Source organism: Papio anubis, chromosome 1, assembly GCF_008728515.1.
Source record: "Papio anubis isolate 15944 chromosome 1, Panubis1.0, whole genome shotgun sequence".
Lineage (NCBI taxonomy): Eukaryota > Metazoa > Chordata > Mammalia > Primates > Cercopithecidae > Papio > Papio anubis.
The window spans coordinates 31,177,893-31,240,920 of record NC_044976.1 but is presented as its reverse complement, the minus strand read 5'-3'; the positions used below and the strand labels follow the sequence as shown (position 1 = coordinate 31,240,920).

The window sequence follows — 63,028 nt, the reverse complement described above, 5'->3', positions numbered from 1 at the left end:
CCTTATTTCCATTTCTGTATAATCCACAGTTTTGCCTGGTCTATAATGTGATAACATTGGAGTCATAGAGTATATACTCTTTTGTGTCTAGCTTCTTTTGTTCGCATAATGATTTGAGATTCATCTATGTCATTGTGTATCAATGGTTCATTTCTTTTGATTGTTGGGTAGGCACTCCCACCTTTGTGTGGTTCTCACCCTTATTAAATGTGCCCTATAACATGACATCTGGCAGTTAACTCTTCATTTCTACTTCTACTAGACTGTGACCTACTAGACTGTGACCTGCTCAAGGACAGAGGTTGTGTGTATCTCATTTATTTCTGGGTCCCCAACATGAGCTCAGTGCCTAGAAGGCAGTAGACCTGGAAACTGTCACATCCTGGAACTTGAGAGTTGGTGTGATGGGAAGTAGGGAACCGCAGGGAGTTGAGGGGCACTGACAGGAGACCTGATCACTGGGACTGGAAATCACTCCAAGACCCACCATCCACGGGCCCCACGGGCTCAGAGGACTCTCCAACCAGAAGTTCCAGGACAGAAAGGGGGTTCCAGCCCAATGAAACACAGAGTGGGCAGTAAGTCCACAGCTGTTACTCTAGGGCTCCATCTTCCGGCCACTGGAAAACTCACCAACTGGGGATGGGCCTGAAAAGAAAGTAAAAATCTATTTTCTCTCACTTGCTTCTCTTCCTCTTTCACCCAAAGTGCACCTGACAACTAGATCCAACCCTCAGGCAGAGTTTGAAACCTCTGACCCCTCCAGATCCACCCTTTCATGCTGCTCACACTGGCCCCACCCTCAGCAGGGCCATGAGGAGATGAGGGTTGAGGCTCCAACACCTGCAGGCTTTCTGGAATCCCAGAAGCCCTAAAGCATGGACCTAGGGGTCAAGCTGGCACTGAGTTCCTGCTCTATCACCCTCTGTCTGTGTGACCTTGGCCAGATAACTTCCTCCTCTGTAAAACAGGGCCATAATTCCAGCTAGCAGAGTAGGTAAAGGGCTACTTACCTGACAGAAGTAGAGGGCTAACTGCAGTGGCTGAGAAAGGATGGGGTGACTTGGTGGTGGGAGGAGCCTGTGAGACCTTCTCTGTTTTCCCAGAAAGGTAGAATTAGCACCAGAGGGCCAGGCGAGGTGGCTCATGCCTGTAATCCCAGCACTTTGGGGGGCCAAGGCGGGCGGATCACCTGAGGTCAGGAGTTCGAGACCACCCTGACCAACATGGTGAAGCCCCGTCTCTACTAAAAATACAAAAATTAGCTGGGCATGGTGACGCATGCCTGCAATCCCAGCTACCTGGGAGGCTAAGGCAGGAGAATTGCTAGAACCCAGGAGGTGGGGGCTGCAGTGAGCCAAGATCACACTGCCACTGCACTCCAGCCTGGGTGACAGAGCAAGACTCCGTCTCAAAAAAAAAAAAAAAGAATTAACACCAGAGTCCACAACTGAGAACAAAAGCTGAGAAATGCTCCACCTTCCAAGCTCAGAAGCTCCCCTCAAGGGTTGATAGGAAGTGCTATTTCAGCAGAACTAGCACTACGTACAGTGCTGGAGCTATGCAGGGCTTGTGAAAAGAAGCCACCTGTCCCTATCTCCCTCAGAGTAGAGCAGGCAATTCCCACGCAAGACAGGTTCTGCAATATGACCTTATTACTTTATCAAGGGGACCAGTCAAATTCTCCTCCCATTGAATACAGGCTGGCCTTGGTGACTGCTGCTAACCTAGAGAATGCAGCAGAAGTTACAATGCACAATTTCTCAGGCTAGGCCAAAAGAAACTTTGTAACTTCTTCCTTGGTCTCTTAGAAAGCTCAACCTATAGGCACTCCTTCTTGGTACCCAGGTGCTATGCTGTGAGAAGCCAAGTCACATGGGGAGGCCACGTTTAGGTTCTCCAGGTGACAGTCCCAGCTCAGGCACCGGTCATGTGAGTGAAGCAACCTCCAGGTGATTTCAGCCCCCAGCCATTTGAGTCTTCCCAGCTAAGGTCCCAGACATTATGACGCAGTGTTTAGTTATGTACTGTTGCATGGCAAGTTACCCCCAGAATGGAACAGCTTAAAACAACAAATATTTACCATCTCACACAGTTTCTGATAGTCAGGAATCCAAGAGCAACATATCTGGGTGATTCTGATTCGAGGTCTCTCATGAAATTGCAGTTAAGCTGTTGACCAGGGATGCAGTCATCTACTTTCTCTGGGGCCACAGGATCCATTTCCAAGCTCATTCATGTGACCATTGGCAGGAAGCCTCAGTTCCTTTCCAGGTGGGCCTCTCCATAGAGGCAGCTGGCCTCACAACCCGGCACGTGGCTTCCCCCAGGGAGTGATCCAAGAGACAGAGAGGCAGAAGCCACAATATCTTTTTTTTTTTTTTTTTTTTTTTCTGAGACAGGGTCTTGCTCTGTCAGCCAGGCTAGAGTGCAGAGTGGCACAATCACAGATCACTACAGCCTCTACCTCCTGTGCTCAAGCAATCCTGCCTCAGCCTCCCAACTAGGTGGGACTACAGGTGTGAGTCATTGCACTGCACTGGTTACCTTTTCTTTCTTTCTTTTTTTTTTTTTTTTTTTGAGACTGAGTCTTGTTCTGCACTGGCTAATTTTTTTAAAATTTTTTGTAGAGGCTGGGCGCAGTGGTTCACGCCTGTAATCCCAGCACTTTGGGAGGCCGAGGTGGGCGGATCACGAGGTCAGGAGATTGAGACCATCCTGGCTAACACAGTGAAACCCCGTCTCCACTAAAAATACAAAAAAAAATTCTCCGGGCGTGATGGCAGGCGCCTGTAGTCCCAGCTACTCTGGAGGCTGAGGCAGGAGAATGGCGTGAGCCTGGGAGGTGGAGCTTGCAGTGAGCTGAGATCGTGCCACTGCACTCCAGCCTGGGCGACAGAGCAAGGCTCAGTCTCAAAAAAAAAAAGAAAAAAAAAATTTTTTTGTAGAAACAGGGTCTCCTTATGTTGCCCAGGCTTGTCTCAAACTCCCGGCTTCAAGCGATCCTTCTACCTTGGCCTCCCCAAGTGCCGGGATTATAAGCATAAGACACCGCGCCCAGCCTCACAATATCTTCCACAACCTAGCCTCAAAAGCAACATACTATCACTTCTGCCATATTCTGTTGGTCACACAGACCAACCTGATATGGTGTGGAAGGGGACTACACAACGGGGTAAATAACAGCGGGGAGGGGTCTTCGGGAGCCATCTTGGAAGCCACCTACCATAAGCAGAGACCAGCCATCCCCACTGTGCCTTGTGAAACTCGTGACCCACAGATTCCATGACCATGATGAAATGGTGATTGTGTTATACCTCGAAGTTGCGGCTGATCCGTTACAGTTACACAAGCTAACTGGAACAGAGCTAACTAGGACAGTAGCTAACTGTAACAGAGCCAAAAGAATCATTCATCAGGCATGGGGTGCCACCAGAGGGCGTCTGACTTCTCCTTCCCTAATGATGTTTGCTGAGCGACTACAGTTGCCAACCTGCCCTGGTGCTATGGAAATAGGGGAAAGGGCATGGAGAGGGAAAGCCAAGGATGTGATCAGGTGGCAAGGAGTGGCAGAAAGATGGATTCTGAGATTTTTTCTGAGACAGGCCTCTGTCCACAGGTCCCAGGGCTGGGGCAGCAGAGGGTAGATGTGATGGGGGAGCAGGCCTGTGGGGGGCAAAGAGGTGCACTGTGAAGGGTGAGCCAGAGGCCACCTGCAGAAGAGAGCGACTTGGCAGCAAGCCCTTTTGCAGCGTGCTACTCCATCCCCGTGTCTACAGATAAGGAGCTAAGCAGCTATGATGTCCGAGAGGACAGGAACACAGACACCTCTCAAGAAGCAAAGAAGAGATCAGCCAAGGGCCAGCAGGGGACACCTAAGGAAACAAGTCCCTTTTTTCCTTCTTGTTTTGCCCCACCAGAGGGCAGAGAAGAGAGAGCAGACCTATCTCCTCTCCATGCCACAAGGCCTGCCTGCTGGACTGTGAGTCCCAAAGGAGACTGACCTTTGAAAATGGAAAGACCAAGTTAATGGCTAAAACAAGAGACTGCATTAATAACTAAAAATGACTGAAAAGTTTTGGAACCAGCTGGAGATGTCACCAAGGGGGACAAATGTCCATCAGGAAAGGGGATGACAGATTACAGTCAGTAGAAATTATTTTTAAAAATAACTGTTAGGCCAGGAGCTGTGGCTCATGCCTGTAATCCCAACACTTTGAGAGGCTGAGATGAGTGGATCACCTGAGGTCAGGAGTTCAAGACCAGGCTGGCCAACATGGCAAAACCCCATCTCTACTAAAAATACAAAAAGTAGCTGGGCATGGTGGCACACACCTGTAATCCCAGCTACTCAGGAGGCTGAGGCAGGAGAATTGCTTGAACCCGGGAGGGGGAGGTTGTAGTGAACCAAGATCAAGCCACTGCAGCATCCAGCCTGGTGACAGAGCAAGACTCCGTCTCAAAAACAAAGAAAAAGAAAAATACAAAAATCAGCTGGAGGTGGCGGTGCCCACCTGTAGTACAGTCCCAGCTACTTGGAGAGGTTGAGGCTGAAGGGATCTGTGATCGTGCCACTAAACTCTAGCCCGGTCAATAGAGTAAGACCCTGTCTCAAAAAAAAATAAAAAATTGTTTGATATTTACTTTAAGATTTTGATTTGTCTAAATCAAACTTATCCCCAGAGTTATTGTTGTTACTGTCCTTGGCTGCTCCTCTTTTACCTCATTCATTCGCTCACACATAAGCACTCAGTGTATGCCAGGCACTGTGCTTGGCACTGGCCCTGGGAATCTGTGATAAGTAAAACAGACTCAATCTCTGTCTTCATGGAGCTTATAATCCTCTTGGAGAGGGAGATTTTTGTTTGTTTGTTTGTTTTGTTTTTTGAGACAGAGTCTTGCACTGTTGATTGGGCTGGAATGTAGTGGCACAATCTTGGCTCACTGCAACTTCCGCCTCCCAGGTTCAAGCTATTCTCCTTGCCTCAGTCTCCCAAGTAGCTGGGATTAAAGGTGCCCACCACCACGCCCGGCTATTTTTTTGTATTTTTTTAGTAGAGACGAGGTTTCACCATGTTGGCCAGGTTGGTTTCAAACTCCTGACCTTGTAATCTGCCCGCCTTGGCCTCCCAAAATGTTGGGATTACAGGTGTGAGCCACCGCGCCCAGCCTTTTTTTTTTTGAGATGGAGTCGCTCTGTCGCCAAGCTGGAGTACAGTGGCATGATCTCGGCTCACTGCAACCTCCGCCTCCTGGGTTCAAGTGATTCTTGAGCCTCAGCCTCCTGATGACAGGCACACACCACCACACCCAGCTAATTTTTGTATTTTTAGTGGAAACGGGGTTTCACCATGTTGGCCAGGATGGTCTCTATCTCCTGACCTTGTGATCTGCCCACCTTGGCCTCCCAAAGTGCTGGGATTACAGGTGTGAGCCCAGCCTGAGAGGGAGATATTAAATAGCTAATCGCACAAATACAGGCTATGATAAGTACAGTTAATTAGAAGTATAGCCAATTAGTCACACATCCTGTCCATTCAACTTCCATATCTCCCAAGCCTTCTGCCGCTTCTCTCCATCCTGGATGTCTCTGCCTTGGTTCAGGTTATTTCCTTGGCTCTGATCTCCTACCATCCAGCCGTTTCTCTACCCTTCCCCCAAGAGATCTTTCCAAAAGGTAAACTCTCTTTTGCACACAGCTAATTGTTCCCCTGCATCTATTCTTCCTTTAGTAATACAGCCTCTACCTTGTTGGCTAGGCACATGTCTGTCCAGAATAAAAGCTACATTTCCCAGCACCCCGGCCACTAGTTGTGGCATTTGTAACTAAGTTTCGGCCAGTGCCATGAGAATGAAAGTAGTGGGTGCAATTCCAGGTTATGCCTTTAGAGGGAAGGGGGACATCCCCCACTGCCCTGTTACTCCTTCCTGCTGGCTGAAATGCAGAAGTGATGGTAGGAGCTGGAGCTGCCCTTTTGGACCACAGGAAGGAAGCTGCATGTTGATGTCAAACTAAGGAGAACAGAAAAAGCCAGGGTTCCCTGATGGTAGAGCCACCATATCCACTCCCGCTTGCCTGCCAGGGTTTTGACATAAGCAAGAAGTAAACGCCTATCTTGTCTAAGTCATTGTTATTTTGGAGTCTCTGTTATAGTAGCTGAGCCTGTTTCCTAACCACAGTAGTTTCCTATTATCCAGTTTCTCTTTCTGCAGTTTCACTTACCCAAGGACAAATGCAATCCAAAAATATTACATGGGAAAATTCCAGAAATAAACAACTCATAAGTTGTAAATTGCATGCTTTTATGAGCAGCATGATGAAATCTGGAGCCATCTCATCCAGGATGTGAATCATCCCTTTGTCCAGCATATCCATGCTGTATACACCATCCACCAGCTAATAGCTTAGTAGCTGTCCTAGTTATCAGATCAACAGATCACAAGAAGGGTGAGCAGAGCACAGTAAGATATTTTGAGAGAGAAAGGGATTATAGTCACATAATTATAGTGTATTGCTATAATTGTTTTATTATCAGTTATTGTTATTAATCTCTTGCTGTGCCTAATTTATAATTTTTTTTTCTTTTTGAGATAAGGTCTCATTCTGTTGCCCAGGATGGAGTGCAGTGGCACAATCACAGCTCACTGCAGCCTCAACCCCCTAGGCTCAAGCAATCCTCCCACTTAACCCTCCTGAGTAGCCAGCACTACAGGTCCATGCCACCATGCCTGGCTAATTTTTGTGTTTTTTGTAGAGATGTGGTTTTACTATGTTGCCCAGGCTAGTCTCAAACTCTTGACCTCAAGCAATCCTCCCTCCTCAGCCTCCCAAAGTGCTGGGATTACAGCTGCGAGCCACTATGCCTGGCCCTAATTTATAAATTAAATTTTAGGCCAGGCATGGTGGCTCACACCTGTATTCCCAGCACTTTGATTCCCTCCACAAGGATTTCCTCATGGGCCGTGTCTAATATGTAACATTTCCCAGTTGAGGGTGTTTTTGTTGCTGTTAATATCATAAGCCTTTTCTTGGAAGCTGGTGACTTTTATGGAAATCAGAATTTGGCCACAGTGACCTAAAAACAGTAGTAGAAAGGCTTTGCTTGTTCAGGTGGCTTGGACTTAGCCAGTTCTTTAGAAAACCACATCTCATGGTTGTGGTTCGGGAGACAAAGGAACAGGAAGAGATTGTTGCAGAGATTGGGAAGGGGCCCTAGGTCAAGTGGGTTTGTGAAGCCCAAAAAAGGCACAGGAGAGATGCACTCTGCCAGGTGGGAGAGAGTTGGTCTGTGTGGGCAACTGGAACTTAAAGTCCACAAACCCCCTGGGACTCAGTCTACATCTCTACTGACCAAGGTAAGTAGGTCTTGCCATACTCAGCAAGAGCTTCCTGTCCAGCCTCTTGGTCTGACCCTCACGAGGGATAGAACAGTTAGGATGGGTACGGTTTTGCTGCAGAAGAAACAACTAGGGAAAATTTAAGCTACTGGACCTCTGTAGCTTAAAAAATAACAAATGGCCGGGCTGTGGCTCGCCTGTAATCCCAGCACTTTGGGAGGCCGAGACGGGCGGATCACAGGTCAGGAGATCAAGACCATCCTGGCTGACACACGGTGAAACCTCGCCTCACTAAAAAAATACAAAAACTAGCCGGGCGAGGTGGCGGGCTTCGTAGTCCCAGCTACTCAGGAGGCTGAGGCAGGAGAATGGCGTGAACCCAGGAGGCAGAGCTTGCAGTGAGCTGAGATCCGGCCACTGCACTCCAGCCTGGGCGGCAGAGTGAGACTCCATCTCAAAAAAATAAAAAATAAAAAAATAAAAAAATAAGGCTGGGCACAGTGGCTCATGCCTATAATCCTAGCACTTTGAGGGGCCAAGGCAGGTGGATCATCTGAGGTCAGGAGTTCGAGACCAGCCTGGCCAACATGGCAAAACCTTGTCTCTACTAAAAACACAAAAATTAGCCAGGCATGGTGGCATGTGCCTGTAATCCCAGCTACTCGGGAGGCTGAGGCAGGAGAACTGCTTTAACCCAGGAGGCGCAGGTTGCAGTGAGCTGAGATAGTGCCACTGCACTCCAACCTGGGTGACAGAGCGAGACTCCATCTCAAAAAAATAAAAAATAAAAATAAATAAAACCCTTGCTCATGCTACATGCTCATTTGGATTGACCAGGGGGCTCTGCTGCAGGTGGTTTGTCTCTCAGGGACCTAGTCTGGTGGAGGTTCCGTCTCAACACAGTCTGCCATGACTGCTGAGGCCAAAAGAACATGTGAATCCTGCCCTGGCTCTCAAAAGCTTCTCCCTTGAATTGTCATGCACAATACTTCTCTTTGCATTTCATTGGCCAGTGCAAGTCATATGCCCTCACCCAAGTTCAACAGAACAGAAACAAATAATCCTTTCATAGGGAGAGATATCAAATACTTGTGGAAAACAGTACAGTCTGCCACAAAAGCAAATGCTGTGTGGTGGGAGATTTCACTAGCTGTGTGATTTCGAGAAAGCCAATTAACTATGCTGAGTTAAGCCTCAGTTTTCCCATGCATCAAATAGGGATATAATAGTTCTGACAAATTAGCCGGGTGTGGTGGCACGTGCGTGTAGTCCCAGCTACTCAGGAGGCTGAGGCAGGGGAATCGCTTGAACCTGGGAGGTGGAGAGTGCAGTGAGCCAAGATCGCACCACTGCACTCCAGCCTCAGCAACAGAGCAAGACTCCATCTCAAAAAAAAAAAAAAAGGTTTTGACATAGCAAGAGTATTGTGATGACTCAGTGAGACTGTATGTAGAGATCTGATCACAGGGCTTGGTACCAATCCTTGCTCAGTAAATGGTAACTTTTAAAAATTAATCTGTGGAGAACTCTGATCACCACAGGCAAGAGTAAAATAAAAGTCACTTCCTTCAGCTGAAACTGCTCTCATGTTGCCCAGTCACGGGCAAACTCCTTGAGGCCAATTCCAAGGGACTTTTCTCAGTCCTCACCTTTGACTCCTCCACGAAGGCAGATTGTGTTATCGTTCATGAATATTCCCTGCCTCCCCTACGGAGTCCCTCCCAGTGGAAGAAGTACATCCCTGGCCCCATTGACTGCAGCTTGTCCATGAGAATTGCTTTGACAAGTACAGTGTGAGTGCATGTGACCTGTAGCAATTCCATGGCCTATGCCATTTCTAGGCAGAAGGTTTAAGGGTCATCAAGAGATCCCCATCATTTTCCTTTTTTCCAGTCCTGTGCTGGTAAACATTTAACAACCAGCTCTTCTGGGGGGAAAATATTTGCCACTTGCTGTAGTATAAGTACTTCCACCATGACTGATTTCAAGCTACCAATATTACATCATTGAGCACAAAGTTGGGAAGAGATATACACTATCAGCTTTCTCTAATGCAAGTTATACCAGCATACCAGTGTACCTTTTTCCTCTCTTCCAAGAACAGAACCTTCAGCCTGCATCCCCAGTGCATAGCAGAGACATAACTGACCTGCAGCTAACATGTAACCCTTTCTGTAAGCTGATATTTTGGGGTTATTTGTCGCTACAATATAACTTAGCTGAAGCTGACTAATACACTCCCTAAAACTTTTTATTTGGCTTTGGTAACACTCCTTCTTCATCATTTCAATCAATAAACACTAATCAGTGTCCCACTACATATGAGAGACAACATAGCATAGTGGTTAATAGTACAGACAGGAAAGGCAGACTGGAGAAGCTTTACTCACAGTTTCCAAGTGTCTGGAAGTAACTATAGAGGCCTAATTTGCATATCAACTGGGAACTCCTGGAAATGAGAGTGTCTCCAAGAGATATATTTGATACACGTCCAGAGAATTCCTGAATGAAAGAATCTGGGATTGTCAAGCTGATATCATGAACCCCACATTTAACACAGTTAAGTGAAGAGATGGGACAAAGGCTAGGCTTGGGAAGGAAGGAGAGATCAACAAAGGCCTTACCCAGGGCAGATAAAAATTGATAGAATGGGACAAGCGCATTGGCTCATGCTTGCAATCCCAGCACTTTGGGAGGCCAAGGTGGGTGGATCACTTGAGGTCAGGTTTTCAAGACCAGCCTGGCCAACATGGTGAAACTCGTCTATACTAAAAATACAAAAATTAGCTGAGTCTGTTGGTGGGTGCCTGTAATCCTAGCTACTCAGGAAGCTAAGGCAGGAGAATCGCTTTAACCCAGGAGATGGAGGTTGCAGTGAGCTGAGATCGAGCCACTGCACTCCAGGCTGGGCAACAGAGTGAGACTCCGTTTCAGAAAAGAAAAAGAATGTGGTGGCCGTGCGTGGTGGCTCACACCTGTAATCCCAGCACTTTGGGAGGCTAAGGTGGGCGGATCATCTGAGGTCAGGAGTTCAAGACTAACCTGGCCAACATGGTGAAAACCCACCTCTACTAAAAATACAAAAATTAACCAGGCATGGTAGCAGGTGCCTGTAATCCCTGTTATTCAGGGGGCTGAGGTAGGAGAATTGCTTGAACCTGGGAGGCGGAGGTTACAGTGAGCCGAGGTGGCACCACTGCACTCCAGCCTGGACAACAGAGTGAGACTCCGTGTCAAAAAAAAAAAAAAAAAAAAGGATGTGGTGGGTAGAATGAAATTTCAGGTTTTCTTCTTTAGACTCTAGTCATTCTCTGACTTCTTTCCGCTTAAGTATTGGCTTCCCAGCTTTTAGTCGTCATTCTCTTCTCTCTACCCTGCCACAAAACAAACTCATCTCCTCTATGTCTTTGACACAGGTAGTAATAGTTAACATTTACTGAGTGCTTACCATGAGTAGGGCACCGTGCTAAGTACTTTATATCCGTTATCTAATCTGATACTCACAGTGATCCTGTGCAGTGGGTATTGGCATTCTGATTTTGCAAAGAGAAATTGAGGCCCAGCAGGGTTAAGTGACTTGCAGTGTCACATAAGGTGCTTTGGGCAGTGGGTATCAGAATACCGACATCGATGCGGCTTGAACATTAGGGGTTCATCTCTCATCACAAGAAGTGTGGAAGAAGGTGACATCTGAGTTGCTTAATTCAGCAGCTCAGTGATGTCAGACCCTAGGTCAGCTTCCCTCTGAGTCTCGCAGCTCTCCCCTCCTGCTCCCAAGATAGCTGTTACATTTTAAGCGCTGCATCATCCCTGAGTCAGGCAGGAAGGGGGTTTTTCTTCTTGTGGATCCCTTTTTCCTGGAAAGCAAAGCCTCCCACAAAAGCCCCCAAGAGAATTTCCTATAGGACCCTATCTCCTCTCCCCCTTTTTTCTTTCCTTACCCTCTTGAGTTGTAACTCCAGCCAGACTGACCCTCTTTCAACTCTGTACCAAACAGAAGTCTTGGTGGCAAACCTAAGCAGCGAAGAAATGTATGGAATACTGTGAGGTTCTCACCAATTCCAAACATGAGTAGGAACCAAAAGTAATTAGGCTAAGAACACAGCCAAAGACACGGCACAGTAAAAGCCTACCTGGACAGCCACCACTGTCCATGGTCCCCCCACTGTGGCTGGACTCTCACCTCCCCACCAAGAACAGGCCCTGTCCCTTCCTCTCTCTCCCTCAAGAGTCAAAGTCCTGGGTAGGACATCCCACTGGCCAAGCCTGGGCGCGTGCTAACTCCCCTGTTGCCAAGAAGGCAGGCAAGAGTCTACCCTTTCAGCTTCTTCAGGGTGGCTCTGTTTTTCCCCAAGTGCCTTGCAGTAAAGGGTTTCCACAACACAAGAGGGGTGTTCCTCTGCTGAATATCACAGTTCCCCTCAACTTTCTATAATCTTTCGTTCTTTTTTTTTTCCCCTCCGGAGACAGGGTCTTGCTCTATCCCTCAGGCTGGAGTGCAGTGGCGCAATCTCAGCTCACTGCAACCTCCCAGGTTCAAGTGATTCTCATGCCTCAGCCTCCCGAGTAGCTGGGATTACAGATGCGCACCACCATACGTGGCTAATTTTTGTATTTTTAGTAGAGATGGGGTTTCACCATGTTGGCCAGGCTGGTCCTGAACTCCTGACCTCAGGTGATCTGCCCACCTCGGTCTCCCAAAGTGTTGAGATTACAGGCGTGAGCCACCACGCCTAGCCTCTTGTCCTAATCTTTCTTGACTCCAGACCTTTGCACATGCCATTCCCTTTGTCTAGAATACCCTTCTTCCCTCTCTTCTCTAAGCAAATCCTCCTTGTTCTTAAGGTTTCGTCTCACTTCCACATCATTTCCCCTCAAATCTGAGCTAGGGGCTCCTCTATTGTATTATTACTGAAGCCTGTACCTTCCCCAGCACAGCCTCCATCAATGTCTTGTTTTTTTCCCCCGTTGACTGCAAGTTCTGTAGAAGTGGAGAGTTTTCTTTCTCTTTTTCTTTTTTTCTTGAGATGGTGTCTCGCTCTGTCACCCAGGTTAGAGTGCAGTGGTGCAATCTCAGCTCACTACAACCTCTGCCTCCCAGGTTCAAGCGATTCTCCTGCCTCAGCCTCCTGAGTGGCTGGGATTACAGGCATGCACCACCACACCTGGCTAATTTTGGTATTTTTAGTAGAGATAGGGTTTCACCATGTTGACCACACTGGTCTCAAACTCCTGACCTCAGGTGATGTGCCTGCCTCGCCTCCCCGGCGTTGGGATTACAGGTGGAACCAAATTACCAGCCCAAAGTGGAGAGTTTTCTAAAGGTGGAAATCTTACTTTTGTTTTGTTTTAGAGACAGACCTGGGCTGGAGTGTAGTGGCCTAATTATAGTTTACTGCAGCCTCAACCTCCTGCTGCAAGTGATTCCCACACTTCAGCCTCCCAAGTAGCTAGTGTAAGAGTTAAGAAAGAGGAAAGAAACACGTGGTGTCCATTAACTTTCCAGGAATTAGGTTAACTTGCCTTGAAGGGAGTGTCTGGTGAAGAAGCCTGCACAATTCTTTTCTTAGAAGAATGATTGACACGGTGAAACCCCTGCCTTACTAAAATATTTGTACCAGTTAGTAGGAAGTGGTTCTGTCCCAGTTACTCAGAAAGGCTGAATGGCGCAGGCGGAGTTGCAGTGAGCCGAGATCGTGCCACTGGAGTTTCCAGCCTGGGCTTACAGAAGCTCGACCAAAAAAAGAGAGAGACCACAGCTGAAGGGATAGCAAATTCATCACTAAGATGTAGAAACAGCCGCTATCCCGGGGAAGCATATGGCTCACTACACACTCTTTTTTTTTTTTTTTTTGAGACTGAGAGTCTGGCCTGTCAGCCTAGGGCTGGGAGTGCGTGGCCGGTCTCAGCTCACTGCAAAGCCCGCCTCCCGGTTCCTCTCGGCCATTCTCCTGCCTCAGCCTCCCCGAAAGTAGCTGGGACCACAGGCGCCCACTTCACCGCTAGTTTTTGTATTTTTTTAGTAGAGATCGGCTCACCCTGTTAGCCAGGATGATCTCGGGAATTTCCCTCACCTCGCAGCCCCAGCATGGATCCTCCGCCTCGGCCTCCCAAAGTGCTGGGATTACAGGCTTGAGCCACTGCCCGCAACACACTCTTAACTAAAGGTTCAAAGAGGCCCTCGGGGCTGGATGAAATTTTCACATACCAAAAAGCTGTAGAAATTATTTCCTTATCCAAGAGGGTAATCGCTTTTGAGAAAAACTATCTTTTCCTGACTTTAAAAGGTTAACGTTTTTCTTATTATAAACGTAAAACTTGTTTTAAACTTATTAAGAATGTACTATAGAACTTTTAAAAATAAAATGTACAAAGCAGAGGTGCTCCTCTAATCACACTACACAACGGTCTCCACTTGTAACAAACAAAATAGGGATTTTTTTTTTTTTTTTTTTGGAGGAGGGACGGAGTTTCACTCCTGTTGCCCAGGGTGGAGTGCAATGGTTCAATCTCGGGTCACTGCAACCTCCGCTTCCCGGGTTCAAGCAGTTCTCCTGCCTCAGCCTCCCAAGTAGCTGGGATTACAGGCGCCACCACTCCCAGCTACCTTGTATTTTTAGTAGAGATGGGGTTTCATCACATGTTGGTCAGGCCACAGCCGGTCTCAAACTTCTGACCTCAGGTGATCCGCTTGCCTCGGTCTCCCAAAGTGCTGGGATTATAGGCGTGAGCCACCGCGTCTGGCCAAAATTCGGATTTTGTTGTAACTGCAATTTTGTATCTTGCTTGGCGAACATTTTCCTGCATGATACAATTATCTTATACAACAGGGGTATTCCAGGATACAAATGTGTTGTAATTTATTTAATTGCCTTTATTTTATGGTTTGTCTCGGGCTTTTGGGCTAAGTGTTGCAATTAACATCTTTGTTACACGAATCTTTTACTCGTATCCTTGATTTTACCCATTGAATTCGTGGAAGTGGAATTGCCGGACCAAAGAGTATTTGAAACATATTGCCAATTTGTCTTCTAAGAGTGATTTTACCCATTTAAACTCCCACGCGCAATTTAATAGGATTTCGATGGAGTTGCTGGTGTCATCAACCGTCAAACGACGAACTATACCTTTCCGCCAGACCTCCTGTTCTCCTTCGCGTTTTCCCGCCCACTCCGCACACCCACCGCCCTCAGTCCATGCTGGCCCGCCCCTTCCTTAACACGCACCAATTCTGTCCAATCAAAAGCAAACTTCCTCAGTATCGCCGTGCAGTTGGTAAGGTGAAGTGTCCGTCGTGCCCAGGGGCGGGTGGAACGGGCTGACGGACGCGGCGATGGGCCAGTGTGAGCGGCTAGTGGGACGTGCGTGGCGTGCGTGCGTTGGCCTGGGAAGCACTGGACTTGTGAGGTGTGCGATCTGGTAGCAGTGAGAGACTTCGGCGGACATGGCTCCCAGCGTGCCAGCGGCAGAACCCGAGTATCCTAAAGGCATCCGGGCCGTGCTGCTGGGGCCTCCCGGGGCCGGTAAAGGCACCCAGGTGAGCGGCAGGACTGGGCTTGGCGGCGGAGCCTGCCCAACTCCAAGGTCAAGGCGGCCAGAGATCCAGAAGCCCTGGACCTGCCTGGAGCGGGCCGGGCACTGAGGCCTGCGGGGAACGCTGGCCGGGGTCTCGGTTCTGGTGAGGCATTTCGGGGAGGGTCCAAATTGGAGATCGGGACAGTCTGAGTTAGCATTGGAGTGGGCGAGGGATTCAGTGTTGAGGTGTTGTGTTAGGGAATCTAAGGGCCGATTAGTTCCACTAAGGGGCTGGAGACTGGAAAGGTTTGAGGGGTAGAGTGAGCCCTGGGCCGAAGCATCTAGATTACAGACTGAATGGAGGCAATTAGCTTTATGGCCCAGGTGCCCTGCGAGTTGGAGGTGAATTGTCCAGAATCAGGGTTACATTCCAGGCACTGGAGGTTGGGAGATTTTGATAATGATTTATGACTTAGGGGGAGGGGAGGAGGAGCATCTCCAACACGTGGGGCGGAGAGCTGACATGTGCTGTGTGAGCCAGTTGAATAGAGATGGGAGGAAACCTAAGGCTCCCCCTGTTTGAAAGTTGCAGGTTAATGTGTAGAACTGGTTTATAGCCTGGAGAGCCATGAGTCGCACTTTGAGTAGTGTCCACAATAAGAGTTGGGAGTGCTCATGGGACCTGGCTTGGAGTTAGGACCTGAGGCTACTGAGGCTAAGCAGTTTGGGATGACTCAAATGATTTTAGATGAGAAGGAACTTGAATTTTTTTTATTTTTTATTTTATTATTTTTGTTTGTTTATATCTTCTTTCCCTTTGGTTTTTAATTTTTTTCCTTTTTAAAAAAATTTTGTTGTTGTTTATAGGGAACTTGAAATTTTAACTTTATCAATCAACACGTTAAAAAACAGGCCCAGAAAGGTCAGGTGGCTTTCCCAAGTTAGTGAAATGAGTTTCATGAGCCTGAGACCTCAGGAGCCATGGAGTTAGAGTCTGAAGTTACCGTCTGCCCTAACAGGCAACAGGGGCCTCACTTGGCATCTGGGCCCCTTCTAGATCTGGGACATAATGGGGCCATAGGTCAGGGTTGGGATCGATGATCTCATTTAGGATCTGGAAGCCCATAGGTTGGATTATCGATGTCCCCTTCTTGCTTGGGGTCTGGCATGGCCCCTGGGGCACTAAGCCTCTGTCTCTTGCCTGTTGTTAGGCTCTAAAGAGGGAAGTCAGCTCCCAAATGAAAGGGAATCTGGGGACTGCCCTATGCCCGCTTTTCTCCTCCTAGCACTTGCCAAGTTTTAAAAATCTTGGCAAACAGACCATCTTACTCATTCTTGGTACCCCCTGTGGCACATTACTTGTCTCTTGGGGGGTTAGTGGAAGCGGATGAATGTCACAGATTAATGTGGGTGTTAAGGAAAGAAGTTCTGGAACACTTCATTCATTCCTGTGACCTGGGCACTAGGTCAGAAAAGACAATTTTCTTTTCTCTCCACAGACTGAGATCATTCTTATTTGGAGCTTACCTGTACCTGATCCCTTTATCCTTTATCCTCAGCATTGTTGACATCTCTTTCCCGTTGCTGCCACACTTATTTATTGGGTAATCTGCAGCTTCGGGATGTTTAATCTTAGACTTTGCAGACTTTTACTGTGAGTGATCAAATATAATCAGAGTAGCTCAAATGCTTCGTTGTTTTTCTTTTCTTTTCTTTCCTTTTTTCTTTTCTTTTCTTTTCTTTTCTCTTGAGACAGGGTCTCCCTCTGTTGCCCAGGTTGGAGTGCAGTGGTGTGAACCCAAGCGATCCTCCCACCTCAGCCTCCCAGGTAGCTGGGATTACAGGCACATGCCACCACGCCCAGCTGATTTTTAAACAATTTTTTATAGAGACAGGGTCTTGCTATGTTGCCCAGGCTGGTCTTGAACTCCTGGACACAAGTGAGCTTCCTGCCTTGGCCTCCCAAAGTGCAGGGATTATAGGCACAAGCCACTGTGCCCTGAGATTTTTTTTCCTTAACTCATATTGAAGTTAATAATTTCAGTAATTATGGAATGAACAACCTGTCCTAGTATAGTACTGGTACAAGGGTTTTATAATCTAGCAAGCTACGTAACTTCTGAGCCTCAGTGTTCTTACCTGAAAAATGGGGATAATACCTACCTTGCTCATTCAACATTTCATGAGCACCTAACATTGGAGATAAAGCATCGGGCAAGACTGATAAAGTTCCTGCCCTCATCAACTAAACATTCACAACGATACTGGAAGATTATGATATATATATGTGTGTGTGTGTATCAAGCACCCACAACCTAGATGACAACCTGTTATATAGTAAGTACTCAGTAAATTTTGACTCCCTTTTATCTTAGTAACACATCTCCCCTCCCCTCCTTCAACTTGGATGTATTTCAGTGTAAGACATGATTTATCAGGAAGTTTAGAAGAACATTATATTAATGAGTTGATTGATAAGGGTGCATGATGGTGAGAGTTGGTCAGAGAAGGCTTTTTAGAAATAGGGGAGATGTGATTAGAGCTGGGAGTTGAAAGGTTAAGATTTACACAAGTCATTTAACCTCTGTACACTTTCCAGAGTTGGAACAATAGGAATATTGGTGGTTGTATGTATTTTTGTGGAGTTTTAAAAAAAGTTCAAGCCTGGGCAACGTGGTGAAACCCCATCTCTACAAAAAAATGCAGGCCGGGCGCGGTGGCTCAAGCCTGTAATCCCAGCACTTTGGGAGGCCGAGGCGGGTGGATCACGAGGTCAGGAGATCGAGACTATCCTGGCTAACATGGTGAAACCCCGTCTCTACTAAAAATACAAAAAAACTAGCCGGGCGTGGTGGCGGGCGCCTGTAGTCTCAGCTACTTGGGAGGCTGAGGCGGGAGAATGGCGTGAACCCGGGAGGCGGAGCTTGCAGTGAGCCGAGATCACGCCACTGCACTCCAGCCTGGGAGCACAGCGAGACTCCGTCTCAAAAAAAAAAAAAAAAAAAAAAAAATGCAAAAATTAGCTAGGCATGGTAGTGCATGCCTGTAGTCCCAGATATTCAGGAGGCTGAGGTGGGAGGATCACTTGAGCCTTGGAGGCAGAGGTTGTAGTGAGCTGAGATCTCACCATTGTGCTCCAGCCTGGGCAACAGAGTAAGACCTTGTCTCAGAAAAAAAGATCATAAATCAGAGGTTGCAAATGGTAGCCTACAATAACATGTAGCCTGCAGAGACATTCCATACACCTTAACTTTTTATTATGAAGAATGTTGAATACACAAAAGAAGACAGGATGGTATAATGAGCCCTTACCCAGCCCCAACCATTAACTGGTGGTCATTGCTTCTCCAGCCATTCTCCCTTCACAAATTATTATAAAGCACCTCCCAGGCATCATAACATTTCATTTGTAGATGTTTTAGTATGTATTGCTAAAAGATAATTTTTTAAAACATAAGCATAATATCCTTTAAAAAATTAACAATTTTTATTCAGATTTTCTTTTGTGTTACCAATGTGATCATTTTACATTTCTTTTGTTTATTTATTTTTTTACAGACAAGGTCTTGCTCAGTTGCCCAAGCTGGAGTATAGTGGCCCAATCATAGCTCATGGCAGCCTCAATCCTCCCACCTCAGCTTCCTGAATAGCTGGGATTATAGGTGCATGCCACCATGCTGGCTAACTTTTCTAGTGTTTTAAAGATGGTGGTCCTGCCATGTTGCTCAAGCTGGTCTTGAACTATTGGGCTCCTCCCTCAGCCACCCAAGTAGCGGGGACTACAGGCATGTGCCACTGTGCCCATCCTTTCTTTTAATTTATAAGTTCCCCTTCTCTCTTTTTTCTTATGGTTTTGCCAAAGAAATGGGATTATTTTTCCTGGGTGTATTATACCACTGTCTGGAAATTTTCAGTTGTATTTCTCTGGTGTACTTAACATCTTCCTCTGCCCTCTCTTTCCTGTAAATTGGTGGTTTATTCTTAATTACTATATACTTAATTCAATTCAGGTTCAATTTTTTGGCCCAACTACTTCACAGATGGTGGGTGCTGTGCTGTCCCTGAGGAGGCACATGGTATTTGCTTGTCTCTGTGGTGTTTATAGTCATGCTGTTCAGTGTCTAGGTTCAGTAATTCATTATGGATGGTGAAATGGTGGTATTCTAATAATTTTATTGTTCCCTGGTCATTTATTAGCTGAAATATTTCTATAAACAGAAACTTCCCCTCATCTACTGTTTGGTTACCCTGTGATGTGGTTGGTATAGAAAAGTCAGGATAAATGCTTCATTTATTCTCTTTGTCAGCTTTCAAAATAGTAAGTTGACCACAGAGCGTTTTCAGTTATGCAATTTCTCTTAAAAATCCAGAGCTCCAGTTTCTCTTGAGAAACCAGAAGACCTGGCAGTGATGCCTCCATTCCAGTGTGGCAGCAGTCACTTGCAGTTGTATGGCATTGCTGCTTTGGATGGTCTGTGTGTCTTCCTGTCCCCTGCACGGTCCTCTTCACTGCCTGTTGCTTACATTTGACTCATTTCACACAGTTGCATTGCCTGCTTGGCTCCCATTGGCAGATGTTTGCAATCTTACATGAAAAATCCCTAACCTGGGGTTAGTGCGTAGTGCCTGCTCAGTAATGTTTGTTTTCTTCTTGCTATACTTTGTTATACCTGCGTAACTCAGTATTTTATATGCTTTATGTTGCATGGCTGAAATAGTTTCCTTTTAAAACTCCTTACTTTTAACTAAAGTAGTTAAATATTTCAAAACTACCCGCTTATGCATCAATGTAATGTTTTAAAACATCTATAATACCTGGGTTTGTTGTTTTATTTAAATAACTTTATTTCCTTGCCTCCCTTTTGGGGTTGGATGTTCCTTCGGTGTGGTCAAAACCAAAGGTATGTTTCTTGTTTTTCTTTTTTGCCAGCGCCTCCTCATTTCTTCCGTGTGTCAAACTTATGCCCAATTCTTCGAGGCCAGGCACGCTTAGGCAGTCTTATGGGTCAGACGCATCCATTATGTCTTTGCAGTGATACTTGCAACAACTCTGAGACCCACACTCTTATTTCCCCTTTTACAGTTGGAGAAACTGAAGTTTGAATGGCTTGTTCTCTAGGCTACATAGCAAGTAATTTACAGAGCTTGCATCTGAATGACTCCAAAGCTCCTGCTCTTTCTGCTGCTATCTACTGCCCCAGGTTAGATTTTTCTCCTACCCTATGCATGTCAGGAGGGAGTAATAATTTCAACATAGTCACCCATTGCTCAGTTATGTGACAGGCCCCCAAGCTAAAGATTTTACATGCATCATCTCATTTAATCCTATAACACTAGGAGAGAAATCCTTTTTACTGACAGAGAAACTGAGGCTCAGAGGCTGTATCTTGCCCCAGGACACACATGTAGTAAGTAGCAAAGGTAGGATTTGAACTCATGTCTATCTGACTCTTGAGTAGTCATTATTTTACATTGTTGCTGTGTAATCTAGATGCAGAGGCAGAAATGAATATGAATGGAAAAATACATACAAATGCAGGGTGCCAGGTGGGAAGCATCAGATGAGTGACTTTGATGAATGTTGGGTTAGTTCAGGAATAAAACAAGAACTACAATTTGCTGAAGGTCTCCCGTTCATCCTCCTATTCACCCAGTGAGGCTGGTAATGATTTTTCCAATAAGTTAAGAGACAGCTGAAATGCAAACACAGGTTTCTGGGATTAAAAAAAAAAAAACAAAAAAAAACTTAAGCTATAAGATACCTAGAAAAAGGTGCAAATATCGTAAGTGAACAGCTTGATTTATTTTACAATGTGAACACATTTGTGTAGCTTACACCCATTGTCAAGAAACAGAATATTGCCAGCACTTTGAAGTCCTCCTTGTGCTCCCTTCCAGGAGGATAGCCACTAAGGCTCTGTGGGTTGTTTGTCTTAAAGCCTTATAGTGTCATGGCTAAGAGCTAGGGCTTGGTGATCTGGCCTGTTGCCAGTTCTTTTACTAGCTCTGTGATCTTGGGCAACTTAGTCCCTGAATTTCATCTGTAAAATGCAGTTAAAAATAGTTTCTACCTCATGGGTTCGTTATGTGTTATGCATACTAAGTACCGTAAAACAGTGCATGGAAAATTGCTTGGCATGATGCAGATGCTGAAAGTTAGTTAATGTTAATATGATTCCTCAGCGGGAGAAGGGGTAGTTGGGGAGGTGTTTTTGTTTTAAGAGACAGGGTCTCACTCTGTCACTCAGGCTGGAGTGCAATGGCACGGTCATAGTTCATTGAAGCCTCGAACTCCTGGGCTCAAACGGTCCTCCCAACTCAGCCTCCTAAGTAGCTGGACTACAAGTACCTGCCACCATGCCCAGCTAATTAAAAAAAAAATTGTAGAAATGGGGTATGACTGTGTTGCCTGGACTGGTCTCAAACTTTTGGCCTCAAATGATCCTCCCAGAGTGCTGGGATTACAGACGTGAGCCACTGCTTCCAGCCCAGTTAGGCTTTCGATGGGAGAAATGTACTCAGAAGTGTAGTACAGAAAAGGCTTAGACCAATATTGGAGCAGAGAGGGCATTCCTGTGGAGTGAGGAGCTTGAGTTGAGGTCCTTGGAGAGGCATTTATGCTATGTATTTGGGAACCATGCATAAGAGCAGTTTGTCTGCAGTGATGCAGTACGTAAACACAGGGCACTTGTGGAAGTAAGTTGGGAGGGCTTGGCAGGTTTTAGAAGTTGATTGTGGAGGACAGCTGAGTGCCAGGCTAAGATATTTGGGCTCTTCCCCTATTGCACCACAGAGATGTTGAAGGCTTTGGAATGTGTATGTGTTGGGGGGCAGGTAGCATATCCAACAGTGTTTTAAGATATCAGATGAGTGACTTTGATGAATGTTGGGTTAGTTCAGGGATAGAACAGGAACTACAATTTGCTCAAGGTCTCCCATTCATCCTCCGATTCTAGCTGCATGTGTAGGAACATTGACAGCAGCAATGACAAAGACTGGAGGCACAAAGGTGATTGTGCCAGGCACAGTGGTATGCGCCTATAGTCCCAACTACTCCAGAAGCTGTGGTGGGAGGATTGCTTGGGCACAGGAGTTTGGGGCTGTAGTGTGCTATGCTGATCAGGTATCTGCACTAAATTCAGCATCAGGCTGGGTACAGTGGCTTGCGCCTATAATTCCAGCACTTTGGGAGGCTGAGGCAGGCAGCTCGCTTGAGCTCAGGAGTTGGAGACCAGCCTGGACAACATGACGAAACCCCATCTCTACAAAAAATACAGTAATTAGCCGGGCATGGTACTGCATGCCTGTAGTCCCAGCTACCTGGGAGACTAAAGCAGGAAAATTGCTTGAGTCCAGGAGTTTGAGGCCACAGTGAACTATGAACATGCCACTGCACTCTAGCCTGGGCAACAGGCAATAGAGTGAGACCCTATCTCAAAAAAAAAAAAAAAAAAAGGTTCACCATCAATATGTTGACCTCCCAGGAGCAGGAGACCACTAGGTTGCCTAAGGAGAGGTGAATCGGCCCAAGTCAGAAAAAGAGCAGGCCAAAAATCCCATACTGATGTGTGTAGTGGGCTAACACTTGTGAAGCCACTGTGCTCCACCCTGGGCAATATAACAAGACCTCATTTCTTAAAAAAACCTAAGGAAAAGATGATGGTTGCAAGATGAGAAGACAGGTGAATTTGGGATTAAACCAAATCTCTAGGACTGATAGTTTTCCTTTATTTCCTAATTGTCAGGCCTATGCTGGATGTTTTTGCATATATAATCTTATTAAATCCCCTCAACAGTTCTGCAGATAGACACTGTTTTCTGTTCTATGGATAAAGAAACCGAGACCTTAGGAAAGGTAACGTAATTTGTTCAGGATGATGCAGTGAATAAACAGTAGAGCCCGTTTCCTAACCCAGATCTGTACCACTACAAAACTCAGTCTCTGCCACTACATCAGGGCTTCATAAACTGTATATGCATCAGAACCTGAGGTGCTGCTTGAGAGCCACTCAATCATAAACTTTAAAGGTGGGCCTAGCAAATGCCCCAGATGATTGATAATACACTGAAATTTGAGAACCACTCAGCCCACCATGCTCTCTCTCTAGTGGTTTTAGCATTCCCATCAATTATCCCAGAGTCCTCCACCCCACAGAGTTTTCATAGAGGTGATGAGCCTGTTTCTTGGGCTCAGCAACAGTCTTTGACTCACAGCAACAGACTGTGACTGAGTGTGGACTTCAGACCCCTACTCTTCAAAGTGTAGTTTAGAGCCTAGCCACTTATCCAGGCCGGGAAGTTTGCTTGAAATGCAGGTACTTAGGCCGTACCCTATTGAACCAGAGTCTGCATTTTTTTTTTTTTTTTTTTTAGACGGAGTTTCACTTTTGTTGCCCAGGCTGGAGTGCAATGACCCGATCTCAATCTCAGCTCACCACAACCTCCGCCTCCTGGGTTCGAGCAGTTCTGCCTCAGCCTCCCTAGTAACTGGGATTACAGGAATGTGCCACCACGCCCGGCTAATTTTGTATTTTTAGTAGAGACGGGGTTTCTCCATGTTGGTCATGCTGGTCTTGAACTCCCAACCTCAGATGATCTGCCTGCTTTGGCATCCCAGAGTGCTGGGATTACAGGTGTGAGCCAGTGTGCCCGGCCGGAATCTGCATTTTAACAACATTCCTCCAGTGATTTAGAATCTGTGAATGGCTGCTCTAAAGCATAAGTTTGAAGTGTGAGGGCACTATAATAAAGTTATTTCATTAAGTTTCTGTAGTCTGTAAATAAAGAGTAATGCAAAGAAGAAAGACTGTGGAAAGGAGCCGTTTATTTATTGAATACCTACTGCATGTCTGATGTTTTTGGTACTTTATTTCATTTATCCTCATAAAAACCCTGTGAAGTAGTCATTATCCCCATTCAACTGATGAGGAAACTGACACTCTGAGAAGTTAAGTACTGAGCCCAAGATCACACAGCTACTGAGTGCCTTAGCTAGGAATCAAGTATAAATATCTGTCTGACTTTGAAACCCATACATGCTCTTTACAGCCTACCACACTGACTCCCAGGCAACAAGCAGGAAATGAAAGAATTAGTTTTCTTTTCTTTTTTTTTTTTTTTTGAGATGGAGTCTCGCTCTGTCACCCAGGCTGGAGTACAATGGCATGATCTCGACTCACTGCAACCTCCATCTCACGGGTTCAAGCAGTTCACTGCCACGGCCTCCTGAGTAGCTGGGATTACAAGTGCCCACCACCACACTCGGCTAATTTTTGTATTTTTAGTAGAGACGGGGTTTCACCATCTTGGCCAGGCTGGTCTTGAACTCCTGACCTCAGGTGATCCACCTGCCTCAGCCTCCCAAAGTGCTGGGATTACAGGCGTGAGCCACTGTGCCCAGCCAGGAATTAGTTTTCTTCCCTATTGGTGTGTGTTCTTTCATCCAGCTGTAGAATCCAATCACCTGGAACAGTGCATAAGAGTCCTGCAGTTTGGGAGTGACAAAAATAGAACAGGTTCTGTGCTAACAGCTCTTCTCTGGTGTTTTGGTCAGCCTTTCCACTTGAGCAAGCCTGACCTCCAAATTGTTTACCCAGGTTAATTTCAACAGCAATGAGAAAGATTGGCAGAAAGCACTCTCTGGATATATGGCCACAGTGCCAGCCTGGTTTTTCATTGTCAGGGCTCCTGACATTCACTGGTTTTGCAAAGTACAGAATTTTGGTGTTGTTTTGTTTTTTTTGTTGTTTTTTTGGTTTTTTTTTTGAGACGTAGTCTTGCTTCTTCGCCTGGGCTTTATCTCGGCTCACTGCAACCTCTACCTCCTGGGTGCAAGCAGTTCTCCTGCCTCGGCCTCCCAAGTAGCTAGGATTACAGGTACATGCCAGGAAGCCCAGCTGATTTTTGTATTTTTAATAGAGATGGGATTTCACCATGTTGGCCAGGCTAGTCTCGAACTCCTGACCTCAGGTGATCCGCCCACCTTGGCCTCCCAAAGTGCTGGGATTACAGGCATGAGCCACCACGCCTGACCCAAAGTACAGAGTTTTTAATGCCTTCTCTCTAGATTCCATTTTGCTACAAAGTCATTTCTTTGCTTTAACTGAATCAGTCCGTGAATCAGAAACCAACCCTATCTATGTACCTTTTATTGTGTGCACCTAAGCATGCACCTAAGAAAACTCCCAATTGTATAAAAATTAGTCAGGCATGTGGCGTGTGCCTGCAATCCCAGCTACTGGGAGGCTGAGGCAGGAGAATCACCTGAGCCCAGGGAGTTTGTGGCTGCAGTGAGCTGTGATCGTGCCACTGCACTCCAGCCTGGGTGATAGAGTGAAACTGTCTCAAAAAAAAAAAAAAGAAAGAAAGAAAAGAAAACTCCCAGTGAACTGATTTGTTTGAATTGGGATCTAAACCTGCTTAGTTTATAAAACAATTGGACGGAAAAAGCTAAGATTGAGCTCCTTGAACTGATTTTATTCCTTGTGAATTCTGCATTCTTGTTTTCCCCACTGCAAAGCCAGTGTTGAGCTGTCTAGGGTCTCTCCCTGTTCTAATTCTGCATTCTCATATATAGTTCACCAAATATAAGCTCTTTAAGAACATAGTCTATGCCTTTTATTCATCTGTTTCCCAGGCTCCCAACAGGGTTCTTGGAAAAGGCATTAGTAAATGTTTTCTTTCTGTATGAATGAATGTAGGATTAGGACAGGGGTTATGGTAACAGCCAGTGCCCACTGAGTGCTTACTATGTGCCAGGGCCTGCAAATACTGAATTCTATATAATCTCATCAACCCAGTGATATAGATACTATTACCATCTCCATTTTACTTAGAGGAAATTTGAAACTTAGAAAGGTGAAGTGACTTCTTAAGTCAATTTTACGTAATGGTTAGTGGACGTGGAGTCTGAAAACCAGGTAGTTTAACTCTCAAGCCTATGCTCTGGACCAAAATGCTATAATGCCTCCTAAAACTAGTATGTAAGTGCTTATTATATGCCAAGTACTCCTTGTATATATCTCAGCTAATCCTCACAGCTACCTTATGAGATGGAGCCTTTTTTGCCTTCATTTTATTTTATTTTTTTTATTTTATTTATTTATTTATTTTTTTGAGACGGAGTCTTGCTCTGTTGCCCAGGCTGGAGTGCAGTGGCGCAATCTTGGCTCACTGCAAGCTCCACCTCCTGGGTTCATGCCATTCTCCTGCCTCAGCCTCCCGAGTAGCTGGGACTACAGGCGCCCACCACCACACCCGGCTAATTTTTTGTATTTTTAGTAGAGATGGGGTTTCACCGTGTTAGCCAGGACGGTCTCGATCTCCTGACCTCGTGATCCGCCCGTCTCGGCCTCCCAAAGTGCTGGGATCACAGGCATGAGCCACCACACCCGGCCTTGCCTTCATTTTAAACAGATAAGGAAACTGAAAAGTGAGGTGGCCAAGATAATACAGCTGCTTAGTGACAGGGAAGGGGGAAAACCCAGTTCTGCCTGGGGGCAAACAGCTCGTAGTTGCCTCCCTGACCCAGTAACTGTAGTACATGGCAGTTACACATTCATCCCTTTGCAAATGTTTATTCAGCACATGTTAATGTGCCAGGCAGTGTGCCGAGTACATTATATACATGACCTCATTTAAACCTCACAGCAACCATGTGAAGTGTTGGTACTATTTTTATTCTTCCTGTTTTTTGTGTTTTTTTTTTAAGATGGAGTCTCACTCTGTCACCCAGGCTGGAGTGCAGTAGTGCAATATTGCCTCACTGCAACCTCTGCCACCCAGGTTCAACCTATTCTCCTGCCTCAGCCTCCCAAGTAGCTGGGATTACAGGCGCCTGCCACTGCGCCTGGCTACTTTTGTATTTTTAGTAGAGATGGGGTTTTACCATCTTGGCCAGTCTGGTCTTGAACTCCCGACCTCAAGTGATCCACCTGCCTTGGCCTCCCAAAGTGCTGGAATTACAGGCGTGAGCCACAGTGCCAACCCCCCTGCCCTTTTTTTTTTTCTTTCTTTTCCTTGAGACGGAGTCTTACTGTCGCCCAGGCTGGAGCTGGAGTGCAGTGGTGCAATCTCGGTTCACTGCAACCTCTGCCTTCCAGATTCAAATAATTCTCCTACCTCAGCCTCCTGAGTAGCTGTAATTCCAGGCACATGCCACCACACCCAGCTAATTTGTGTATTTTTAGTAGAGACGGGGTTTCACCATGTTGGTCAGGCTGGTCTCGAACTTCTGACCTCGTGATCCACCCACCTCAGCCTCCCAAAGTGCTAGGGTTACAGGTGTGAGCCACCGTGCCTGGCAAGTCTTCCCATTTATAATAGGGAAACTGAAACTTACTTGTCACTAGTGTGTTGAGTGGAAATAGCGATAATAGCTAATATTTATGACTGCTTCCTGTGTGCTAGTTGTACTGTTTCAAGTGCTTTACATATATTATTTCATATAATTCTTACCATAACCCTATAATCATTGTACGTTAGATTGTAACATAAGGTGCTTTTATCCCCATTACAGGTAAGGAAGTAGGCATTTGCCCAAGTTTACATAGCCAGTAAGTTGCAGGGCCAGGTTCACACCTAGGTAGTCTGACTCCACAGCCTGTAATGTAACTGAATCTTGTTTTTTGTCTTCCTCTCCATAGGCACCCAGATTGGCTGAAAACTTCTGTGTCTGCCATTTGGCTACTGGGGACATGCTGAGGGCCATGGTGGCTTCTGGCTCAGAGCTAGGAAAAAAGCTGAAGGCAACTATGGATGCTGGGAAACTGGTAGGTTTGGTGGTACCAATGAGTGTTGATATTCCTCAGAATCTAGATCTGCACTGTCCAATATGGTAGCCACCAACCACAGGTGGCTATTTAGATTAATTTAAATTTAATTAATGTAAAAATCAATTCCTCAGTTGCACTAGCCATATTTCAAGTATTTACCAGCCTTCACTGGTACAGAACTTTCCATCATCAAGCAAAATTCTCTTGGACAACCATGTGCTAGAGGGTGTTTTAACAAAGTGGCAGATTATAGGAATTTTATTTGTTTATTTTTTTTTGAGACAAAATCTCACTCTGTCACCCAGGCTGGAGTGCAGTGGCGCCATCTTGGCTCACTGCAACATCTGCCTCCCACGTTCACTCCATTCTCCTGCCTCAGCCTCCTGAGTAGCTGGGACTACAGGTGCCCGCCACCACACCCGACTAATATTTTTGTATTTTTAGTAGAGACGGGGTTTCACCAAGTTGGCCAGGCTGGTCTCAAACTCCTAACCTCAGGTGATCCACCTGCCCTGGCCTCCCAAAGTGCTGGGATTACAGGCGTGAGCCACCGCGCTTGGCCTTACAAGACTTTTTAGAGCGCAAGTTACTTTGTTTGTTCTGAATTTATGGCACTCATTCATAGTATTCTTGAAGTTTTTCTGTGCTGATGTATTTTGTTATATACCCAAATTTTAGAGCCAGAAATGAAACTGCTATCCTAGGCCAGAACTCAGAGATGTATTCAAGAGAGGATTTAGGAAGTCACAGAAGTGTTTTTTTAACCTGCTTTGTGGCTCTGTGTTCTGTTTCTGTACCAAAACAATTACTTCGCAGTTGTGACAAAGGTAATCCTTTCTATTTGGGGACTATAATTGCATTTTCTCTCTTTTTTTTCCTGAGACCCAGGCTGGTATGCAGTGGCGCAATCATGGCTCACTACAACCTCGACCTCCTGGGCTCAAGTGATCCTCCCACTTCGGCCTGATGAGTAGCTAGAACTACAGGCACACATCACCATGCCCTGCTACTTTTTGTTATTGTTGTAGAGACGGGGTCTCACTGTGTTGCCCACACTGGTTTTAAACTGAGCTTAACCCGGGAGCAGTCCTCCTGCCCCAGCCTCTCAAAGTGCTGGGATTACAGGTGTGAGCTGCCATGCCCAGCCACATTTTCTCTTTCTTTAGGCCAGTTGACCTGATTGGACAAATACAATCTATTATTTTCTGGCACTAATCAAAGAAGATCTCTAGATTAATTATAACTGAGTTATTCTGGAACTTGGCCTCTGAGAATCACCTTCAGATGTCATTTTGTGCTTGGTCTTCTGGTCTTTTTTTATCTTAGAATGTTAGTTGGGGAAGGAACTGGGCTTTGCTTTAATTCTCAAGTTACCTTCTGTTAGGCTTTGAGATTCTGTAGCCGTATCAAATGATACCTCTGCCTGCCCACCTGCCTGCCCATTTCTCTAGTTTTCCCTTCATGTAACTGAATCTCTGAGTCAAACCAGAAAGCTAGATATTTTGGACTTTGAGTCTTGACAGAAGACTCTGTACTAAGAAAAAATTGAGACGTGGCAATGAAATTGCTTATCTCCAACCTTCACTTAGTTGCAGAGCATGTACTTTGTCCCCAAGTTCACAGTTAGCACCAATAAATAAGACCATTAGCTGCCAAGATGGGCAGGTTTCACTACAGGCTGGAGACCTTTCTTTCTATAACAGCCCAAGAGAAAAACTAGTTTCTGCCGGGCGCAGTGGCTCACGCCTGTAATCCCAGCACTTTGGGAGGCCGAGGCGGGTGGATCACGAGGTCAGGAGATCAAGACCATCCTGGCTAACATGGTGAAACAGCATCTCTACTAAAAATACAAAAATATTAGCCGGGCGTGGTGGCAGGCGCCTGTAGTCCCAGCTACTCGGGAGGCTGAGGCAGGAGAATGGAGTGAACCCTGGAGGCGGAGGTTGCAGTGAGCCAAGATCACGCCACTGCACTCCAGCCTGGGCAACAGAGCGAGACTCCGTCTCAAAAAAAAAGAAAAGAAAAACCAGTTTCTAAAAACTGGAAGAGGTCCTCATTGGGGTTTTAGAGAGACTCAGAAGTGTGTTGGCTTTGGGCTGGATGCAGTGGCTCACTCCTGTAATCCTAACACTTTGGGAGACTGAGGCAGGCAGATCACTTGAGGTCAGGAGTTCGAGACCAGCCTGGCCAACATGATGAAACCCCGTCTCTATTAAAAATACAAAAAATTAGCTGGGCATGGTCCTGCGCACCTGTAGTCCCTGCTGCTTGGGAGGCTGAGGCACGTGAATCATCTGAACCTGGAAGGCAGAGGTTGCAGTGAGGGGAGATTGTTCCACTGTACTCCAGCCTGGGCAACAGAATGAGACTGTCTCAAAAAAAAAAAAAAAAGAGGGAAGAGTGTTGGCTTGGCTCCTTAGTTCCTTGGTTCTGACCCAATCTTGCCAATTCAGTGAACTTCTATTTTTCCTCATGTCCAGGATGGCCCAGATGTGTAACCAAGTACACACATCAGTCACGTTACTGTTAGCCTAATGACAGCTGTGAAACAGGGAAAGCTGATGCCTGTGTTTTGGCCAACCCCATTCTCTCCTGGCACTCTCTCAGGTGGTCTCTCAGCCATTTGTCCTCACATTTCTTGTGCCTTGAGGATCACTGATTGCTGATGAACTGTTATCTGACAGTTTGGACTCTGGACTCTAGTGGCAGGAGGGGCCTTCAGGACCTGAGATACAAAGCTCTCCTGGTGAGGTAACAAGTAATGGAATCTGTCTTCCCTCACCCAGATTTTTTGGGATACAGGGGAATTTCAAGAGACGAGAATGTGCATTTGGCAACCACAGAGATAAAATTGTGAAACTGGATCTTCCAAATGGAGCCATTTCACATTTGCTCTTATTTTTGCTTCCTTGGGTTCAAGAAAACTTGCTGTTTAGTAATCAGGTTATATACACAAACTTTTGGCTATGGAGTTGGGCTAATGTCAGTCACCTAGGTAATGGATTTAAACCCAAGGCTATTTTGTTCCTAACTTCCAGGTGAGTGATGAAATGGTAGTGGAACTCATTGAGAAGAATTTGGAGACTCCCTTGTGCAAAAATGGTTTTCTTCTGGATGGCTTCCCTCGGACTGTGAGGCAGGCAGAAATGGTGGGTAGCTTAGTTTTTATATTACTTCTGTATGAGAGCACACTCTTGCCCTTTGTTTTCTCTTAATTCCTTTGAAGGAGATGGGTCTGACCAAGCTCTGGTAACTTAGGTGGGCCACACATTCTTTTACAGCTCGATGACCTCATGGAGAAGCGGAAAGAGAAGCTTGATTCTGTGATTGAATTCAGCATCCCAGACTCTCTGCTGATCCGAAGAATCACAGGAAGGTATTTGTCCCTTGAGGGTCCCTTTTCATGCTTCTCAGAGCTTTGTCAAACTCTGAGAATTGCTCGTGCTTAATCCCAGCCATGAAGCTTAGTGCCATATCCATTTCAACACGGATTGATTTTATTTGGTGACATCCACTGAAGTGGTGAGATGGGATTGGGATATGGAAAGAAGAGCAAGGGATTTGAAGTCAAACAGCATCTCATTCTTGTCATTTTTTTTTTTTTAGACGGAGTCTCACTCTGTCTCCCAGGCTGGAGTGCAGTGGCGCTATCTCGGCTCACTGCAACCTCCGCCTCCTGGGTTCAAGCAATTCTCCTACCTCAACCTCCCAAGTAGCTGGGATTACAGGTGTCTGCCACCAGGGCTGGCTAATTTTTTTGTATTTTTAGTAGAGACAGAGTTTCACCATGTTGGCCTGGCTGGTTTTGAACTGACCTCAAGTGATCCGCCTGTCTCGGCCTCCCAAAGTGCTAGGATTACAAGCGTGAGCCACTGCTCCCAGCTCTTGTCGCCTTTTTTTTTTTAGTCTTTTTTTTGAGACAGACTCACTCTGTCACCCAGGCTGGAGTGCAGTGGCACAATCTTGGCTCACTGCAACCTCTGCCTCCCGAGTTCAAGTAATTCTCCTGTCTCAGCCTCCCAAGTAACTGGGACTACAGGCATGCGCCACCATGCCCGACTAATTTTTGTATTTTTAGTAGAGACAGGGCTTCACCATGTTGGCCATGCTGGTCTCAAAACTTCTGACCTTAAGAGATCCACCCGCCTTGGCCTCCCAAAGTGCTGGGATTACAGACGTGAACCACTGCACCCCCCCTCTTGTCACTTTTTAACTGTGACCCTAGGCACATATCTCAACCTGTCTGAGGCTGTTTCCTCATCTGTAGAAGGGGGTTGATAACACCTGCTTTGAGGAGCTATTGCACGTGTTAGGTAATATGAAATGCATAGTTCAAAGCCTTGCCTATATTAGGTGCTTAAGAAATGTTAATTTCTTTACATGTGTATCTCCTCCATTTTAGTGCTCCTTAAATCTGATTTCAGCTGGAGTTACCATACTTTGCTGGCTTTTTATTAATTATAAAAATCATATAACCATCTGTACAAAGTTTAGAAAATGGAGGAAGAATTTGCTTATAGTACAGCCACTTTGTGTGTGTGTGTGTGTGTGTGTGTGTTTTAACATGTTTGTTTCTCTATAATAGCATTGAACACAGAAATGCCTCTGCTTCTGGATTCGTTTGTTCTGACAGACCAACACTGCTTTAGGCTACGGTTTTCTTTGCCCTATTTCACTAATCACTGCAGTCTGCTTTGTGCCTTCCATGAGTATGTCAGAAGCTTTCAACTGCAAATGGACCCTCCATTCCCCTCTTTATCATGGGCTGTAGCTTTTTTATGTCTTTGTCATTTTAATGGTGTCTCAGGAAAGTGGTCAGCCCACCATCTTAAACCAGGCATCCATGACCATTACTTTTAATTGCTGTGTGATATTTCACAGTAGGCAAAACATTGTTAATTTCCTTATTGTTGTATATTTGTGTTTCTTCCAGTTAGCCACTGTTAAAATGATACTATGGCCATCATAATGCATGTAAATTTTTGGATTAGGGAAAAAATGTTTTCTTATTTCAGACGTTATTACTTTGATTTCCTAATGAGGTTGAATGTCTTTTCCATGTGTTTGTGGTCCACAACTTCAAGGACAGAGACAAACATGTGAATAGACAGTACAAGGTTAGCACTATTATCCTGGAAAGCAATATGAAATACAGTGGTCTCTACTTTGTATTCATTTTCTTTTCAAATGTCCAGGTTACATGTCTCTGGCTATTCCATAGGCTCCTTTAATGCAGGAACTTCTGTTTCTTTGTATCCCTACTGGGCACACAGTAGACAAAGTTGATGTAAGTCAAGAAGCAGTAGGGTTAACAGTAAAGACATCACTAGGCCTGGGGTCTCTGAGGCACCAAGCACATATTAGCAGAACCAGGTGACACTGGGGACCTTTGATTCTATGGGCCCAGCTTCCTGTGTACCTGCTTCCTGCATAGCACAGTACTAGACCCTGGGAGCAGAGGACCACAAGAGGCTCTAGGATAACCATATAGTGATGCCCATCTCTGACCTCAGAGAGTCGTGTATGAAACTTTGGCTGTTCAGTGTAGTAGGAAGTTCAAGAAGAAAGCCTGGGGACAGGGAGGAAAGGCTGCCTGGGATAGAGATAACATCAAACTCTTCCTGGATGAAGAGTATTTCAGTGAGACTTTCCCAGAAGGGAGTAGAAGGCAGAATGAGTATGGGTTAGGCTTTCGCTGAGGCTAGTAGCAGATTTGTCTGCCCAGTGGCCTTGGGGGCAGGATGGTAGAAGGAATGCTGTTGAGAAGAGCTTTACTGGGGAGATCTGCCAAACCAAAGAGGGTAGACTTGATGGAGTTCAGGACTCATGAGATATTCTCGAGCCACTGGGTGTTGTGGCAAAAACAGTATTCTAAGAACATTAGCTTGGTCCTGGTGTACAAGGTAAATTAGGGCAAGGATAAACAGATAGGGATACCATCTAGGAGCCTGTTTATGATCCACATGATGTGATGGAGGTTTCTAACTGAGGTTGGGTGGGAGAGAACAGAGAAATTCTGAAGAACAAACGGCAGGGTTGCTGTAAAGGGTAAAAGAGAGAAGACTCAGTCCCTCCATTTGGAAGTAGGTAGTTACTGTAACTTCCTCCCTCATGGAGAGAAGGACCTCCTTCCTCACAGAGCATGTCACTGCTGAAGGTGTTTTTCCAAGTTTACCCAGCAGATGAGTGGCAGGGTTAGCCCTGGAAGCCTGCTTTCTGCCTCCCAGTCAAACATGTTGATGGTTAGAAGAAAATGAGGCAGGAATTAGTCAGTTTAATACAGATCTTGTTTTTGTTTTTTGATTTTTGTTTTTGTTGTTGTTGTTGTTTGTTTGTTTTGAGACAGAGTCTCACTTTGTTGCCCAGGTTGGACACAGATGTTAGCTGTTTGGAGATGCAGGGGAATGAACCCCAGACCTCACACAGGATCTTTTTCAAGTCTGAGATGATACAGACCCCATTGTAACAATTTTCTGAATTAGTTCTGACCTCACTTCTAGTAATTTTGAGTCATTGTTCTGTTTCTTGAATATGAATAGTTGGTGGTTGTTTTTTTGTTTTTGTTTTTGTTTTTTGTTTTTAAACTTATTCTATATTGTCTCTCTCATATCCTAATTATCCTACCAGTTGGCTCTCTGGTATTATCTTAATACCTGGTACCATCCCAATTTTGTGGATGAGAAAACAGGTGTTTAAAGTGTCACACTGAATGTTGGGCACAGTGGTTCATGCCCGTGATCACAGCATTTGGGGGGGGCCTAAACAGGAGGATTACTTGAGGCCAGGAATTTGAGACCAGCTTGAGCAACATAGCAAGACCTCGTCTCTACTATAAAGCAAAAAAAAGTTAGCCAAGTGTGGTGGTATGCACCTGTGTTGGTGGTCCCAACTACTTGGGAGGCTGAGGTGGGAGGACTGCTTGAGCTAGGAAGGTCGAGGCTGCACTGAGCCGTGATTAGGCCATTGGACTCCAGCCTGGGTGACAGAGCAAAACTCTATCTCAAAAAAAATAAAAATAAAGTATTATACTCACAGTAGCAGTGATTGTAGATTCCCAGCCCTGATGGTACCGCCGAGCCAGACTCAGTGGCCCATGGAGCTATTTTGGTTGGTACTTGAGACCAATCCCATTTTGAGAACTTGGAGAGTGGGGTTTCTTTCATTTACCAAAAGTGGTATTTGTGAATGGCAAAAGAGCACTGTATGGGAGTCATATTTGTTGCAGCCTGGCTGCTATGTGCCCTGTGCTCTCTAGAAGGTAAAAAAATATCCTGGTCCACATCTCATGCCCCTAGCCCTTCCCAAAGTTGCTGCTGCTGAGCCTAGCAGCCTGCTCTCTCCTCTCCGTGGGTCTCCCAGTGGATGCCATTTCTGAATGAATGCGTCAGAGGAATCCTTCCAGGCACTCAAATACTGGAAAGTGCAACCTCACAGTACATGACTGCAGTCACAGGCACCTTTTCTCCATTGTCCAGTTGGCCTTCCATATCCATGGATTCAAGCATTTGTGAATTAAAAATATTCAGAACCAGACTGGGTGCGGTGGCTCACACCTGTAATCCCAGCACTTTGGGAGGCCAAGGCGGGTGGATCACGAGGTCAGGAGATCGAGACCATCCTGGCTAACACGGTGAAACCCTGTCGCTACTAAAAATACAAAAAGTTAGGTGGGCGTGGTGGCAGGTGCCTTTAGTCCCAGCTACTCAGGAGGCTGAGGCAGGAGAATGGAATGAACCTGGGAGGTGGAGCTTGCAGTGAGCTGAGATGGCACCACTGCACTCCAGCCTGGGCGACAGAGTGAGATTCCGTCTCAAAAAAAAAAAAATTCAGAACATAACCACCAATAAATATAACGTGGGAAAGCTGAAGAAAATAAAAAATAATACAAGTTTTAAAATGCAGTATAGCAATTATTTACATGGAATTTACATTGTATTAGGTATAAATAATCTAGAGATGATTTAAAGTATGCAGGACAACCAGCGTGGGCAACATGATGAGACCTCATCTCTACAAAAAATAAAAAAATTAGACTGGGCGTGGTGGCTCACACCTGTAATCCTAACACTTTCGTAGGCTGAGGTGGGTAGATCACGAGGTCAGGAGTTCGAGACCAGCCTGGCTAACATGGTGAAACCCTGTCTCTACTAAATATACAAAAAATTAACCAGGCTTGGTGGTGGGCGCCTGTAGTCCCAGCTACTTGGGAGGCTGAGGCAGGAGAATGGCGTGAACCCGGGAGGCGAAACTTGCAGTGAGCAGAGACCGCACCACTGTACTCCAGCCTGGGTGACAGAGCGAGAGTCTGTCTCAAAAATAAAATAGAAATAAAATAAATAAAGTACACAGGAGGATATGCATAGGTTATATGGAAATGCTGTACCATTTTATATCAGGGACTTGAGCATCTGTGGATTTTGGTATCCACAGAGGGGGCTCCTGGAACAATCCCCCCGTGGATACCAAGGGATGACTGTATAGCTTATTTTCTCTACTGTCACCTCCCTCCTGCCCATAATCCAGTGCCACTTTATGCCATAAATGGACCATCTTGTCCCCCAAAATATGCTGTGGTTAACATAAAAGAAAGTAGCACATTTTACAGAGGTGCTACTTCAATAACCTAAATAGAATTGAATAGATTTTTTATTTATTTATTTATTTTATTTTTTTGAAACAAAGTCTTGCTCTGTCACTCAGGCTGGAGTGCAATGGTGTGATCTCGGTTCACTGCCACCTCCACCCCCAGGTTCAAGCGATCCTCCTGCCTCCGCGTCCCAAGTAGCTGGGATTACAGGTGCCTGCCACCCTGCTAAATTTTTCATATTTTTAGTAGAAACGGAGTTTCACCATGTTGGTCAGACTGGTCTCAAACTCCTGACCTCAGGTGATCTGCCCCCCTTGGCCTCCCAAAGTGTTGGCATCACAGGCATAAGCTGCTGGGCCCAGCCCAAATATTGCTATGCCTGCCAAATGGTGAAAAATATTAGGGAGCTCTAGTCTAATAGACCTTCATGAGAAGAGCAACCATTAGTTAAATAAGCAAACAAACACTTGGTTGGCAGAGAATTGAGAAACCACAGAACTGAAGCAAGGCCTGGCTGCTGAGCAGAGCTTGACCTGCCTCCTTTCCTTAGGTTGCTAGGCTCCTGTGGTGTGGCCATTCCCAGTCAGGAACATGGGCTTGTTGCCTGTGAGGACTCAGCAGAGATGCAGCTACCTGCTATACATTCAGTGCCAAATAAATGCCTTTTATTGAACTCTATATTCCATAACTTGTTTAATAAGTCATTTTTCCTGATGACTTGAATATTGCTAACCCTGGGTTAGGGTTAGCAGCCAGGCACATAGCAGCCAGGCTGCAATAAATACGACTCCCACACACTGCTCTTTTGCCATTCACAAATACCACTTTTGGTAAATGAAAGAAACCCCACTCTCCAAGTTCTCAAAATGGGATTGGTCTCAAGTACCAACCAAAATTCAAGTCATCAGGGTTAGCCTATCTTTTATCTGTGTGATCGAAAAGATGTGTTGCATTATCTGGCAGTGTTTGCATCCATGGGAATTATTTTTCCTGTTAGTACCTTCCTGGTTTTGTAACCAAACTAGGTTAGGAAATAGAGTTCATTTATTTGTCCTCTGTCCCCCATAGCACTTTGTACAAATCTGTTAAAGGATTATCACGTTTGTTATTTATTTCCACATTTGTCTCTCCCACTAAGCACTACTTGTGAACAGGGATCATTACTCATTGCTTTGTAGCCTCTGAATTCAGCTTAAGGCTTGAATGGGATACTTATTAATGTTTGTCGAGTAAATGGGTGAATAGAATAGATGGCTGTGTGAGACCAGCACCAGAGTTCCTTCTCTCAAGTCCTGAATTAGGTAGTTATGCCAGCCCGTTTGCTCTTCAACCAGATACTCATGATAATGTTTGGTCAAAATAGAAAATATACTCTGCCACTGGCATAAGCTCTCCTGAAAGCCCAGTTATTTAGCTGGATTTTCTGTTGGGTGCTGGGTCCTTGCATCCAGGGTCCCTGTCTCTGCTTGTCATTCCGGAGCCCCCTAGAGTGGAGTGCAGGCGCGTACTATCAGTTAACCTAACTCATATTCATTTGCTGTCTTTCAGGCTGATTCACCCCAAGAGTGGCCGTTCCTACCATGAGGAGTTCAACCCTCCAAAAGAGCCCATGAAAGATGACGTATGTAAACTCAGACAAAAAATTTCCTTTTCTTTCCTTCTCCTTTCTTCACTGTTTTCTTTTTCCTTTATTCGTTCCATCTTCCTTTTATTTCTACCATTATTGCTAACTTAGTCATGAAAAATAACACTATCAAGTAAATCATGGCCTGTGTCAGATCTGTTCAGTGTCTCCTTAGGTGGTTTATTGCTTGGCCTCAAGGTTGCTACCAGTGGTGCCAGCTTTTTGCAGTGCCCAGATTGTACCTGTCTTCTGTCAAGAGCAGCCCCTTTCTGGCATCATGGCCACCTAAGTGATCAGCTAATCAGGAGAAGGTTTCTTAAAAGCCTAGAATTGGAGAGTGGGAAGAGTGTGGCACTGAAGAGAAGTTTGATGACCAGTTCTCCAGAAAAATATTCTCTTTTTATAGTTACTGCGGCTGTACTGTGTCCTGGGGTTTCATACATGGTCACTGCACCATTTGCCATAAAGAGTCTATATGGTCTGTTTTAAAGCATGCAGACAACAGTAAGAATTTCCTGGGTTTACCTTCGTCCTATGAAACAAGTTCATTAGGTCATCCAGGTTCTATAAATACAGGTTCCAGAGCCGTTATGGCAACATAGTCACATTTTGCAAAGCTGCTAATTCTGCCATTCAAAGTTCTTTCTCATTTTACTTGCCACTTTTAAAATGTTGATGGGTGACACTCTAGTACATATGCTAAATATTTAAGCAACTAAGATTACAACTGCTAATGTATCTTTGATTTTGATGTATTCTCCTGGTCTTAGGGGCCTTTGACTTCCTTACTTTTGACCCTAGAAGTGTTTATCTTGGAAGCTGGATCACCTGAGCACAAAGATGAGAAAGTCATTGCCTATCTTCCCCTCATGAGCCCCATTCCTCAGAGTTGGTGTTTCTGACAAACTCTCTGACTTCTGTTCACCAGCTGCTCTGCTCCTGGGAGTAGCAGGTTCTTCATTGGAGAGGGTCTGGATTGCCTGTCTTTGCTTCTGATGGGCTTTGGGAACAGACAGCATCCTGGGCAGAATGGTCCCATCTCAAATCTGCATCTGGCATGGAATAAGAAAACCTTGCTAACAGTCCCAGCCTTTCATTGCCGTCTTCCTATTCTCAGATCACTGGGGAACCCTTGATTCGTCGATCAGATGATAATGAGAAGGCCTTGAAAATCCGCCTGCAAGCTTACCACACTCAAACCACCCCGCTCATAGAGTACTACAGGAAACGGGGGATCCACTCTGCTATCGATGCATCCCAGACCCCTGATGTCGTGTTCGCAAGCATCCTAGCAGCCTTCTCCAAAGCCACATGTAAAGACTTGGTTATGTTTATCTAATGTTGGGTCCAAGAAGGAATTTCTTCCTATCTCTGTGAGGGAATGGGTGGGAATGATAGGACAGGCAAAGAGAAGCTTCCTCAGGCTAGCAAAAATATCATTTGATGTATTGATTAAAAAAGCACTTGCTTGATTTATCTTTGGCGTGTGTGCTACTCTCATCTCATCTGTGTGTATGTGTATTGTGTGTGTGTGTGTACATATGTGTTTACTCTCCTACTTTCTAAGTTTTAGGCTAGGTTGCTTTACCAGCTGTTTACTTCTTTTTTGTTGTTGTTTTGAGACAGGGTTTCACTCTGCCACCCAGGCTGGAGTGCAGTGGCGTGATCTTGGTTCACAGCAACCTCTGCCTCCTGGGGCTCAAGCAATTCTCCCGCCTCAGCCTCCTGAGCAGCTGGGACTACAGGTGCACGCCATAACACCTGGCTAATTTTTGTACTTTTTGCAGAGACAGGGTTTTGCCAAGTTGCCAAGGCTGGTCTTGAACTCCTGGGCTTAAGCAATCCACCCACCTTGGCCTCCCAAAGTGCCAGGATCACAGATGTGAGCCATCACATCCGGCCCAGCTGTTTACTTTAACCATACTTTTGATTTTATTTTTTGACCAAAATAAACTAACCCAGGTAATCTTCCAGGGGCCACAATTCCAAAACCTCGTAGTATTTCTTCCATTTCCAGCAGCTGATTAGAAGTCCAGGATCATGTGAAGTCAGGCAGGGTCTCAGTTCCTGATGGTACATTATGGACAGAGAATTCCATTTGTTTTCTAACCCATAATGAAAACCCACATGAGTCAACATGTGAACAGGGATCATTAATTTTTTTCCCCTTAGGTGGAAGGAAAAAGGCGCTTACGTTGCAGGTTATAGAAATTACTGGGAGACGTCATAAAAAGAGCCAGGCCAAATTAGAATGTTTTTGTGATCTGCATCATGATGCTGAAAAGTAGCGATTATTTGGGAATTGGGTTTGAAAACTGAATTGTTGCCAGAGAATTAAACCAGGTGAAAGGTCCTTTTGAATTCAGATTGTCTTCTGAACATGGAGGCTGAGCATCTGAGAGCAGTCAAATCTACTTCCCCAAAGAGAGACCAGGGTAGGTTTATTTGCTTTTATTTTTAATGTTTGCCTCTGTTTCCAAGTGTCGACAAAACAGTGTGTGATCTATTCTTGGATTTATTTTGATCAGTATTTACTCAAACCCAGTCTCTCTCCAGGACATAAAACTGAAATCAGATATGTTCTTTTTAAGCCCAAACCCTCTGCCTTCTAGATCCAACCCTTCACCCCTAATTTTATGATGGCTATAGCCATGGACTTCCCCAAGAAAAGATCACCCGGAAATAAGACCACCTGTGACAGTAACCAGCTTTTATTCATAACCTTAGCTTCCCAACTATTGAGCATTTTCTAAGTTCCCTGCTATGTCTTTTGGTCTCTGGTTTGATTTGTGGCAAACAGATGAAGTAACAGACTACTATGAAGGACCACAAAAACAGCAGCCTCTGGAAAAACCATTAGAAAGTCAGTGGCAGATCCAGTAAATAATGTCGCCTGCCTCAGCATAATCTGCTGCTGACTCGATTTAGTGGGCTCTAAAGTGCCCAGCCTCCTTCTGACCTGAGCTCTCCTGCCATCTGTGAGACTACCAGAGGTCTTATCTGCCGTCCACATGGCAACTGGGCATGAGTACGTGGCCACCTTGCTTCCCTCTTTGCCTGGTCCAAGTGAATGTCTGCTGCCTCTGTCCTGCCTTGTCTTCCTGGCTCTAAACTAACTCCACCCACTCTTAATGGAAACTCAGTCTGGCTTTGTGTGTTTCTGGGAAGCACATGACTTCTGGGAATGGGCAAGGAAGAGGAGTGAAACAAAAACTGTCAGCGATGTGTTCCTGGCCTGGGATCCTTCTCTGGGTGACAGTGGCATCATGAATCTTGGAATCAGCTCCCCTTGAACTAGGGACAATTGTAAGCACTTGGCCTCAAAGTTGAGGTCCCTGAATGTTTGCTAATTGAATATGCATGATCCTTGCCCAAATATTTGTCATCCATCCACATAGATTCATGTGTGCATACAACATGTGCAAGTAATATTTGGGCTGCCCATGAGAACTAGAAGATTCATAGGGAATGCATATACCCTTCTCAGAATGGTTAGAATTCTGTTTTTGCTTTGTTTAATTCCAGAGTCTTAGCCTCAGCAGGTTCTGCTTTTACCTGTCAGAGAAATGTCCAGTGTTTAATGCATTTGGTTGCTGGGGCTTACATGCCAGCCTCCTTTGATATGTACTTGGTTTTTAAAAACCCATTTTGTTCTCTCTTGTTTCCTCTCTATTTCAGCCTAGTATCAGAAGGCCAGGCGAGACTACACCACTGCTCATCACCCTGCGGCGTGATCCCTGCTCTTAGGTGCTGGGCAGAAGGGAAGGGTGGTCAGGGCGAGGATGGTGAGGGAGGGCTGGTGAGGGGCTCAAGGGAATAGTTGGAACAACAGCAGTGTTATTGTAGTGTGGCAGTTTCTTTTATACATAGGTGGGAGTTTTTAAAGTGTAAGGGAAAAATTAATTTTTTAAAAAATACCATGCTTGGAGGGTGGGGGTAGAGATAGAGAGATACAGTATTATTTCTAAGGAATCGGGTTTTCATTTACTCTGGACTGGTGAAAATATTTTTTAAAGCCAGTGCACTAAGACCTCAGCTTTTATCTCAGAACCCCATGGGTTCCAGACCAAGAGTACAGGAAATCAAATTGTTGTCCTGTGTGTCTATAGCTTGCAACAGGGAGGCTTTGATTACTGACCCTGGTTCCACACACTGTAAGATCAAAAAACCGTCTCCACATTTGAAAGAGATGTAAGGTGTATTCATAGGGATGGTGGCTCAACAAATCAAGCATACTGGAATCAAGGGGAGGGGGAAGGGAATGGAAAGGGAGGCTGATTCCCTTCCCCTGACTTACCACTGATTTACTAGGCTACCTACTCTCATGAGTAACCTCTCACAGCTACACAGCACATGCCACAATCCTATGCTCTTGCCTTCTTTTATCTGCAGTGTGTGAAGGGACTCTTTTAAATAAATGAGCAAGTGTCCTAAGCTATGTCATCCAAAGATTGTCCTTTCCATTATCAAATCCTGTGACTGGGATCACTCAACAGCACTGTGATGTATTATTTTCAATGAGGTGCCTTTCTTAACTGATCAAATGCTGCCTTGTTTGGCCCCTAAATCAATAAAATGTTAAAATTTGTATCCCCTGTTGTGGCATTTTTTAAGATAATCTAAGCTAGAAAAATGATACTGAATTCTGGACCTGGCTTGGAAGGAAAAGAAGCCCTTTCTTATGGTCACTGACAGCTGTGTGGTAGGGAGGTCCAAGTATGTGCACATAAGATAAGCTTGCAACCTCTGGACCTTCAGCTCCTATGCAGGCTTTTCTTGAGCCCAGACACAAGGCAGCTTGGTCTAGTGGAGCTAGCACTGTGCTTGGAGTTTAGGGGACCTAGGACAAATCCCAGCCAGTTAGTTATTCATTCTGCTCCTGTTTCCTCAGCTGAAAAAGGAAGTTGGTTATGCCACCTTCTTGGCCTTAATGGCATTAAATGAAATTTATAGGAAGAAGGTTTTTGCTCAGTACCTGGCACGCAACAGACAATGGATAAATGTTAGTTGGATCCAGATATACACAGAAAAATACCTGCTTCCTGCCAGACTGGATAATTGTTGAACGGGCACTTGTCCATAGTCTAGAAAGCCAGTGCTTCTAATCCCTAAGCCAGATCTTTGACTACCTTTTCAGTTGCTTCTTTAGCACTCTTTGTTGCTTCTCTGTGTGTCCTAGTTTAAATTCATTTCCTCTCCAGCAAAAGTGAGCTTAAATCATTTGTCCAAACTAAAGCTCTTATGCTTTTGGAAGGGCTGCCTTTGCAAGTGAGTTTTCTGAGAAATGACTGTTGTTCCCAAAACAAGAGGGAGCTGGCTGGAAGCACCACTATTCTTCTTTAGGCATCTTGTTACAGAGAGAGGCAGGATCTTCACTGACATATTAAATCCTGTTCCCTGAACCAGCCCCTCCTTCTTCTGCTCCACTTCCTCACCTCTGCAGAGTCATTTTCAGGTGTCAACCTTACTGATTTGCACTGATCTGTTTGTTCCCTGAGCTTTTTAAATGCCCTATGAAAATTTTCTTTCCTCCGTCGGTCATCATGCATCCAATAGCGGGGAAATGTTTGTCAAACCAGCCTGCGAAGCAGCATGGTGTAGTGAGAAGAATAAACAGAGAAGACTGGGTGAGCTACTGTTTGTTTGCTTCTTTGGGCCTGGGTTTCCTCTTCCAATCTGCAAACCAAGAATGCAGACTAGTCCTACCACTCCCAGAAGACTGACGTTATGCCAGGTACTATGCAAAGGCTTCATGTAACCCTCGACTTCAGGTAACCCTCACACAGCACCCTGTGGAGTCAGAACTGTCCTTCACTTTTATAGGTGAGGAAACCAGACTCAGAGAGGTGAAGTGGCATTCCTGAGGTCATGCATAAGAGGCAGTCAGGACTGAAACACAGTCTCTAACACTTATCTGTCCCCTTGACCTTGTTGCTGAAGTGATTTAATTACTTGCATAGCTCTGCAGACAGGAAGGGCTGCTCTGAATAAGAGCTCTTTTCCATGGACACTCAGCACTGCCAGAACTGATTTTAAAGAAGTCACTGCCGGCTCTAAGGGCCTAGGGTATGTGTCTTAGGATCTCCTGTGTGCACAAAGTGTCACTGATAGAACACAGCAGGATGGAAAGCAGCCTCTTCAGAAGCCTCACAAGTCTTTCCTCAGATGAAGACAGAGCGAGTCAGAAGACAGATTTCAACAGCAACTTCACCATGCGAACTTGGGCAAGTTATCTCACCTCATCAGTAGAATGGGAATGATCCCTACCCCTCAAAGGTGCTGATGACACTAGTGACCAAGATACTCATGTGGGTTGGACTGCCCAGGACACAGCAGATGCTTGGTAAACACAGATGGAATTCAGAGGGAAAATGTAGGCATTGATGAAAGTTGTCTTACTGACCATCTGGAACCAGGGTAAGGATCGCCTAGAAATCAAACCTCTGAAATTATATGCAGAATTCTTTATGTGTTTTCATAATTAATAATAGTCTAACGTATTAAATGCTTAACTGTGTGGGAGGTTCTGCATACATTATCTCATTTATTCTTCTCAATAACCCCATGGAGGTAAGTACTGCTATTATCTTTATGTCTGTGGACTTTGAGGTTCAGACATCTGATAATGGCAGAACCAGAGCATGAGCCCAAGTCTGGCTCCACACCCCAACCTCTTACCACTGTACCAATTGCTTTGACACTTTGCTGGGGAGAGAGGAAATGATCTCAAAGACACTCGTGATACAGAAAAGGCTATGAGCCATGGATCTAAACAAAAGGAGAAACTCGAGTAGGTTTGCTGTGTTACAGTGAAGGACCTGCCACAGGTAAGAAGACCTTTTTCTATTTTGTCATCCTCTGTTGTTTCCTTATTGTTGGTACTCAAGCTCCAATGTGCTGGATTTGCATAGCTCCTAGAATCACCCATATTCCAGAAAGGCCGGAGGGGCGAGTTATGTTGGGGGAAAGGAGCTGGTTCCCATCCCCTGTCCTCCACGACTGTCTCCTGGTTCTGGAAAAGGTGGCCAGGGGAGGGTGTGTATGCAGGCTCTTGAGGCACAGGCAGCTCTCTCAGACTACAGCTCTGTGTGGCTGATGGTGTTGCATTATTCATAACTCCAGAGGGAGCAGTGTGCTTCTGATGTCTTGGGAATGCAGCAGCTCTGTCTTTAGAGTCATCCATGGCAGTGTGATGATGAGCTGGTCTCACAGAGGGCCCCTTCCAGGTGCCCAGTCCAGATTGAGGTGCCCCCAGCAGAAAGCAGGTGGGAATGGAAAGACAAAGTATCAAAGGGCAAGACAACATGGGTCTAGATCCTGTGCAGATAGTCCTCAAGCCAATAAGCCAAACAGATCTGCACTTTGGGGGTAAAGTTGCTATGGAGCAAATAATTTGATTGTGTGGTGTTCTGTAAGGGTTTTCCAGACAAATTCCTCTGAGCTTAGCTAGGAGTTCATTATGCTTCCTGTTTAGCTGGTCTTCTTTCTTCTACTAGATAAGAAATGCTTCATTTTTGGCCGAGCACAGTAGCTCATGCCTGTAATCCCAGCACTTTGGGAGGCTGGGGTATGTGGATCACAAGGTCAGGAGTTTGAGACCACCCTGGCCAACATGGTGAAACCCTGTCTCTACTAAATATACAAAAAAAATTAGCTGGGCGTGGTGGCATGCACCTGTAATAGCAACTATTCGGGAGTTTGAGGCAGGAGAATTGCTTGAACCCGGGAGGCGTAGGTTGCAGTGAGCTGAGATCGCATCATTGCACTCCAGCCTAGGCAACAGGGTGAGACTCCGTCTCAAAAAAAAAAAAGAAATGCTTCATTTTCTACTGTTTTCCTTCTTGCCCTGGCTGTGAGGAAACTCAAAACTACGTCTTGTGTTCAGTTGTTAATCATTCCTCAGCCATGGTTTCTTAATGAAATTCCAACGCCAGCCCAATCTTAGTTCTGTGTTTAGCATTTTTGTACTCATGTGTGTTGTAAACTGCCTTGAGTCTATTTTGGAAGAGAAGCAGAGTGTAAAGGAAGGGCTAGTTTTGCAGTACAGGAGGTCAGACTGCAGAGAAGAAGGTAGCTTTGTGAAGGAGGTGGGATCTGGGTGACTCCATGCAGAGGGTGGCAGCATTCCAGCTGAGGGCACAGCACAAGGGAAGGTACAGCGGCCACTGGTGCTCTGGGCTGCTTTAACCTCAAGCGAGGGTCTCAAGCAGGGGTCCCCAACTCCCAGGCCACCAGCAGGAGGTGAGCGACAGGCAAGTGAGCATTACCGCCTGAGCTCCACCTCCTGTCAGATCAGCAGTGGCATTAGATTCTCATAGAAGCACAAACCCTATTGTGAACTGTGCATGCGAGGAATGTAGGTTGCCTGCTCCTTGTGAGAATCTAATTAATGCCTGATTATCTGAGGTGGAACAGTTTCATCCTGGTCTGTGGAAAAATTGTCTTCCACGAAACTAGTCCCTGGTGCCAAAAATGTTGGGGACTGCTGACCTAGAGAACCCCTACCAGAGTTCTTGGGAAATCTGTATCTGGTTAGAGATAAGTTTTCAAACAAAGCACAGTGACCGTAGAAGGGAAGCTTTTCAACTCATGAATAATGTCAAGAATGCAGAAGAGCAAAAGACAAGGATATGTAGATAGAGATTTGATGGGCCGCTTTAAGCTCAGCCCATGTGCCACTCTTCCTCCCTCCCCTAAACACACCACAGTCTGTGCTTTGACCATGAATCAGGCAATCCTTTGCTGTGGGGCTGAAGTGGGGGAAGTGCCTCAGTTTTACTGTCGGCTCTCTTTTCCAGTCATGTGTCTAGTGGTGTGGGCATGAGTTCTGGGGATGACAAGGATGGTCTGTGGTTGGATCTTGGCCCTGACAGTAGCTTACTGTGTGCCTTGAGGGAGACACTTAACCTGTAAGCCTCAATGAACTCATCTGTAAATGAGGGTCATAGCACTCATCTAGAAGAGTGGTGAAGTTCATATGAATTGAGAAATAGCAGCTACCCAATAAATGATCCTTTCTATGTCGTTTCCCAAGGCCATTTGCTGAGGAAAAAAGGACCTTACCATGGCTACCAGCTATTTCAGAATAGGTATCTTTACCCATTCCTATTCCTCAGTGGCACCTCATCCCCCTGGAATTCTGTACCAAACCCGAACAGGTTGCTTTTCACTGGGGTGTTTCCTGAGCTACCAAATGTGCCCCTGAGTGGAGATGGGAATCAGTGTTATCTTCCCCAGGGATGCTGATTCTACTCCAGGCTGGCAGGAGACATTGTGGTCCTGACACAGCAGCCAACCAGATAGCGATGGTCTTGTCACCCGCAAAGCTTACTGAGAGTAGGACATTCTGTAGTTGAAGATGAGGGGCACACCTTCAACTGCTGAAACCATACCTTGGCCTAGCTGTACCTGCTCCTATCTTGAGGCCAAAATAGGAGGGAGCACAAAAGATCATGATGGGGTACATGTTCAACACCAGTGAGGTGCTGGAGTGGTCTGAGAGAGTCTTTAGTGAGAATATGTTGGCTCATGTTTTGGAAATTTTTGAAAATTGTCCTGTGGTAAGGGAATGAGAACAGTGCCTCTCTCTTTGTGCTGTTGACAGGATGAGTTCATGTCTATCAGGTGTTTTAGAACAGTGATGCCCATAGTGCTCAGTAAGTTTTTCCTAGCTAGCAGCTCTGGCTCAGCAATTCCAGTTTGTACATGTAACCCAAGGAAATGACTAAGTATGTGCAGAAAGCATTCTTTATAACAGGGTTAGAATTGGAAACAACCTAAATTTCCAACAAAAGGGGAGATTGGCTGATTCATTCATGGGATGGAATCGTATGTGATCACGAAATAAGTCATTTTAAGACAGAAAGATTTTATGATAAATGTATTAAGTGAATAAACAAAGGTTTTAAAACAATACAGAATGGAATTTGCCTTTTTTTTTTTTTTTTTTCTCCTCGTGGAGACAGGATCTCCATATGTTGTCCAGGCTGGTCTTGTGCACCACCGTGTCTGGGTAAAGAATGGATCAATTTTTAAAAGGAAACATTGTATTTTGGAGTAATTTTAAGTTTATAGAAAGGTTCTAAAAATAGTATAGAGAGTTTCTGTATATACTTCACCTAGTTTCCCCTAATGTTAACATTTTACTTGAGTATGGTACATTTGTCAAAACTAAGAGATTAACATTGGTACATTACTAGACTGACAGTATTTGGTTTTCACTAGCTTTTCCACTAATGTCTTTTCCATCCAGGCTCCATTGCATTTGGTTTTTTTTTTTTTTTAATTTAAAAGTTTATGTACATAGAAAAGCATCTGGGTACATATAGGTGAAAATATTAACAATGATCATAACTGAGTGGTTGAACTAAGGGAGATTTTTGTTTTAAAATTTTTAGTATATCTTCTAATTTTTCTGTGTTTAACATGTCACATACTTTTAAAATACAAAACTAACAACTCAGGCTGAGTTGGTGCCCTCTGATTACCACTTGTATGGCTATACTGTGTATGTTTAGCTGAGTCCTTTCAAGACTCAGCTAAAGAGGGCAATAAGTCTGCCTCATCCCTCTTTCCCTATCATGCAGCCCAGGGCCAGGCATGGGAGGAGGCACTGATAATGTCTAGTTCAATATTGGGTGAAGTCAGAGAGTTTATTGCTACCAACTCTCAGAGATTAACTAGTCTTAGCACTCTTTTGCAGCTTAAGGAAACCCAGGCTTATGTTTCCCCAGTTTAGTGACCCCAGCAGGACAGGACCTGTTTTTAAAGTTTGCAGTCTCAGGGCTGACTTTTATGCCCATCGCTGAATTAGTTGCTGTGGCCAGGTGCATGGAATATGCCTCTTGGCCAGTCTTGGGTCCACTGACCAGGCCTTTAGATGGCTTCTCAAAGAAAAGTCAGGGTTCTGCTATCCAAAGGAGGTAAGATGGATACTGAGGAAGTTAAATACAACATCAGAGCCATCCCCTAAACACAGGCATTTTAATCTCCAATTCTTTTTGCCATACTATACATCATGCTTGGGCTCCCTGATGAGAATAGTACCACATTAATGCTATTCATTGTTAAATCCTAGCATCCAGCATAGTACTTGTATATAGCAGGGACCTAGTCAACATATAAGTGAATAAATACATCTCTTGGTGACCTAAACAAAATCATTTAACTAGATGTTTAAATCAGAATGCTTTGAGTTGTAAATAACAGAAAACTGGCTTAATAAAGGACATTTGTTGACTCATGCAACTGAAAGTCTAGTGGAGCCCAGCAGTCAGGCATGGTGTGGTCAGGATTTCACTTATGTACCAGTCTCATGACTGCCCCCTTGGTATCATCAGGCTTGTCTCTCTCATGGTAGCAAAATGACTGCAGCAGTTCCAGACGTCACATCAGTACTCCACAACATCCAGAACAAGAGAGAAAATACAGAGACCCTGTATCACAGAATTCCCAGCAAAAGTCCTGAGAGTCACTGAACTGAATAAGATTACATGCCCACCTCTGAATCAGCAATTAGTGGCAAGGGTTGTTTACTGGCTTAGCCTAGATCATGTGCCTTGCCCTTATAATTGGGGGGATAGGGGAGGGAGAAAGTAGAATCAGCTTCCCTGAAACTACATGGATTCCTATTGGGAACTGAGACTTTGGGGAAGGGGAAAGCAGTCCGGATCCTGAGGATGTAACCAACAGGAATCCAGCTCGATTGAATACCCTGAATTGTGTGGCATAAATAAGGGCTGCAGGAGTTAGAGGGCAATGAGTGAAGGTTGCAGCAGTCAGAGCAGGGAGGCTTCATGGAGGAGGATGAGAGACTGGAGCCAAACCCTGAAGAGATAAAAGATTTGGGCAGTGGGGTAGGGAGGTGGAAAGGAAGGAGCATTTTCCATGTGCCAGACATCATGCTGAACCCTTTGTATGCCAGGCATGGTGGATCACCTGAGGTCAGGAGTTCGAGACAAGATTAGCCAACATGGCGATACCCCATCTCTACAAAAATACAAAAATTAGCCAGGCATGGTGGTGCACTCCTTTAGTCCCAGCTACTCAGGAGACTGAGGTGGGGGAATTGCCTGAACCTGGGAGGCAGAGGTTGCAGTGAGCCAAGATTGTGCCACTGCACTCCAGCCTGGGCAATAAAGCAAAACTCCATCTCAAAAAAAAAATTCTCTGTATGCATTATCTCAATTAACCCTTACAGTGACCTGCAAGTTTGGTATCATCATAATCCCCATTTTACAGATGAGAAACTGAAACCCAGGGGTCACATAGTAAGTGTTGAGGTTGAGACTGGGACCCAGCCTGTCTGGCTGAGAAGCTTGTGCCTAGAGCTATGAAGCTGGTAAGTAAAGTAGACAGTGGTCACCTGGGAAGTTTGCATTAGTGAAGGAAGTGGCGTGACCTCAGGTCATCACAGAGGTAGTGCAGAATGTGAAGTTCTTCCCTCAGCTGTGCTGATTTCAGGGCAGCAGGGATCAGAACTAAAGCACAGTTCCTTTGAAAGTTTGCCAAACTCTGACCTTAACTATGTGAAACCTTGTGCCTTCCAACCTCACCAGATGGATTCTTCAGACCAGGTCTAGGTCCTGGTTCTGCTCCTCACTTAGGTGGCCTTGAATGTATCACTCACACTCTTTGAGCCTCAGTTTCTCCATTTGCAAAATAGACACAGTAATACCACATTTATTAATTCAACAGATTTACTCTTGCCTTATCTTTGCTGGGCCTGGGAGACCAAGAAACAAAGATGAATGAGACATTGCCTGCCCCCAAGGACCTCTCAGTCTAGCAGAGGAGATGGGTATAAAATCAGAGAGACTTGTGGAGAGCAGTGGAAAACAGATCAGGAAGCGATCAACTTAGCTTAAGTGGATCTGGGAAGGCCTCAAAGTAGGGAACATCTGAGCCACACCTTGAAGGGTTAGTAGGAGTTTGCCAGGCAGCCACTGAGGGCAGAGTTTTGTGAGAATCAGATAAGCTGTGTCAAATTAAATGTGTTTTATAAATTGGGCTGCCTTTCCCTTCTAGGTTCATACCTCAGCTTGCATTGCTGCTGTAGGAAACAAAGAAATGCCCTAGAAACCCCTCCCTGGGCCAAGAGTTTCTAGAATTAGGGACCGGGGAAGAGTTTTGCCTGCATGCTAAAGTCTAGGCTCATCATCTTGCCACACAAGGCCTGTCTGGCTTCATGTTTCTCTTAATTTTACGTTCACGCAAAACAACCACCTAGAGTTCCATGAAATCAGTACCTCCCTGTTTTTCCTCCTATGTCTGCTTCCTCTCCACATCCACCTGGCAACCTCTAATTTGTCTCCTGGAAATGTGATTGGCCCACACTCCACTCATGCAGCCTCTGCACTCTTTTATTTGTAAATACATGGACTCATCTTCTCCAGGGGACTGGGGCTCCTTCAAAGACAAAGAGTAGGTCCCAGTCTCCACCCTGCCATGCCTAGCACCGACTGATCAGGGCTGCATCTCTGATGCAGGGATGGGTAGTTAGGAGTCTCACTTCTTCCACAAACACTGAGGTTCTGCCACAGGCCTGCTGGCATCGAGTCAGGCAAAAAGAATTCAGAAAGCAAAGGGTACAATCCAACCCTGGAAGCATTCACAGTCCAGAGAGAAACTCACATGTAAACAGTCCATTGTAATACTGGGTGATGTGTGCTGGGATGAAAGGATATCTGGAGCATGAAGGGGATACAGGAGAGATCAACTACTTTGGGCACACAGGAAATTGAGCAGGAATCTGCTAGGTGGTGAAAGAAAGACACTAGAGCTTGTACGAGGCATGGAAGCATGAAAAAGCACAGCAGGTTCCAGGGTCAGTATGCGTATGGCTGAAGGAACTTGGGAAGAATGGAAGTGGGTGGGAGAAGCAGCTAGGGAAGCAGGCAGAGGACAAGGAAGAGCAGACCTTACTGTCATGCGAAGGGTTTGGACACATTTTAGAGCCCGTTATTGAAGCTTTTCAAGCAGGGAAGGGATGATGTAGTCAGTTTGTGTTTTAATATGGAGTAGGAGAGAGAGGCCGGGGTGTTCTGTTAGCCCAAGGATTTTGGCCACTTAATAGTATTAACAACAGTTAACACTTAACTCTGATTACTCTCTGCAGGCCCCATTCTAATTACCTTATGCATTTATTTTATTTTATTTTTTTGACATAGAGCCTTACTGTGTTGCCCAGGCTGGAGTGCAGTGGCATAATCTCCACTCACTGCAACCTGCACCTCCTGGGTTCAAGTGATTCTCATGCCTCAGCCTCCCAAGTAACTGAGACTGTAGGCACACACCACCATGCCCAGCTAATTTTTATATTTTTAGTAAAGATGGGGTTTCACCATGTTGGCCAGGCTGGTCTCGAACTCCTGGCCTCAAGCAGTCCACTCACCTTGGCCTCCCAAAGTGATGGGATTACAGGCATGAGCCACCATGCCCAGCCACCTTATGCATTTTAAATGATTTCATTCTCCTAGGGCCCTATGAGACAGATACTATTATTCTCCCTTTAAGGTTCAAAAACTGAGGCATAAAAAAATTAAATAACTTGCATAACTTGGTAAATGGCGGGCCTGACTGCACTCTGACTGGCGCACTTCAGGGCCTGTGCTTTTAGTTACTGTGCTGGGTAGGATCTCATCATCGTCACAGTAATAATGATATGCTAATGAACATTTGTCGAACTCATATTCCATACTGTGTTTTGCTCTGTGGGCTGCAGATTGTTACCTCGGGTTTAACCAGATTCTAATCAGGTTGGCAAGGACACTGTCCACCTGGGAGACCAGCCTCAGAGCCCACAGTCCAATAGAGACGCTACTCCAGGTCTTGCTGTGTCTGAGCTGCCCATAGGGAAGTGGCCTGGCCACCTCCTCAAATTGCTGATGTCATGACCTTTGGCAGGGGCAGCCAGAGCCTCGTGCTGCCTTTGGCTGAGAGCCGGGTCAGAGGGGCTGAGCCAGAATGGAGTGAGCAGCTGCATAGGTGAGCCCCTGGGGCCTCCAGACACCCTGGCTCAATGCCTGGACACTGTTCAAGGCTGCTGCAGCCAGAGCTGGGGACCAAGCACCAGGACCCCTGAGTTCCAGGCCCAACTTCATGGCTGATGTGCTGCGGGACCTTGGGCAAATCCCTACCCCTTCATTGGCCTCAGTTTCCTGGAAGGCAGTTGAATAAGATTGCTCCTGTCCGTGACCTTCCTCCCTCATATCATCTATGAGAGGCTGGACATTTGGGATACCACAAAGTAGTCCCTCCTGCATAGAACCCAGGCCCCAGGTTATTTAGGATCTCTCCTTGGTACCAAACCCTGCTGGGCACTGGGGCCACAGAGAGGAGCTGAGCTGATCCCTGCCTTCAAGTAGCTCCCAGTTGGTTGTCAGGGGGTGATAGGAGTTGGGGGTAGGGGGCAGGTGGAGCGAGACAGACAGGAAAACGAGCCATCAACCCAGTGTGATAAGTGCTGCACTGCATAGAGAGAAGGAAATGCTGCACTGCATACAGAGAAGGAAGTACTGCACTGCGTAGCGAGAAGGATGCCCAAGGAGCTGCAGGGCTCCATGGAGAGAGCAGCTGACTGCCTGCAATGTTTGGATGGCTTCCCTATAGGAAGGACATGGAGCTACTGCATCTTCCAGGTAGAGAAGGGGATGTGCATTCCTATTGAGGGAACAACCTGCACAATGGTCTGGAGACAGAAAAGACCAGGTGCGTTGAGGAAAGGGTGAGCTCCGTGTTGCAGATGGTGGGGAGAGGGTGTGAGTGCAAGGAGATGGGGCTACAGGGCAGATGGGAGGCAGCAGGGACTGGATTGAGTACCAAGTTCCTGAGCCACAGCTCAAGGCTACAAGGCTACAAGGAGCAGAGCCCACACACAGGCTTCACAGGCACTGGGGAGGGCCTTGAGCCTCTGGAGTCCCAGCTTGGTAACACTGTTCCTCCTGCTGTTTGCCTTTCCCCATGTCTCATACTTCCTCCCTTTACTGGAGGCCAAAGGCCACCCTGTGCCTTCCTGTTCAGGGCACTCTGCCCCCTTCCAACCTCAGGTAAAGTTCTTCACAGGGTAGCCCATGCATTCCATATGCCTCCTATTTGTGGGTCTCATCGTCTACCTTCTGGGTTTCTCCAGCAGCCTAGCGAGGCAGTTGAGACTGAAAGAACTTGCAGGTGATACAGAAACAGGGAGCACCTATGGGCCAGGCCCCATGCTGGCCTCTGGAGGACAGGTCAGACAAAATTCTTGCTGGGAGCCCTCAGTCTGGCTGGGAAGACAAATGCTAAAGATGTGATCATACCAATAAGCTGACCTCCCTGCACAGACAGGGAAGGTATCCCTGAGTTGCAGTTTGAACATGAGGTTCTAGAGGATCGGCTTCCTGAAGCAGCACAGAAAGAGTGTTACCAAGTACGAGATGACTTGTTTCAGGTCATCTGACCAGTGTAAGGGAGGTCTGAGGCCAAAACTCTGATCTGTCTGACTCAAGGCCCACTAATTTGCAGTTCCCTCCCACTGGTATTTTTCTCCCATTATTCAAATGTCAACAGCAAAGAATTTTCATATCTTTAATATTGCTGGATCCTCTGTGAGATAGGGCCCACTCTCCCTAGTCAGAGGCATACAGACCTGGGAAGTCTAAGTGATTCATCCGTGGTTACAACAAGGTCAGAACTAGGATGAGAACACACATCTCTGGGCTCTAGGATAACCTGGTGAGATCATGGAGGAAAATTGTTGCTGTCTTTCCCAGCCTTGCCCTGAGCCAGGCTACCCCTGAATGACAGACACATGTTCCCAGTTGTTTCCCAGGGACTTTCCTGGAAAACAACTTCCTGGAGGAATACCATAGTGGCCTGAGAGATATGTTCGACTTGAGAGCAACCCTGTTCTGATCCTGAGGGTGCCCAGGGTCCCCAGAGCTCACAGCAGACATTCAGAGCAAATTATGGTATTTCTGCACTTGAGATTGCAAACAGAACTGCTTTTGGATGAAATGGAGCATGAGCCCCATTCCAGGCAAGCAGTGCAGGCCCCTCTAATCTCTCTAAGGGATGTGGGTGCCATCATCAGAGACCTGTAAGCTATAGGAAGCTCCAAGCCCTTCAACACTGCATCCTGAAGCCCTGAAGTGGGAGGGGGTATCTTTGGGCCCTAAGAGGGTCTTGATCCTATTCAAGAGCTTTTGTGGTACTGGGAGGGCCTCTAAGCCCTTAAGGAAAAGACTTGGGTTCTGGTGACGAGTTTTTAGAGGACCTGGGAGGGGGTTCTAACAATAACAGATCACTTGTCAGCAAGCTGGGAGCAGTTGAAGTGTTTGAATATATTTAGGGTCATGTATTTGCCATGTCTATAGTTTCTTCAGTCCCTTTCATTCCCAGAGCACCCACACTTTGATTATCTTATACATTCCACTTTGACCCTCAGAGCTGCCTTTTATGGAGCTAAAAACAATTCAAGAGATGGAAGATAGAAATGAAAATTGCAGGCCGGGCGCGGTGGCTCAAGCCTGTAATCCCAGCACTTTGGGAGGCTGAGACGGGCGGATCACAAGGTCAGGAGATCGAGACCATCCTGGCTAACACAGTGAAACCCCGTCTCTACTAAAAAATACAAAAAACTAGCCGGGCGCGGTGGCGGGCGCCTGTAGTCCCAACTACTCGGGAGGCTGAAGCAGGAGAATGGCGTGAACCCGGGAGGCGGAGCTTGCAGTGAGCTGAGATCCGGCCACTGCACTCCAGCCTGGGCGGCAGAGCAAGACTCCGTCTCAAAAAAAAAAAAAAAAAAAAAAAAGAAATGAAAATTGCAGGCTGGGCACGGTGGCTCACGCTTGTAATCTCAGCACTTTGAGAGGCCAGGGCGGGAGGATTGCTTGAGCCCAAGAGATCAAGACCAGCCTGGGCAGCATAGTGGGACCTTATCTCTACAAAAAAGTAAAAAATCAGCCAAGTGTGGTGGCATATACCTGTAGTCCTAGCTACTTGAGAGGCTGAGGTGGGAGGATTGCTTGAGCCCTGAAAGTCAAGGTTGCAATGAGCCGAGATTGTGCCACTGCACTCCAGCCTGGGTGACAGAGCAAGACCCTGCCTCAAAAAAATAAAAAAGAAGGCCGGCTGCAGTGGTTCACACCTGTAATCCCAGCACTTTGGGGGGCCAAGGTGGGTGGATCACTTGAGGTCAGGAGTTCGAGACCAGCCTGGCCAACATGGTGAAATGCCATCTCTACTAAAAATACAAAAATTAGCCAGGTGTGGGGGTGCATGCCTGTAATCCCAGCTACTTGGGAGGCTGAGGCAGGAGAATCGCTTGAACCTGGGACACAGAAGTTGCAGTGAGCCAAGATCGCACCACTGCTCTCCAGCCCGGGTGACAGAGCAAGACCCTGTCCCAAAAAAAAAAAAGAAGGAAAAGGAGGAAGAAATGAAGAGTAGAAGGAAGAAGGAAGGAAGGGAGGCAGGAAGGGAAGAAGAAGAAAGAGGAGGAAGAGAGAAGAAAAGGAAAAGAAGAAATGAGTGCTGCCTAAGGCCCCACAGAGAGATACACATCTGAAATCACATCCAGCCCTTTCCTACCTACCCTAGACCTGACTCTTTCCTGTCACCTCCATCTGCCCTTGCACCGTCCGCCAACCTGCAGGTCCCAACCTCCTGCTGAGCTGGAAACCTTAGATACCAAAGAAGTAACCCCCACTCCCCACTGGACATCTGCTTTCTGAAAAAGCCCTGGCCAGGAAGGCCTGGGGGCTTTAATCTTGGCTCTGTCTCCTTCCCAGAGTTGCAGTGAGTTTCAGTGAGATCAAGGATCTTAAAAGTGCTCCAGAAACTGAAAAATGTTGAAAGAACACGAGGAAGGGGAAACTACCACTCTGTTGTTTTATATAGAGATGAGTGATTTGGACCCAGGCCTTCCAAGGGGTCACAGTTTGGAGGGAGGCAGACATACAGACCCCAAGCCCCAATGTGACATGGATAATGCAATAGCCAAAGGATGTGCCAGGCATTGTGAGGGCACAGACAACTCCTAGGGGAGTCAGGGAAAGCCTTGAGAAGAACACACATTGGAGATGCGTCCTGAGGACATGTGAAAGTTTACCAGGTAGACGAAAGAGTATGTGTATTTCAAGGGAGGGAACAGCTTGTACAAAGTCATGGAGGCTGGAAAGGGAATGGTGTCCAGTGAGAGTGTCTAGTCAGTGATGGACAAAATCAGTTTTGGCAAGGTGGGCCAGGGCAGAGCAGAGCATGGCCTTGAAATACTTGCAAAGAAGATTTAGAGTTCTTTTCGGTAAATAATGGTAATTATTCTTAAAAAAAAAAAAAAAAAAAGAAGTCTTGCTCTGTTGCCCAGGCTGGAGTGCAGTGGTCTAATCTCGGCTCACTGCAATCTCTGCCTCCCAGGTTCAAGCGATTCTTCTGCCTCAGCCTCCTGAGTAGCTGGGATTACATGCGGGTACTACCACACCCAGCTAATTTTTGTATTTTTAGTAGAAACGGGGTTTCACCATGTTAGTCAGGCTGGTCTTGAACTCCTGACCTTGTGATCTGCCCGCCTCAGCCTCCCAAAGTGCTGGGATTACAGGCATGAGCCACCGCACCCAGCCAATAATGGGAATTCTAAAGCAGGGACGTGGTCCTTGTGCTAGAAATTATTATATTTTTTACAGATTTCAAAACAGAGACTCAGAAGGAGCAGCAAATTGCCCAAGGCCTCTCTACCAGTCAGGGAAACAGAGCCAATAGGCTCTATATATATCACGCTAGGCCAGCAAGTCCCAAGATCTGCAGAGTGAGTCTGCAAGCTAGAGACCCAGGAGAGTGGTTTAGTTCCAGTCCAAGTCCAAAGTTATCTGGGTATCCCATGGTGCAGTCAAACTGACACCATCAAATTGTGAAATGGCTAAAACTACAGCTAAAAAGTGGCATAGCTGGGGCTCAAACCCCATTCTATCTGACTAGAAAACCCTTTGCTGCAGAAGCCACTGGCCAGAGACCCAGGCCTCTTCTGTCCTAGCCTGGACTCCAGGGTTGTGCCAGCTAGAGAGAAGCAGCCAGTCACCACACCAGCCAGGTTAGGCTATGGGCCTGTCAGATAACCCAGCAGGGCTTGAGGAAGGAGCTAACCAGGGGTCTCTGTTTTAGGTGGAACTCCACAAAAGGCTTTACACCTTCTTGGGAGGACAGGTGAGGGCAAGGAGGTTGGGGCTTCAAAGGAGCTGCCCTGCAGAATCTCTTTTCACTTTTCCTGTTCAAAACACCTTAGTGCTCATGACCCCATTTCACCTCAGCAACTCTGAGAGTGGGGCGGGGGAAAATACCCATTGGACAGATGGAGAAACCAAGATGCAGAGAGGTGAAGGTGAAGTGACTTGCCCAAGGTCACAGCTGAGAAGCAGAATCACAGGGCCCAGGACCCTGGAAGCTCACATTCTTCCTGTTCTACAGAGAAAGAAGGAGAGACCTAAAGAGGAATGTCCCAGCCAAGCACAGTGGCTCATGCCTGTTAATCCCAGCACTTTGGGAGGCTGAGGTGGGCAGATCACTTGAGTCCAGGAGTTCAAGACCAGCCTGGGCAATAGGGCAAAACTCCATCTCTACAAAAACAAAAATTGCCAGACGTGGTGGCGCATGCATGTGGTCCCATCTACTCAGGAAGCACAGGTTGGAGGATCGCTTGAGCCCGGGAGATGGAGGCTATAGTGAGCTATGATCGTGCCACTGTACTCCAGCCTGGATGACAGAGTGAGACCTTGTCTCAAACAAACAACCACCACGAAAAAAAAATGTCCCCATTCTGCTGATGAGGAAGTGGAAACACAGAAGGTTGGGTCTCCTTCAAGCTGCTCAGTGAAAAGTGATCAAGCCCTCAATTGTCCCGGGTGTTTTCTTCATTCCTCCGCAGCACTTGGCCTTTCTACTGTCCAACAGCCCAGAGTTTACAAAATACTTGGCATGGCCACAGTATCTTGGGTTCAAGGTTATGCCACTGCCAAACCAGATACAACTTCATCACATCCAGTACCAAGGTCCAAAGAGGGGAAAGGACATCCCATGTCACCAGCAAATCAGGAGCTAACTCCAAAGGCTGTTTTCCTGGCCCATCCCTTACAGTAGTGGAATAGAGACTTGGCTGGTGGGACCAGCCTCCAGATGACCCTAGTAATTGCTTGCAGGGAGGGAGGTTCTGAGGCCTAGAAATGGCAAGTGGTCTGAGGTTTCACGTTAAAACCTGTTTCTGCTCTAGCCCAGCAGTCGGTGAACACCAGGTACTTTCTGATGGTGATTGAGGTTGGTGCAGGGCTGCATTATCTGCTCCACATCCCACCATGAGAACACACCAGGAGTGGGGGCTTTCCACCCAGATCCCCAAGAAGTTGCTCCATCATTCTGTCTCACCACAACCATTTCCTTCTCTAAAAACTCCCTTCCCTGCAAGCCCTGAGACCAGCCAGGCTCTCACCACAGAGTACATGCAGACTTGCTTCTTCAGCTGTGGCCACACCAGGCTCAGGAATGTCCCAGGAGGCCCTGCCATCTCTGCTGCTGCCACAAGCTGAGGGCGTGTCGGGGACTAGCCTCAGTAAAGGTTGGGCCTGGAGCTACCGCCTCTCTCAGAGTAAGAGTAATGCTCCCAACCCCTGCAAAGCAGTTTACATCCAACAGCTCACTTAATCCTCACAGCTGTTTTGTGGGGATGGAAACAGTCATTATCAATGGCCATTTTACAGAAAAGGAAACTGAAGACAGGGAAGTAACTTAGGGTGACACAGCTTTTCAGCCTGACTCTGAGCTGTCTGCTTCTCTTAAGGGGCTGCTCAGTGGACTCAAAAACGGTATTGAGTATCAGGTTTTGGTTTTTGTTCTGCTATCAGAAAATTTTTTGAAGATGTCTGGCAAATAGGTAAGACTTCTAATGATGCCAAAGCAGAAGGAGTCCCCCAGGATGGGGAAACTGAGGCAGCGGGGAGGAGACATGTCTTAGCTAAAGTCGCACAGCAGGTGAACTGGCTGGTGCTGGACCTGGCGGCAGGAAGTACCTGCTGAGCTTGGACCTGGATTCATAGGCCGGCCAGCCAGGCTGCCACCCTTTATCCCTAAGGCCTCTGTTTCTCTGCTCTGTAGGCCAGGCCCTCCTGGAGGTCACGCCTCAGTCATCAGTGATGGGGTGACAGACTGTGGGAGCTGGAGTGCGGCTGCAGTAGGAAACGATCTTGGTTGCATCAGTGCTCGGGTGCCAGCCCCGCCTAGTTAGGCAAGGGCACCCCCCACCTTTGCTACAAGTTTCCCACCACTCCAGCCCCACCCTGCCCCCTCCCTTCACCCCTGACCCAGGATGACTCTGCCCCTAGCGACGCTCTCGCTATGAGGGGCAGAGCCTCTCATCCCAGCCTGTGCCAGGCAGAAGCCCTGATCCCACACGTAGCAGGACCCACCTTGGGAGGTGGAGGATTCTGTCTCTAGGAGAAAGAGGATTCTGCTGGTGGATGACACCTGCTATTACTGACTCATTCATGCATTCAATCTCTTCTAAGTTTATTCATTCAATCAACAGTTTTTTGTTTTTTTATTTTTTTTGAGACCGAGTCGCTGTCTGTCGCTAGGCTGGAGTGCAGTGGCACGATCCTGGCTCACTGCAACCTCTGACTCCCTGGTTCAAGTGATTCTCCTGCCTCATCCTCCCAGGTAGCTAGGATTACAGGCATATGCCACCACGTCCAGCTAATTTTTGTATTTTTAGTAGAGCCAGGGTTTCACCATGTTGGCCAGAATGGTCTCGATCTGACCTCATGATTCACCCACCTCGGCCTCCCATCAACACGTTCCTTTTGTTTGTTTTTTGAGATGGAGTCTGGGAGGTGGAGGATTCTATCCTTAGGAGAAAGAGGATTCTGCTGGTGGATGATATCTGCTGTTACTGACTCATTCATGCATTCAATCTCTTCTGAGTTTATTCATTCCTTCAACGCATTCTTTTTGTTTGTTTGTTTTTTGAGATGGAGTCTGGCTCTCTTGCCCAGGTTGGAGTGCAGTGGCATTATCTCGGCTCACTGCAGCCTCCACCTCGTGGGTTCAAGCGATTCTCCTGCCTCAGCCTCCTGAGTAGCTGGAATTACAGACATGCACCACCACGCCCAGCTAATTTTTTTTTTCTTTTTTTTTTTTTTTTTTTTTGTATTTTTAGTAGAGGTAGGGTTCCGCTATGTTGGCCAGGCTGGTCTCAAATGCCTGACCTCAGGTGATCCACCCACTTCAGCCTCCTAAAGTGCTGGGATTACAGGCACGAGTCACAACACCCGGCCTCCATCGCAAATTCTTATCCAGCCCCTTCTAACCTGACAGCCACACTGGGTCATGACTTCTGCTGGACCCTGGGAACACAGAAATGAATAAGGTGGACATGGTCCTGACCTGGAGGAGCTTAGAGGGTAGAGGGGCACTGTGTCATGTGTCTGATGCTATAACACAAAGATAGACATGGGATAGCAGCAAGACAGAGAGGGAGTGTGATGTATGGGAGCAGCAAGGCAGGGAAAGATACAAAGGAGGACAGCATCTGCCTTGGAGGAAGAAGGGAGCAGTAGTTGGCCAGATGAAGAGTTAATAGTAGCAACCCCAATACAAACTCTGCAGGCATTTACTGTGTGCCAGAAGCTTTATTCTCATTAATTTCTTTTTCCTTTTTCTTTTTTTTTTTTTTTTTTTTTTTTTGAGATGAACTCTCACTCTGTCACCTAGGCTGGAGTGCAGTGGCACGGCCTCCACTCAATGCATCCTCCGCCTCCCAAGTTCAAGTGATTCTCCTGCCTCAGCCTCCTGAGTAGCTGGGATTACAGGCATGCGCCCCCATGCCCAGCTAATTTTTGTATTTTTAGTAGAGACAGGGTTTCACCGTGTTGGCCAGGCTGGTCTCGAACTCCTGACCTCAGCTGATCCTCTCACCTCAGCCTCCCAAAGTGCTGGGATTACAGACATGAGCCACCTCACCTGGCCCTCATTAATTTCCATCTTTACAACAAACCTGGGAAGCAGATATTATCAGCCCCTTTTTACAGATGAGGAAATTGAGGCTCCAAGAGGTTAAATGAATTTCCAAAGTGGTATAACTCAAAAGCACAAAAGCCAGAATTTGAACCAGGTTTGTCTATCTCCAAATTCAGTGCTAAATTTAGACCTAGAGTTAAGTTAAAAAATACAGGATGGTAACTGCAAAGGACTGGTGGCTATATCCAAAAGATTAACAATGGTAGTCTCGGGGGGGATGAGTTTACATTGTTATGCATTGATGTACATTTGAATTATGAGACAAGAGATGTCCATATATGCTGGAATTCACAATGATTCCTATGGTACATTAGTTTCGTTTTCTCTGATTCTTTTCTTTGCCCCAGAAATGGAAATTGCCTAAGTGGGTGTTTTGTTTTTTTTTTTTTTCTTGAGTACAAAAATACAGGATCCTTTTTTTGAAAGTCAGATGTCAATTTTAGGATGACCATTACCAGTGAGATTTTTTCCCCTTTGTGTTTTCCTAACTTACTATATCAAGTATGTCTTTCATAATTTGAAAGTAATGTTATTTTTAAGAAATGAATTGCACACATCAAGGACTGGAGTGACCCAGCCGACGCAAGTGCCTGCAGTTCCTGAGAAGAAGGCTTGGGGGTTTTGGGTGACCTCAAACCAGAGTGAGTCAGCGGGGTGAAGTGGCTGCCAAAACACCAGGCAAGCAAGTAGAAACACGGTCCCAGATTTGAGAAGGAAACCTCCCCTGCTCCTCAGGCCTGATCAAGCTTCATTTGGGGCTCAGACATACAGGAGAGCTACCCTAAAGCTGAAGAGAGACCTAAGCACAGCTGAGGGACCTTGGAGAAGAGGCCTTTAGGGGAAGGTCTTTACAGTGCATACGCAGTTGGCATGCCTGTATGAACAGGCTTGACCAGGGGGTTTACCCTGCCCAGATAAATAGTGAGCTACCTATTACTGGAAGTACGCAAGGAAAGACCAGAAGACTACCTTATATTAAAGGGCAGCTGTGTGGGTGATAGACTGCATTAGCAGACAACCCAAATATTAAGACAGACAGCGTTTGTAGGACATGAGGGGGAAAAGATAGATAACCAACTTAACATCTCAGAGGGAATATGCTAGAACTGTCAGTAGTAAGCAATAGTGGTGACAGAATCATTTGTTGAGTACCAATTG

The 63,028-nt window shown here is 46.1% G+C and overlaps 1 protein-coding gene across 6 annotated transcripts; it reads left to right on the top strand.

The window, feature by feature from the left end:
• Positions 1–14,630: 14,630 nt before the first annotated feature.
• AK2 (adenylate kinase 2) lies at positions 14,631–43,468 on the top strand. Of its 6 annotated transcripts, none has more exons than XM_021939145.2 (8): positions 14,631–14,875; positions 27,498–27,623; positions 30,665–30,775; positions 30,908–31,002; positions 37,762–37,834; positions 38,955–39,150; positions 40,204–40,272; positions 41,516–43,468. In XM_021939145.2, exons 1-8 carry the CDS (start codon positions 14,783–14,785, stop codon positions 41,518–41,520), a joined length of 768 nt encoding a protein of 255 aa, XP_021794837.1. In that variant the 5' UTR covers positions 14,631–14,782; the 3' UTR covers positions 41,521–43,468. The 6 variants fall into 6 exon arrangements, with proteins under 6 accessions (XP_021794837.1, XP_021794830.1, XP_009202557.1 ...); XM_017959452.2 differs by lacking the exon at positions 40,204–40,272 and adding an exon at positions 19,937–20,054 and having other exon boundaries at positions 14,705–14,875; XM_021939150.2 differs by lacking the exon at positions 41,516–43,468 and adding an exon at positions 19,937–20,054 and having other exon boundaries at positions 14,705–14,875; positions 40,204–41,509.
• The last annotated feature ends 19,560 nt before the right edge of the window (positions 43,469–63,028 follow it).

What these genes read in the sequence shown, in the direction of transcription:
- AK2 (XM_021939138.2), top strand. Translation starts at nt 14,783, where the DNA reads ATGGCTCCCAGCGTGCCAGCGGCAGAACCCGAGTATCCTAAAGGCATC. An exon ending in CTATGGATGCTGGGAAACTG is followed by an intron (nt 27,624 to 30,664) that starts GTAGGTTTGGTG and finishes CCTAACTTCCAG; the next exon opens with GTGAGTGATGAAATGGTAGT. An exon ending in ATCCGAAGAATCACAGGAAG is followed by an intron (nt 31,003 to 37,761) that starts GTATTTGTCCCT and finishes GCTGTCTTTCAG; the next exon opens with GCTGATTCACCCCAAGAGTG.